Here is a 72,089-nt window from a genome sequence, read left to right as displayed (position 1 = left end):
ATGGTACAAAGCCCAATTATCCAATTTTATTAATTAACCCAACATCATGATTACTTCAGATTAAATAAGCATAATAATAACTTAGCTACAAGACATTAAATTAAAAAGGTTGAACATAACTTACAATGATTAATAATAGCGTAGCGTTACACGGACAGAATTTCGACTTACACCCTTACAACATTCGCTAACATACCCTTATTATTAGGATTAAAATTAAAATTTAAAATTAAAATATAAATTATATATATATTTTACGTATATAGATAGAGAGAATGATATATGATGATGAAAAATGCTCAGAATTCGGTTGCTTTTATAGGGAGGTTCAAAATTTGGGGCTCCGCGACTCGCGGCACTTTTGGCCTTCAAACTCCGCGAGTCGCGGAGTTTGAAATTACAGCTCACCCATTTTGGAGTCTCTCTTGCCGACGGTTTTTATTTATTTATATAATATATAAATAATTATAAGAATTATTTAAATATTATATTATATTTATGTGCATAGTTGCCTTGTAATTTTTAGTCCGTTGCGTCGAGCGTTGAGAGTTGACTCTGGTCCCGGTTCCGGATTTTCAAACGTCCTTGCGTACAATTTTATATTTTGTACTTTGCGTTTTGAATCTTGTACTCTTGTAATTTCGAGACGTTTCTTATCAATAATTGGAACCTCTTTGATTGTATTTTGTACTTTTGAGCTTTTTGGTCGTTTGCGTCTTCAATTCGTCGAATCTGTCTTTTGTCTTCACCTTTTATTATTTAAACGAATATCACTTGTAAATAGAACAATTGCAACTAAAAGCTTGTCTTTCTTGAGGAATAATGCTATGAAATATATGTTCGTTTTTAGCATTATCAACTACAAAGGATGTTTAGTGGTAAGTGTAATCCGTAAGGATTCATGTGGTTCGATCCTCAACGTTCGGATTGTTGACTTTAGGTTGAGACATGGTCGCTTTTAGCGTTGTCCTTGGTAAAGGTACGCTAAGGAATTGATATCTCGGTACAAGATTGGTTGAGTTTTTCCCGATATGGGGAAAAGTGCAGGTTTTAGTGCTCGGATAGTGGTTTTGATAAATCGCGGGTGGCGATTTTAGTTGTTAAAGATGATTCATTAGGAAGAATTGTCTAGAAAAGTTCGGATTGGGACTTATGATTGAGGACCATTGAGTAGGTCCGGATTGGTTAAGTGGTGAAGATCACGAGGACGTGATCGAGTTTAAGTGGGGGAGAGTTGTAAGACCCAAATATTTATTGTACATAAGGTATTTATGGTGTACGATGCGTGTATGAAGTGTACGAAGCACGTACGTGTTGCTTGCTCGAACGTCGAAGGAAACTGGACGTTGTCTGAAGTGACAAGGTGTGTACGTATCTTTTCAACCCCAAATAAAATTTGTGTTGATTTTTCAAAGCCTTACCATTGGAAATAAAATCTTATTACGTTTCCAACGATATTTGATTCATCGAAAACGGAGCTACGGACAAAAAGTTATGGCCAAAACAAGTTACTGAAAACTGACCTGAAGGTTGGAGCGGCGCTCCACCTTATGGAGCGGCGCTCCGATCCCGTCTGATGCAATTTTCAGCTTTTTTTTTAAAGGTTTAAATGAGGGGTACTTTGGTCTTTTCACTAGGGGTCGGTTTGGGGTCATCAAAACTGATCCATTGATCATTTTGGATCACATTTCACTCATCAAACCCTCTCATCAAACCCTAGAGTGAGAAACCCATTTTAAGTGAGAGAAAGCTCCATTTGGAGAAGAAGAAGTTTGATTCGGGTCAAACCTCAATTATTAAAGTTGTTCATCTCGTCAACGACATCATTTTGGCGGTATTGGTAAGTTCAAACTCCGAATTACATTTGTTAGATTTGATATTCAAGTTAGGGTTTGAGTTTGATTTGTAGTGAAACCCTCTTAGATGATGAAATGAGTTTATGGTGACTAGTTATTCTTGTCACTTGGCGGGTTTTGGGTTAGTTGACGATTTGGCCTTGATTAGGCTTTAATCTTGAGTTTAATCACTAGGTTTAGTGATTATGGAAGTGTTGGAACCACTTTAGGTGAATTTGGGTTGACTAATTTTGACTAGAGTCAAAATTAGGGTTTGGTGATGATTATGACCCAATTGTTGATTTAATAAGGTTTATCAACTTAAAATGGATTAAGTTGAAGTATAAAACCGAGTTAAATATGTTTTGGTGTCAAAACTCGCTAATGGCGCGATGTTGACTCCTTTGGGTCAAAATTAGGGTTTAAGTGTCATTATGGGCAAGATAGGTATTTAACACCTATGATTGGGTTTAATTGGCGTATTAGGACCATTCTCACTTGTGTTAGTGATTACTGGTTAGTTTGGGCGCGGTTGGTGCTTGGAAGTGCATTTGGGTCGAAATTGCACTAGTTGTCAATTTGGGTTGATTTGTATATCCACCATAAATTGTGTTACTTGTTATGTGATAAATGGAATAGGTACATTCCATCGTCGATTGCGGATTATTCGGTGGCATTCTTCAAGGCGACAAGGTGAGTGTTAATATCCTATGTGCATATGTATGTGTAGGATGGGTGCGAGTCGGGTGAAGTGGTTCTCGGTCATAGAGCTCACTTCACATATAGGTGGATTGATGGACATGTGTTGTAGTGACCCGAACTTTTCCATGTTTATATATATTAATTGAGATTGATATTTACATGATTAAATGTTTCCAACATGTTAAGCAATCAAACTTGTTAAGACTTGATTAATTGAAATAGGTTTCATATAGACAATTGACCACCCAAGTTAACCGGTGATTCACGAACGTTAAAAACTTGTAAAAATTATATGATGACATATATATGGTTATATATATAGTTAACATTATATTATGATAATTAAACATATCATTAAGTATATTAACAATGAACTACATATGTAAAAACAAGACTACTAACTTAATGATTTTGAAACGAGACATATGTGTAACGATTATCGTTGTAACGACATTTAATGTATATATATCATATTAAGAGATATTCGTACATCATAATATCATGATAATATAATAATTTAAAATCTCTTTTGATATTATAAACATTGGGTTAACAACATTTAACAAGATCGTTAACATAAAGGTTTCAAAACAACATTTACATGTAACGACTAACGATGACTTAACGACTCAGTTAAAATGTATATACATGTAGTGTTTTAATATGTATTTATACACTTTTGAAAGACTTCAATACACTTATCAAAATACTTCTACTTAACAAAAATGCTTACAATTACATCCTCGTTCAGTTTCATCAATAATTCTACTCGTATGCACCCGTATTCGTACTCGTACAATACACAGCTTTTAGATGTATGTACTATTAGTATATACACTCTAATGATCAGCTCTTAGCAGCCCATGTGAGTCACCTAACACATGTGGGAACCATCATTTGGCAACTAGCATGAAATATCTCATAAAATTACAAAAATATGAGTAATCATTCATGACTTATTTACATGAAAACAAAATTACATATCCTTTATATCTAATCCATACACCAACGACCAAAAACACCTACAAACACTTTCATTCTTCAATTTTCTTCATCTAATTGATCTCTCTCAAGTTCTATCTTCAAGTTCTAAGTGTTCTTCATAAATTCCAAAAGTTCTAGTTTCATAAAATCAAGAATACTTTCAAGTTTGCTAGCTCACTTCCAATCTTGTAAGGTGATCATCCAACCTCAAGAAATCTTTGTTTCTTACAGTAGGTTATCATTCTAATACAAGGTAATAATCATATTCAAACTTTGGTTCAATTTCTATAACTATAACAATCTTATTTCAAGTGATGATCTTACTTGAACTTGTTTTCGTGTCATGATTCTGCTTCAAGAACTTCGAGCCATCCAAGGATCCATTGAAGCTAGATCCATTTTTCTCTTTTCCAGTAGGTTTATCCAAGGAAATTAAGGTAGTAATGATGTTCATAACATCATTCGATTCATACATATAAAGCTATCTTATTCGAAGGTTTAAACTTGTAATCACTAGAACATAGTTTAGTTAATTCTAAACTTGTTCGCAAACAAAAGTTAATCCTTCTAACTTGAATTTTAAAATCAACTAAACACATGTTCTATATCTATATGATATGCTAACTTAATGATTTAAAACCTGGAAACACGAAAAACACCGTAAAACCGGATTTACGCCGTCGTAGTAACACCGCGGGCTGTTTTGGGTTAGTTAATTAAAAACTATGATAAACTTTGATTTAAAAGTTGTTATTCTGAGAAAATGATTTTTATTATGAACATAAAACTATATCCAAAAATTATGGTTAAACTCAAAGTGGAAGTATGTTTTCTAAAATGGTCATCTAGACGTCGTTCTTTCGACTGAAATGACTACCTTTACAAAAACGACTTGTAACTTATTTTTCCGACTATAAACCTATACTTTTTCTGTTTAGATTCATAAAATAGAGTTCAATATGAAACCATAGCAATTTGATTCACTCAAAACGGATTTAAAATGAAGAAGTTATGGGTAAAACAAGATTGGATAATTTTTCTCATTTTAGCTACGTGAAAATTGGTAACAAATCTATTCCAACCATAACTTAATCAACTTGTATTGTATATTATGTAATCTTGAGATACCATAGACACGTATACAATGTTTCGACCTATCATGTCGACACATCTATATATATTTCGAAACAACCATAGACACTCTATATGTGAATGTTGGAGTTAGCTATACAGGGTTGAGGTTGATTCCAAAATATATATAGTTTGAGTTGTGATCAATACTGAGATACGTATACACTGGGTCGTGGATTGATTCAAGATAATATTTATCGATTTATTTCTATACATCTAACTGTGGACAACTAGTTGTAGGTTACTAACGAGGACAGCTGACTTAATAAACTTAAAACATCAAAATATATTAAAAGTGTTGTAAATATATTTTGAACATACTTTGATATATATGTATATATTGTTATAGGTTCGTGAATCAACCAGTGGCCAAGTCTTACTTCCCGACGAAGTAAAAATCTGTGAAAGTGAGTTATAGTCCCACTTTTAAAATCTAATATTTTTGGGATGAGAATACATGCAGGTTTTATAAATGATTTACAAAATAGACACAAGTACGTGAAACTACATTCTATGGTTGAATTATCGAAATCGAATATGCCCCTTTTTAATTAAGTCTGGTAATCTAAGAATTAGGGAACAGACACCCTAATTGACGCGAATCCTAAAGATAGATCTATTGGGCCTAACAAACCCCATCCAAAGTACCGGATGCTTTAGTACTTCGAAATTTATATCATATCCGAAGGGTGTCCCGGAATGATGGGGATATTCTTATATATGCATCTTGTTATTGTCGGTTACCAGGTGTTCACCATATGAATGATTTTTATCTCTATGTATGGGATGTGTATTGAAATATGAAATCTTATGGTCTATTGTTACGATTTGATATATATAGGTTAAACCTATAACTCACCAACATTTTTGTTGACGTTTAAAGCATGTTTATTCTCAGGTGAATATTAAGAGCTTCCGCTGTTGCATACTAAAATAAGGACAAGATTTGGAGTCCATGTTTGTATGATATTGTGTAAAAACTGCATTCAAGAAACTGATTTCGATGTAACATATTTGTATTGTAAACCATTATGTAATGGTCGTGTGTAAACAGGATATTTTAGATTATCATTATTTGATAATCTACGTAAAGCTTTTTAAACCTTTATTTATGAAATAAAGGTTATGGTTTGTTCTAAAAATGAATGCAGTCTTTGAAAAACGTCTCATATAGAGGTCAAAACCTCGCAACGAAATCAATTAATATGGAACGTTTTTAATCAATAAGAACGGGACATTTCAGTTGGTATCAGAGCTGGTATAACGCCGTCCATGTGTGGCGGGTTAGTCGTAAAGGAGGTTCTCACAGTGTTACCTGTGACGAAGCATTGGCTCTTACTCCTTGCGATCCCTTACGAGGGTTGGCAGTAGCCGAGAGGCAGGCCCTAAAATCAGTGTCTGAGGTACACTCAGTGGTCACCAGGCGGTTAGCTGGGAAGGCACTGGGTGGGACGGTGGTTGTCCCCAACTGTATTTCAGTTGGTATCCGAGCGTTGGTCTTAGAGAGCCAGAAAATTTGAATTAGTGTGTCTTATCGAGTTTGTTAGGATGCATTAGTGATTCTGGACTTCGACCGTGTTTTCTTTAAAAATGATTGCTTAACATTTTTGTTGGAAACTATATATTTTTAACATATGAATATTATGTGATATATTAATCTCTTAACGTGTTTGATATTATGTGATAGATGTCTACCTCTAGAACAAGTCCCATTGACTCACCTAATAATAATGAAGAGCCAAATGTAAATTGGAATGATTCGTGGACTGATTCACAAGTTCCCGAAGAGGAACCGGAAGAAGAGTCGGAACCGGAAGAAGAATCGGAACCGGAAGAAGAATCGGAACCGGATGAAGAAATAGAACCTGTGGGGGAAATAATAAAACGGTTAAGTAAAAGAAAATCCTCAACCAACCGACCAAGGTTAATTATGGTCAATGGTGTTTCCGCTAAGGAAGCAAAATATTGGGAGGATTACCAATTCTCCGATGAATCGGATTCCGACGAGAATTCCGATGATGTTATAGAAATTACCCCAACTGAATTTAAAAAGGCAAAAGAAAATAATAAGGGAAAGGGCATAAAAATAGAGAAATCTAATTCCAACCCCGATGAACTTTATATGTATCGTCAACCCCCGAAGTCCTTAAGTTGTAACAATGACCCGGGTACCTCTAAACCACCAGGTTTTTCTAAACCAATGTGGACAACGACGGCTCGTATTAGGGGAACATCATATATCCCTAGAAACTTGGCAAAACGAACCAAAACCGAAGAAGAAGAAACAAGCGAGTCGGAATAAGATAGTTGTATTCGTGTGGTGTAATATATGTAATATAGTGTTCGTATGCTTTATGATATATGTAAAAATTGCTTGTATTAATAAGTATTTTTTTATGAATCTAACTCTTGTCTATTTTACAGTTTAAAAACACAAAATGGATAGACAACCCAATATTTTAAGAGACCTACCCGGAGACATGATTGATGAAATCTTGTCTAGAGTCGGCCAGAATTCCTCGGCACAACTATTTAAGGCGATATCAGTTTGTAAGACATTCGAAGAACGTTCCAAGAATGTCTTGGTTTATAAGAGACTTTCGTTTGAAAGATGGGGGATATCACATTGGGAAACCCATAAGTTACGATGTGTTTACTTTGACGCATATATTGCGGGGAACCCAAACGCTATTTTACGCAACGGGTTAAGAAATTATTTTGACTCAATATATCCGAATATTGGACTTCGTGATTTAGAAAAAGCGGCTAACATGCAACATAAAGAAGCATGTTATGCTTACGGATTAGTAATGTTCGCTTCTCACCAAAGTGAGAACAAGAACATCGGGCTACAACTATTAAACAAAACGTTTCCACAAGTGACGGAGTCGGTAATTGGGGTAAGAAATGAGGTTTTTAGATTATTACGGGACTGTTGGACATTACGTAACCCTCGTCCCTTTGACGACATTACAACACGCTGTCTTATCAACGGCCATAACAGTTATGTTGCACAAGAACAAGGATGGGAAGTAGTCCTAGTAAAACCAGAATGCATGACTTGTTTCTGGACGTATGAATTACGTGTCTTTATTGCCTTTGCTGAACGACTTGTGTACTAGCTAGAATTATCTTCACAACTATCTTGTATCAAAGTTATTGTGTGCTATATTTCATGCTTTATGTAAAATAAGCGGTATTGTAAGTTTGTAAAATATTGTATAAAAGTTTGAACGCGAAATATTATTATAATCAGTTTTTCATATAGAATTGTAGTAGTTGAATTGTATATTAGCTACTAAGTATGAACTTAACGGGTAGGTACTACCCGAATTTAAACTTATAAAACGCTAATATGAAGAAAAAGCTTTTATAAATGAGTTCATATTATGCTACGAAATACTATTAACTACTCTTAATATTCTGTATGATTAACTTGTTCCATTTAACTATTTTGAAGGAAATGGCACCGACTACTCGACACACCGTGAATATGAATGAAGAGGAATTCCGTACTTTTCTAGCTTCAAACATAGCCGCAGTACAGGCTGCGCTACATACCAACAATAACCTTGGATCTAGCAGTACAGGAAATCGTGTAGGATGCACCTACAAAGAATTCACTGCCTGCAAACCTTTGGAATTTGATGGAACCGAAGGACCGATCGGATTGAAACGGTGGACCGAGAAGGTCGAATTGGTGTTTGCCATAAGTAAGTGTACTGAAGAGGACAAAGTGAAGTACGCTACGCATACCTTCACAGGTTCTGCGTTAACATGGTGGAATACCTATCTAGAGCAAGTGGGACAAGACGATGCGTACGCACTACCGTGGTCAGCATTCAAGCACTTGATGAACGAGAAGTACCGTCCCAGAACCGAGGTCAATAAGCTCAAGACAGAACTTAGAGGGTTACGAACCCAAGGATTTGATATTACCACGTACGAAAGACGATTAACAGAATTGTGCCTATTGTGTCCGGGAGCATTCGAAGATGAGGAAGAGAAGATCGACGCGTTTGTGAAAGGATTACCGGAAAGAATCCAAGAAGATATAAGTTCACACGAGCCCGCCTCTATACAACAGGCATGTAGAATGGCTCACAAACTAGTGAACCAGATTGAAGAAAGAATTAAAGAACAGACTGCTGAAGAGGCCAATGTGAAGCAAGTCAAAAGAAAGTGGGAGGAAAACGGTGATAAGAATCACCAATACAACAACAACAATTACAACAATAATCGCAAAAATTATCCCAACAATCGCAACATCAATCGCAACTACAACAAACGGCCCAACAACAACAACAACAACAACAACAGCAACTACAACAATCATCCCAACAACAATAATAACCGCAACAACAACAACAATCAGAAGCAGCTATGCCAAAGGTGTGAAAAGAATCACTCGGGGTTCTGCACCAAATTTTTGCAACAAGTGTAAAAGAAATGGTCATAGCGCGGCGAAGTGTGAGGTCTACGGACCAGGGGTTAATAGAACGAAAGGAACAAATGGTGTCGGAACGAGTAATGGCGGAGCAAGTAGTGTCGGAGCAAGTTATGCCAATGTAGTTTGTTATAAATGTGGAAAACCGGGCCACATTATTAGAAATTGCCCGAACCAGGAGAACACGAATGGACAAGGCCGTGGAAGAGTTTTCAATATTAATGCGGCAGAGGCACAGGAAGACCCGGAGCTTGTTACGGGTACGTTTCTTATTGACAATAAATCTGCTTACGTTTTATTTGATTCGGGTGCGGATAGAAGCTATATGAGTAGAGATTTTTGTGCTAAATTAAGTTGTCCATTGACGCCTTTGGATAGTAAATTTTTACTCGAATTAGCAAATGGTAAATTAATTTCAGCAGATAATATATGTCGGAATCGAGAAATTAAACTGGTTAGCGAAACATTTAAGATTGATTTGATACCAGTAGAGTTAGGGAGTTTTGATGTGATAATCGGTATGGACTGGTTGAAAGAAGTGAAAGCAGAGATCGTTTGTTACAAAAATGCAATTCGCATTATACGAGAAAAAGGAAAGCCCTTAATGGTGTACGGAGAAAAGGGCAACACGAAGCTACATCTTATTAGTAATTTGAAGGCACAAAAACTAATAAGAAAAGGTTGCTATGCTGTTCTAGCACACGTCGAGAAAGTACAAACTGAAGAAAAGAGCATCAATGATGTTCCCGTCGCAAAAGAATTTCCTGATGTATTTCCGAAAGAATTACCGGGATTACCCCCACATCGATCCGTTGAATTTCAAATAGATCTTGTACCAGGAGCTGCACCAATAGCTCGTGCTCCTTACAGACTCGCACCCAGCGAGATGAAAGAACTACAAAGCCAATTACAAGAACTTTTAGAGCGTGGTTTCATTCGACCAAGCACATCACCGTGGGGAGCTCCTGTTTTGTTTGTCAAGAAGAAAGATGGTACATTCAGGTTGTGTATCGACTACCGAGAGTTGAACAAACTTACCATCAAGAACCGCTACCCACTACCGAGAATTGATGACTTATTTGATCAACTACAAGGCTCGTCTGTTTATTCAAAGATTGACTTACGTTCCGGGTATCATCAAATGCGGGTGAAAGAAGATGATATTCCAAAGACTGCTTTCAGAACACGTTACGGTCATTACGAATTTATGGTCATGCCGTTTGGTTTAACTAATGCACCAGCTGTGTTCATGGACCTTATGAACCGAGTGTGTGGACCATACCTTGACAAGTTTGTCATTGTTTTCATTGATGACATACTTATTTACTCAAAGAATGACCAAGAACACGGTGAACATTTGAGAAAGGTGTTAGAAGTATTGAGGAAGGAAGAATTGTACGCTAAGTTTTCAAAGTGTGCATTTTGGTTGGAAGAAGTTCAATTCCTCGGTCACATAGTGAACAAAGAAGGTATTAAGGTGGATTCGGCAAAGATAGAAACTGTTGAAAATTGGGAAACCCCGAAAACTCCGAAACACATACGCCAGTTTTTAGGACTAGCTGGTTACTACAGAAGGTTCATCCAAGACTTTTCCAGAATAGCAAAATCCTTGACTGCATTAACGCATAAAGGGAAGAAATTTGAATGGAATGATGAACAAGAGAAAGCGTTTCAGTTATTGAAGAAAAAGCTAACTACGGCACCTATATTGTCATTGCCTGAAGGGAATGATGATTTTGTGATTTATTGTGATGCATCAAAGCAAGGTCTCGGTTGTGTATTAATGCAACGAACGAAGGTGATTGCTTATGCGTCTAGACAATTGAAGATTCACGAACAAAATTATACGACGCATGATTTGGAATTAGGCGCGGTTGTTTTTGCATTAAAGACTTGGAGGCACTACTTATATGGGGTCAAAAGTATTATATATACCGACCACAAAAGTCTTCAACACATATTTAATCAGAAACAACTGAATATGAGGCAGCGTAGGTGGATTGAATTATTGAATGATTACGACTTTGAGATTCGTTACCACCCGGGGAAGGCAAATGTGGTAGCCGATGCCTTGAGCAGGAAGGACAGAGAACCCATTCGAGTAAAATCTATGAATATAATGATTCATAATAACCTTACTACTCAAATAAAGGAGGTGCAACAAGGAGTTTTAAAAGAGGGAAATTTAAAGGATGAAATACCCAAAGGATCAGAGAAGCATCTTAATATTCGGGAAGACGGAACCCGGTATAGGGCTGAAAGGATTTGGGTACCAAAATTTGGAGATATGAGAGAAATGGTACTTAGAGAAGCTCATAAAACCAGATACTCAATACATCCTGGAACGGGGAAGATGTACAAGGATCTCAAGAAACATTTTTGGTGGCCGGGTATGAAAGCCGATGTTGCTAAATACGTGGGAGAATGTTTGACGTGCTCTAAGGTCAAAGCTGAGCATCAGAAACCATCAGGTCTACTTCAACAACCCGAAATCCCAGAATGGAAATGGGAAAACATTACCATGGATTTCATCACTAAATTGCCAAGGACTGCAAGTGGTTTTGATACTATTTGGGTAATAGTTGATCGTCTCACCAAATCAGCACACTTCCTGCCAATAAGAGAAGATGACAAGATGGAGAAGTTAGCACGACTGTATTTGAAGGAAGTCGTCTCCAGACATGGAATACCAATCTCTATTATCTCTGATAGGGATGGCAGATTTATTTCAAGATTCTGGCAGACATTACAGCAAGCATTAGGAACTCGTCTAGACATGAGTACTGCCTATCATCCACAAACTGATGGACAGAGCGAAAGGACGATACAAACGCTTGAAGACATGCTACGAGCATGTGTTATTGATTTCGGAAACAGTTGGGATCGACATCTACCATTAGCAGAATTTTCCTACAACAACAGCTACCATTCAAGCATTGAGATGGCGCCATTTAAAGCACTTTATGGTAGAAAGTGCAGGTCTCCGATTTGTTGGAGTGAAGTGGGGGATAGACAGATTACGGGTCCGGAGATTATACAAGAAACTACCGAGAAGATCATCCAAATTCAACAACGGTTGAAAACCGCCCAAAGTCGACAAAAGAGCTACGCTGACATTAAAAGAAAAGATATAGAATTTGAAATTGGAGAGATGGTCATGCTTAAAGTTGCACCTTGGAAAGGCGTTGTTCGATTTGATAAACGAGGGAAATTAAATCCAAGGTATATTGGACCATTCAAGATTATTGATCGTGTCGGACCAGTAGCTTACCGACTTGAGTTACCTCAACAACTCGCGGCTGTACATAACACTTTCCACGTCTCGAATTTGAAGAAATGTTTTGCTAAAGAAGATCTCACTATTCCGTTAGATGAAATCCAAATCAACGAAAAACTTCAATTCATCGAAGAACCCGTCGAAATAATGGATCGTGAGGTTAAAAGACTTAAGCAAAACAAGATACCAATTGTTAAGGTTCGATGGAATGCTCGTAGAGGACCCGAGTTCACCTGGGAGCGTGAAGATCAGATGAAGAAGAAATACCCGCATCTATTTCCAGAAGATTCGTCAACACCTTCAACAGCTTAAAATTTCGGGACGAAATTTATTTAACGGGTAGGTACTGTAGTGACCCGAACTTTTCCATGTTTATATATATTAATTGAGATTGATATTTACATGATTAAATGTTTCCAACATGTTAAGCAATCAAACTTGTTAAGACTTGATTAATTGAAATAGGTTTCATATAGACAATTGACCACCCAAGTTGACCGGTGATTCACGAACGTTAAAAACTTGTAAAAATTATATGATGACATATATATGGTTATATATATAGTTAACATTATATTATGATAATTAAACATATCATTAAGTATATTAACAATGAACTACATATGTAAAAACAAGACTACTAACTTAATGATTTTGAAACGAGACATATGTGTAACGATTATCGTTGTAACGACATTTAATGTATATATATCATATTAAGAGATATTCGTACATCATAATATCATGATAATATAATAATTTAAAATCTCTTTTGATATTATAAATATTGGGTTAACAACATTTAACAAGATCGTTAACATAAAGGTTTCAAAACAACATTTACATGTAACGACTAACGATGACTTAACGACTCAGTTAAAATGTATATACATGTAGTGTTTTAATATGTATTTATACACTTTTGAAAGACTTCAATACACTTATCAAAATACTTCTACTTAACAAAAATGCTTACAATTACATCCTCGTTCAGTTTCATCAATAATTCTACTCGTATGCACCCGTATTCGTACTCGTACAATACATAGCTTTTAGATGTATGTACTATTAGTATATACACTCTAATGATCAGCTCTTAGCAGCCCATGTGAGTCACCTAACACATGTGGGAACCATCATTTGGCAACTAGCATGAAATATCTCATAAAATTACAAAAATATGAGTAATCATTCATGACTTATTTACATGAAAACAAAATTACATATCCTTTATATCTAATCCATACACCAACGACCAAAAACACCTACAAACACTTTCATTCTTCAATTTTCTTCATCTAATTGATCTCTCTCAAGTTCTATCTTCAAGTTCTAAGTGTTCTTCATAAATTCCAAAAGTTCTAGTTTCATAAAATCAAGAATACTTTCAAGTTTGCTAGCTCACTTCCAATCTTGTAAGGTGATCATCCAACCTCAAGAAATCTTTGTTTCTTACAGTAGGTTATCATTCTAATACAAGGTAATAATCATATTCAAACTTTGGTTCAATTTCTATAACTATAACAATCTTATTTCAAGTGATGATCTTACTTGAACTTGTTTTCGTGTCATGATTCTGCTTCAAGAACTTCGAGCCATCCAAGGATCCATTGAAGCTAGATCCATTTTTCTCTTTTCCAGTAGGTTTATCCAAGGAAATTAAGGTAGTAATGATGTTCATAACATCATTCGATTCATACATATAAAGCTATCTTATTCGAAGGTTTAAACTTGTAATCACTAGAACATAGTTTAGTTAATTCTAAACTTGTTCGCAAACAAAAGTTAATCCTTCTAACTTGACTTTTAAAATCAACTAAACACATGTTCTATATCTATATGATATGCTAACTTAATGATTTAAAACCTGGAAACACGAAAAACACCGTAAAACCGGATTTACGCCGTCGTAGTAACACCGCGGGCTGTTTTGGGTTAGTTAATTAAAAACTATGATAAACTTTGATTTAAAAGTTGTTATTCTGAGAAAATGATTTTTATTATGAACATAAAACTATATCCAAAAATTATGGTTAAACTCAAAGTGGAAGTATGTTTTCTAAAATGGTCATCTAGACGTCGTTCTTTCGACTGAAATGACTACCTTTACAAAAATGACTTGTAACTTATTTTTCCGACTATAAACCTATACTTTTTCTGTTTAGATTCATAAAATAGAGTTCAATATGAAACCATAGCAATTTGATTCACTCAAAACGGATTTAAAATGAAGAAGTTATGGGTAAAACAAGATTGGATAATTTTTCTCATTTTAGCTACGTGAAAATTGGTAACAAATCTATTCCAACCATAACTTAATCAACTTGTATTGTATATTATGTAATCTTGAGATACCATAGACACGTATACAATGTTTCGACCTATCATGTCGACACATCTATATATATTTCGGAACAACCATAGACACTCTATATGTGAATGTTGGAGTTAGCTATACAGGGTTGAGGTTGATTCCAAAATATATATAGTTTGAGTTGTGATCAATACTGAGATACGTATACACTGGGTCGTGGATTGATTCAAGATAATATTTATCGATTTATTTCTGTACATCTAACTGTGGACAACTAGTTGTAGGTTACTAACGAGGACAGCTGACTTAATAAACTTAAAACATCAAAATATATTAAAAGTGTTGTAAATATATTTTGAACATACTTTGATATATATGTATATATTGTTATAGGTTCGTGAATCAACCAGTGGCCAAGTCTTACTTCCCGACGAAGTAAAAATCTGTGAAAGTGAGTTATAGTCCCACTTTTAAAATCTAATATTTTTGGGATGAGAATACATGCAGGTTTTATAAATGATTTACAAAATAGACACAAGTACGTGAAACTACATTCTATGGTTGAATTATCAAAATCGAATATGCCCCTTTTTAATTAAGTCTGGTAATCTAAGAATTAGGGAACAGACACCCTAATTGACGCGAATCCTAAAGATAGATCTATTGGGCCTAACAAACCCCATCCAAAGTACCGGATGCTTTAGTACTTCGAAATTTATATCATATCCGAAGGGTGTCCCGGAATGATGGGGATATTCTTATATATGCATCTTGTTATTGTCGGTTACCAGGTGTTCACCATATGAATGATTTTTATCTCTATGTATGGGATGTGTATTGAAATATGAAATCTTGTGGTCTATTGTTACGATTTGATATATATAGGTTAAACCTATAACTCACCAACATTTTTGTTGACGTTTAAAGCATGTTTATTCTCAGGTGAATATTAAGAGCTTCCGCTGTTGCATACTAAAATAAGGACAAGATTTGGAGTCCATGTTTGTATGATATTGTGTAAAAACTGCATTCAAGAAACTGATTTCGATGTAACATATTTGTATTGTAAACCATTATGTAATGGTCGTGTGTAAACAGGATATTTTAGATTATCATTATTTGATAATCTACGTAAAGCTTTTTAAACCTTTATTTATGAAATAAAGGTTATGGTTTGTTCTAAAAATGAATGCAGTCTTTGAAAAACGTCTCATATAGAGGTCAAAACCTCGCAACGAAATCAATTAATATGGAACGTTTTTAATCAATAAGAACGGGACATTTCATGTGTATAGGTCCAATTAGCACGGTTGTGCGTTTTGGTTGACCACCTTTGACGAGGTGCACAATTTGTGTGTATGTTATCACATGGGCGGGTGATGTGGATTATATAACCCCAATGGCGAAGGGTTAATATTGTAAGTGGAATAATTATGCGTTCATGTTTATGGCGTATTTGTTTGTGGATGTTATGGTAGCATCGAGTGTGAACCACGAGTCGGTAGCACTATAAAATAAGATGTGAACCACGAGCCGGTAGCATCGAGTGTGAACCACGAGCCGGTAGCACTATAAAATAAGATGTGAACCACGAGCCGGTAGCATCGAGTGTGAACCATGAGCCGGTAGCACTATAAAACGAGGCGTGAACCACGAGCTGGTAGCATCGAAGTGTGAACCACGAGCCGGTAGCACTTTAAAGAGTATGACTCAAATGCGTATGGTGTGAACCACGAGCCGGTAGCACCATAGCGTTTATGGTTAACCATATTGTGTTTGTGATTGTTTAGCATGTTAAATATTGTATACGTATAATGTTGTATTGTTGTGATGTAGCTAACCCTCCGGGTGTAGCTTATTGGCATTTGTTCACATTGTCGTTGGTGAACTTACTCATTGTTGATGTTGTTAGCTTGTTGCTTAGTGATCGTACAGTATGCTTAGATTAGCTTGCCTTTATGCTTGGATGCTTCGGTATGCGTTATTTGATTATTTGTGTGGCGTATCCATTTTATGCATATATAAGTATGTAGTATATTATCACTCACTAAGCATTAGCTTACCCTCTAGTTGTTTACTTTTTATAGATTTGCTTGGATGAGGTGGCTCGGGTAAGCGTGGGAACTAGTGACTCGCGTAGTTACTTTAGAAGGCTTGCTTTTGGACTTGATTAGGATTGGGTAGCGTATCCCCAATCGCCATGCTCGGCTTTATTTTGTGATAAAAATCATGTGGTTGAAAACTTGTATTTTGTACGAAAGTCGTAAAACGGCCGATGTGGGCCTGGTCTCGTAAAACTCATTTTATTATTGGAACGTGTTAGTTTTAACTAATATAATAAGTTGTGAAAATCGTTTGGTCTAAAAGTGTCGGGAAGCAAGAGATCTTTTTTGCAAAAAAGGAAAAGTTGGACAGGCCGTTTTGGCGCGCCGCGCAGGTCAGTGGCGCGCCGCGCAGGTCATTGGCGCGCCGCGCCACTATGCTGTACAAATTTTTTTTTTTTTTCGTATTTCGATTGCATATGGGTTGGGTCGTTACAAGTGGTATCAGAGCATGGTCTAAGGGATTTAGGCGACTTGAGATATGTGCCTAGACTTAGACTTTTGTGTGTGCTTAATTGTTGCGAGACTTGTAGGATTACGGGTCGGAATGGGTTATAGTTAGTGCCTTGTTTGTAGGTGGACTAACGTTTATATTAGTAATGCGGATATTATTAATATATTATTGTGTTGTGTAATAATTCTCGCGTGTGTTGTTGTCGCGTAGAATTTGTTTGTGTTTGTTTATGACATCAAGCGAGGCGGTCGTTGTACTAACAAGTTGATACGGCGTGTATGCGTAATAAGGACTTGCAAACCTTATTATGGGTGCAAATCATGTCTAACAAGTGATGTACGACGAGTGTTTAGCAAGATGGGATGGTGTTGTGCGTGTGGTCTATACGTTCGTGATTTAATCGTTTGTATCCCTTAGAATGAAAACGGAAGATGGATGCGGAACGAGTGAGCCTATTCACGAAGGGAAGGATGAGTTAACGTTAAAGATTGAGGCCGAGTTTGAACAATATATCTCGGTTTTCACCGGCAAAGTTAGAGAAGTAACCAAGGAGTTGGTCGAAGGACAAATGACAGAAATGGTCCGAGACCAAGTGACTAAAGTTGTAAAGGAAGAGTTTGAAAAGAGGTTTCCCAAACCTCGAGGTAGCGATGATGAAGATGTACTTGCAATGTTAGGATTACATGGTGCTCATGGTAAGAGGGCACGAAGTACGCCTGAAGGCGCCGGGAATGTGAAGAAGAAGAGTAAGAAGGGTTACAAGCTCACGTGCTTTAAGTGTGGGGAACGGGGTCATTTGGCACAAGATTGTACGGTGGTGCCGTTAGGCTCAATCAGGTGTTTCATTTGCCGGATGGAGGGACACCGAAAATCAGAGTGTTCCGAATCGCATGACGATCGGGTTAAGAGGTTAGAGCGCGAATACATGATGGGTAGTGGAGCACGGAAGCCCAACAGCGCTACATCAGGTACCTTTAGTACAAAATTATATGTTGTTCGTTTGTAATAACATGCGGTATGTGCGTAAGTCTTAGCTAAACTTTATTCTCCGTTGGAGATAATTCTTAGCAAGCGGGCGGTTTACGTTTATGGTTCCGGTTTGCTCTCAGTAGAGTGTATAAGTGGTGTGTTGTGCCTTGATCCTATGGTGCGAATCCTTGGGTGCTTAAGCATTTTGGTTGGTATCGGGTCGTTAAGCTCGTTTGAGTGAGATCCTTAAAGTCTCAATGGTGTTGTGCATGTTATTGATATGGGTGACGTTCCTAATGGAAGTACCCTATGGTGACGTTTGATTGTCGGGCGAAGGGCTTAAGACTTGGTGCAACCAAGCATTTCTTAGTATTTGGGAAATGTTTCTACCAAACAATGGAAATGGGTTTTGGTGTTCGGTCGTTAAGCGCGTGTTCGCTTTCGTGTTGAAGTTGATGAACCATGAGGTTCGTCGGGTGGATTGAAACTCTTGAAATCGAGTGTTGATCTCGATGCATGTTGGTAAAGGAGTCTACGTGACGCGATATTAGGTGCCTTTTTATACCTACTAGCGTGGTGTTCGACTCCGATTGTGTTGCGGTTACATTGTACTTAGGGTACCGAAGTGAAACCCTTAGGTTCATGAGTGATCGGGTGAAATTCGACAAACTAAAGCAATTGGATGATTGCGAGTGTATAGTTCGTGTAATTTGGGGTACACTTTTCGTTCGAAGTGTTTAAGGATAGGTTAGGATCCTTGGTATGCTCAAAGTTGGAGCAAGACATGGTGATGGGCCGTGTGAACCCAATTATTGGTAAAGTCTACCTTTGGTAGCATTATACGGGTGTACGAGATGCGGTTATGGAACGTAATTCTAAGTGGGGGAGCTACACTCCCATACGAGGAGATTTTAGTGTGAGATTTCGGACAATGCTTATGGTAGATCCGAAATTTGTGTCGGGACCTAGATTCAGTCGATTTGTGGTAGAGTACAATTTCGGAAAAATTGTACCTATGATTTTGGATTTGAATTATCACCAATGTGGTAATGTGGTAAATCTCGTTGAGAGATAATGGACGGGTATGGCGAGCAAGGTGAAATCCCTCGGTTAAGGGATGTGCGTGGTGGATTCTCTTATAGAGAATTATTGTTTTGTGCCTATGTTCGATATAGGTGGTTCTTACTCGATTGTGTGGATGGTTAGTGGTATTCGTTAGGGTTCACTATAGTGTAACAGAGCGCGATGTTGCACTACTCGTTGTTTGAGGCCAAAAGTGCGTATGTGATTGATGAAGCATGACCTTCGGGGTCCGCTGACTTCATCTTGAGATCGTTGATTGGTGAAGCATGAATTTCGGGGTCCGCTGACTTTCGGGGTCCGCTGACTTCATCATGAGATCGTTGATTGGTGAAGCATGACCGTTCGGGGTCCGCTGACTTCATCATGGGAGTATGTGATTGGTGAAGCATGACCGTTCGGGGTCCGCTGACTTCATCATGGGAGTAGTGATATATCGGTGAAGCATGACCGTTGACAGGGTCTGCTGACTTCATCCGGTGTTGAGTGATTTATCGGTTGTTTTATACACCGATGGTGGGGTCGTAAGGACCGTGTAGTGTGATCTATCGGTTGTTTTATACACCGATGGTGGGATCGTGAGGACCGTGTTGTGTGATTAGTGATGCGATAGCCGTGTTTCGCTCACATGTTGTTACGGGTGTGACAATAGTCGATTTTGTACACCTTAGGATTAGCGTTGCCATATTCGTTTTGGGCGCTTTTAGTTTTAGCCGTTGCTTATGATGTTAGGATAGTGGCGTATTGGTTGTATTGCGCACTACAAAGGATGTTTAGTGGTAAGTGTAATCTGTAAGGATTCATGTGGTTCGATCCTCAACGTTTAGATTGTTGACTTTAGGTTGAGACATGGTCGCTTTTAGCGTTGTCCTTGGTAAAGGTACGCTAAGGAATTGATATCTCGGTACGAGATTGGTTGAGTTTTTCCCGATATGGGAAAAAGAGCAGGTTTTAGTGCTCGGATAGTGGTTTTGATAAATCGCGGGTGGCGATTTTAGTTGTTAAAGGTGATTCATTGGGAAGAATTGTCTAGGAAAGTTCGGATTGGGACTTATGATTGAGGACCATTGAGTAGGTCCAGATTGGTTAAGTGGTGAAGATTACGAGGACGTGATCTATTTTAAGTGGGGGAGAGTTGTAAGACCCACATATTTATTGTACATAAGGTATTTATGGTGTACGATGCGTGTATGAAGTGTACGAAGCACGTCGTGTTGCTTGCTCGAACGTCGAAGGAAACTGGACGTTGTCTGAAGTGACAAGGTGTGTACATATCTTTTCAACCCCAAATAAAATTTGTGTTGATGTTTCAAAGCCTTACCATTGAAAATAAAATCTTATTACGTTTCCAACGATATTTGATTCATCGAAAACGGAGCAACGGTCAAAAAGTTATGGCCAAAACAAGTTACTGAAAACTGACCTGAAGGTTGGAGCGGCGCTCCACCTTATGGAGCGGCGCTCCGATCCCGTCTGATGAGGGACTAAACTTGACAAGGGATCAAACCCTTGACTAGGTCAAAGGGTCAAACCCCTTTCATCCATTCATTTCATCCTCATCTTTTACTACTTCCAAATCCTCTCAACATTCAATCCTTAATTCATCATCTAAATCCGATTTTGGAGGCTAACATCAAAACAAATTACATATTTGGAATCCTCTCTTCATTCTCTACGTTTTAATACTAATTTCATCTCGATTGGGTAACTTTCTAAAAACTCTAAATTTCATAATCTTAGTGTTCTTGACTTAAAAGTGTGTTAATTAGTGTCTATGGCTCATTGTGATGTCGTATATGTAATTTGTATGCTCGATCTCGTGATTTGACATAACTAGCATGAACTTGAAAAAGTGTTTGTTAAATCTTTGATTTTGAATGATGAAATGTGTTTAGATGTTAATGGTTGTGTGTTCAAAGTGTTAGTTACTTCATTAGCTTCGTTTTGGTGTGTTGATTGACATGAAAACCTTACATTAACATGATTATTGGTTTTGAGATTTTGGTTAGGGTTTGATAAGCTTTATATGAACTTTTGATGTATCAAATGCTATGAAATATTGTTGATAAGTGTTTTGTTGCAACGTGTGTTTGATTACCTTCGAAACGGCATATCATACATGTAAATTGGTTACCCGAATCATGAAATGCATTTGATGAACTTGAAACATTGATTTTGAACGTTTAACGATCATTCGACGAGGTTTTTGTGGTCTTAAATGATGAACTTGATTTAGGAAATGTATCTAGTTGTGTTCCTTGTCAAAACAGCTTTTCGATGATATAAGATACATGTCTTGGTTGTTTGCGGATCATAAAATGTGTTAGTTTGGTTTTTGGTTCATGCACTTAGGAGTTTCTGCATCAGACTTGAATACCAATCTGGACGCCGTCCAGATCCTTGGATGCCGTCCCAGGTTTCAAAGCTGGACGCCGTCCAGATCTTTGGACGCCGTCCCAGCCTTCAAAGCTGGACGCCGTCCAAACAATCTGGACGCCGTCCAGATACACTGACAGGCTTCTGTCTTCGTTGGTCATTTTTCGAAAAATGTTTACTATGCTACGCACCTCCGATTCACATGTAACTTGTTCTAACGTGCTCATATATGATTAAAAACCTCAGAAAAATAGTTCGGGACCCGACCCGAACGTGTTGACTTTTTCGTTGACTTTGACCGACCAAAGTTTGACTTTTTGTCAAACTTAACCAAATGATTATGCAACCTTCCTAACTTGTTTCTATACTTGTATCTTGCATGAAACTTGACAATTTGATTTCACATGCTACATAATCGAGTCGTAACGAGCCGTAGGACTAATTGAACATCTTTGACCTATCGTGTTTACCGTTATTGATACGACCTATTTGTTTAGGTCAAGACTAGCATTGTTCTTTGCACACGTTACTTGTCGAAGTACTTATTTACTCTTCCGCTCAAGGTGAGATCATAGTCCCACTTTTACTCTTTTGCACTTACATTTGGGATGAGAAAACATAAACGCTTCTTTTTACTAAGTGAACATAAGTACAGGAAAACAAACATTCTACATACGAGTTAGAACAAAAATCCTCAATTTGATTATCATTAGTTACACTTGCCGGGTGTAAGCGAGAACTTATGTTATATGGCCATATGGGTTTGACAAACCCTCATTCAAACGGTTCGCTACCGTTTACGAATGAAATGTATTTTCGAGAAACAGTGTATGTTCTAACACTATTGTGATGGGGTTCTATGGAAGGAATGTTAAGCATTGATAATTGGGTGCTCGTGAAACAAACTTTTGGAATGTATTACTATTATCTCATTGTTGCAAATCTTGTGGTTCACTTGTACTTACTTACTTAAACCTATGATTTCACCAACGTTTTCGTTGACAGATTTCTATGTTTTTCTCAGGTCCTTGAACGATACATGATACATGCTTCCGCTCATTATTTTGATACTTGCATTGGATGTTGAGTATATATGCATACATGGAGCATCTTTTGGCTACTTTTAAATTGTGTCGCATAAGTTTCGTTTGTACTTATAACTTTGTAACGTAACTTGTGGTGGAACTATTCTTGTAAACTTTGAACAATCTTTACATTTGAAATGAATGCGACATATCTTTTGGTCAAACGTTGTTTTAAAGACTTATGACCACGTAACGGGACCTAAGTAGACGGCGCCGTCAACCATGATTTGGTCGGGTCGCTACAGATGGTATCAGAGCGTTGGTTGTAGGGATTTAGAGTTCATTGGTGTCAACCTCGAGTCATAGGGTACATTGGTGAGTCTAGACTACAACCGGCATATAGACTTGAAGTAGGAATTACTTGACTACTTGTGCATTCATACTCGAACGCTTCTACTCATATCTACTCTTAGTTCATCTTAATCTCACGTTGTTTAATTTGATTGACACGCCACCTTGACTTTATGGAATAATGTCGAATGCACATATGAATCAGGGTAATATAATTGCCGGGATTATATTACGGTGACTCATATGAACGTTCCGACATTATGACATAAAAAAATTTAAGGCGAGTCGAGGAAAAACTTCTCTTTATCTTTATTCTATATCATGGTTAGTATTATTGAGAATACTAATCAATGATATTCTTGTGTCTTGAAGGAACAATGGCTCCTCGTCGTGTACGCCGCAATGAAACTCCCGAACAAGCTCTCGAACGGATGATAGCTACCGCCGTAGATGCGGCCATGGCCGGTCACTCATCCAACAACAACAACAATAATAACAACAACCACAACAACAACAACAATGGAGCCGGTAACTCAAATGAAGGGTGCTCCTACAAATCCTTCATGGGGTGCAAACCTCACACTTTTGATGGAACCGGGGGACCGGTTGTGCTCACCCGATGGTTTGAGCAAACGGAAGCCGTCTTTAGCATAAGCAGTTATCGGGACCAAGACAAGGTCAAATACTCCACTCACACCTTCGCCGGTGTCGCTCTTACATGGTGGAATACTTATGTACAATCGGTGGGTACCGATGAAGCTCACGCCCTCTCTTGGGCCGATTTGAGGGAAAAGATGATTGTCGAATATTTCCCTCGTGAAGAAACCCGAAGGCTCAAACAAGAGCTAAGAACTTTAAAGGCGATCGGAAATGATCTCAAGGCTTATAATCAACGATTTTCCGAACTAGCCTTGATGTGCCCAAATCTTGTGAACCCCGAAGCTTTAAGGGTTGAACTTTACATGGATGGTCTTCCAAAGAGTATCAAACACGGAGTAATGTCATCCAAACCCACTAATCATCAAGAAGCTTTGAACATGGCCCGCAAATTGATAGAAACGGTTGACGAAATCGTAGTTCCGGCACCTAAGGCCGAGGATAAATCGGGCGGCAACAAAAGAAAGTGGGAACCCTCCCAATCAAGCAACAACAACTTTGCTAAGAAGCCTTACACCTCCGACGGTAAGAAGGGTTATGCCGGGAACCTACCTCTTTGCAACAAATGCAACAAACATCACTTTCGTGAATGTGGCAAGTTAATTTGCCACCGGTGCCAAGGAGTTGGTCATAAGGCCAATGAGTGTAAAAGTGTTGCCCCCATCGCTCGAAAGGGGCCCAATGCACCAAAAACGGGCACTTGTTATGAATGTGGCCAAACGGGCCATTATAGAAATGCATGCCCGAAGAGGAAAGATAACCCCAATACGCGCAGCCGAGCTTTCAACATCAACACCGAGGAAGCCCGAGATGATAATGAATTAGTCACGGGTACGTTTCTTCTCAACAACACTTATGTTACTTGTTTATTCGATTCGGGTGCCGATAAGAGTTTTGTATCCAAGACTTTGACTCATTCTTTTAATACTCCACCACGTCCACTAGATACCACTTATACCATTGAAGTGGCCAACGGAAAACTATTGAGTGCCGACACATATTACCGGGGGTGTACGTTAAACATTTTGGGTAATGAGTTTGAAATCGACTTGATACCCATGGAACTAGGTAGCTTCGATGTAATAATCGGTATGAATTGGCTAGCCAAAACGAAATCTCACATCCTTTGTGATCTTAACGCAATCCGAATCCCTATCGAGAATGGTGAACCTTTGATCGTCTATGGCGATAAGAGTTGCACCGGACTCAACCTCGTTTCGTGTATTAAAGTTAGAAAACTACTCCGTAAGGGTTGTTTTGCGATCCTTGCTCACGTTAAGAAAGTCGAGTCCGATGAGAAGCACATCGATGATGTGCCAATTGTTAGTGACTATTCCGATGTATTTCCCGACGAATTGCCGGGTCTTCCACCTCATCGACCGGTTGAATTCCAAATCGATCTTATTCCGGGAGCCGCACCCGTAGCACGTGCACCATATAGACTCGCTCCATCCGAAATGCAAGAATTGCAAAGTCAAATCCAAGAACTACTTGATCGTGGTTTTATCCAACCTAGCCATTCACCTTGGGGCGCTCCGATTTTGTTTGTTAAAAAGAAAGACGGATCCCTACGAATGTGCATTGATTATCGTGAACTAAATAAATTGACGGTTAAGAACCGATATCCTCTTCCTCGCATCGATGACCTCTTTGATCAACTACAAGGGTCTTGTGTATATTCGAAAATCGATCTCCGCTCGGGTTATCATCAATTAAGGGTTAAGGGGGAAGATGTCTCCAAAACCGCTTTCTGGACTTGTTATGGTAGTTATGAATTCCTTGTCATGCCATTTGGTCTCACTAACGCACCAGCGGTGTTCATGGATCTTATGAACCGCGTGTGCAAACCGTATCTCGATAAATTCGTTATTGTGTTCATCGATGACATATTGATCTATTCTAAAAATGAAGAAGAGCACGAACAACATCTCCGACTTGTGCTTGAACTCTTGAGACAAGAACGACTTTATGCCAAATTCTCCAAGTGTGAATTTTGGTTGAAGGAAGTTCAATTTCTTGGTCATGTTGTAAGTGATCAAGGTATTAAAGTCGATCCCACGAAAATCGAAGCCATTAGTAAATGGGAGACTCCTACTACTCCTACTCACATGCGTCAATTCTTGGGTCTCGCCGGGTACTATCGTAGATTCATCGAAAACTTCTCTTTGGTTGCACGTCCTCTAACCGCATTAACTCACAAGGGAAAGGAATTCATTTGGGCGACCGAGCAAGAATCCGCATTCCAAATCTTGAAAACGAAGCTAACCACCGCTCCTATATTGTCACTCCCCGAAGGCAATGATGACTTTGTTGTATATTGCGGTGCCTCGAAACATGGTTTTGGGTGTGTATTGATGCAACGAACGAAAGTCATTGCTTATGCTTCTCGACAACTCAAAATTCATGAACGAAACTACACGACGCATGATCTCGAACTCAGAGCCGTTGTCTTTGCACTTAAAATGTGGAGACACTATCTTTATGGAACCAAGAGTACTATCTTCACCGATCACAAAAGCCTTCAACACATCTTCGATCAAAAGCAACTAAACATGAGACAACGAAGGTGGATTGAAACCTTAAACGATTACGATTGCGAGCTTCGTTACCATCCCGGGAAGGCAAATGTAGTAGCCGATGCCTTAAGTCGAAAAGAAAGAGCGGTGCCTCTTCGTGTCCGAGCCTTAAACATCACCATCCACACAAACCTTAATAGCCAAATTCGGGTAGCCCAAGATGAGGCTCTCAAGGATGAAAACCTTTCACACGAGCTCTTGAACATTCTCGTCTCTCGATTCGAAATTAGGGAGACCGGACTCCGATATTACGCCGGAAGGATTTGGGTGCCTAGTTATGGGGACCTACGAAGCCTTATTTTAGATGAAGCCCATAAGTCACGATACTCGATTCACCCCGGTGCCAATAAGATGTACCACGACCTTAAACAACTATATTGGTGGCCGAACATCAAAAGGGACGTAGCTACTTATGCTTCCAAGTGTTTGACATGTTCCAAAGTCAAAGCCGAACACCAAAGACCGTCCGGACTACTTCAACAACCCGAGATCCCGCAATGGAAGTGGGAAAGGATAACGATGGATTTTATCACCAAGCTACCAAAAACGACGGGCGGTTATGATACCATTTGGGTTATTGTTGACCGTCTCACCAAATCCGCACACTTCCTTGCCATGAAAGAAACGGACAAAATGGAGAAACTTGCACAACTTTACATTAAGGAGATCGTAGCCCGACACGGTGTACCTTTATCGATTATCTCCGACCGAGATGGCCGTTTCGTTTCTAGATTTTGGCGTACATTGCAAGAAGCGTTGGGAACGCGTTTAGACATGAGCACCGCATATCATCCTCAAACCGATGGACAAAGCGAACGTACAATTCAAACCTTAGAGGACATGTTACGAGCTTGCGTGGTTGATTTCGGAAAAGCTTGGGACAAGCACTTACCTCTCGCTGAGTTCTCTTACAACAATAGTTATCACGCAAGTATTAAAGTCGCACCTTTTGAAGCGCTATATGGCCGAAAATGTCGTTCACCTCTTTGTTGGGCCGAAGTAGGCGACGTACAAATCACCGGACCCGAACTCATTCACGAAACCACCGAGAAGATCGTTCAAATCCGAGATAGGCTTCGGACGGCCCGGAGTCGTCAAAAGTGCTATACCGACAAAAGACGCAACAACCTTGAATTTCAAGTCGGTGACCGCGTCATGTTAAAAGTCGCACCTTGGAAGGGTGTAATCCGTTTTGGGAAACGCGGGAAGCTAAATCCGCGGTATATTGGTCCTTTCGAAATCTTGGAGCGTATTGGAACCGTTGCTTATCGTTTAGATCTTCCGCCTCAATTGAACTCCGTTCATCCTACCTTCCATGTATCTAACTTGAAAAAGTGTCTTGCCGAACCCGATATCGTCATCCCTCTCGAGGAACTTACTATTGATGACAAACTTTATTTTGTGGAGGAACCGGTTGAAATTGTGGACACCTCCGTCAAGACATTGAAACAAAGCCTAATCCCGATTGTTAAAGTCCGTTGGAACGCCAAAAGGGGACCCGAGTTTACTTGGGAAAGACAAGATCAAATGCAAAGGAAGTATCCTCATCTATTCGTGAATTCGGAAATGCAAGATCTCGAGGAAGAAACAACGACTACTACGCCAACTTAAATTTCGGGACGAAATTTCTTTTAAGGAGTAGGTAATGTAACATCCCTCCTTTTTCCATTTACTTTTCTGTTATACTAATTTAAACTCCGTTATATGTTTATAACATCTCCCGTTAATACGCGTTTTAAATTATCTCGTTTAGGTAATTCACGCACCCGAACGAAAGTTGAGGGACTAAACTTGACAAGGGATCAAACCCTTGACTAGGTCAAAGGGTCAAACCCCTTTCATCCATTCATTTCATCCTCATCTTTTACTACTTCCAAATCCTCTCAACATTCAATCCTTAATTCATCATCTAAATCCGATTTTGGAGGCTAACATCAAAACAAATTACATATTTGGAATCCTCTCTTCATTCTCTACGTTTTGATACTAATTTTATCTCAATTGGTTAACTTTCTAAAAACTCTAAATTTCATAATCTTAGTGTTCTTGACTTAAAAGTGTGTTAATTAGTGTCTATGGCTCATTGTGATGTCGTATATGTAATTTGTATGCTCGATCTCGTGATTTGACATAACTAGCATGAACTTGAAAAAGTGTTTGTTAAATCTTTGATTTTGAATGATGAAATGTGTTTAGATGTTAATGGTTGTGTGTTCAAAGTGTTAGTTACTTCATTAGCTTCGTTTTGGTGTGTTGATTGACATGAAAACCTTACATTAACATGATTATTGGTTTTGAGATTTTGGTTAGGGTTTGATAAGCTTTATATGAACTTTTGATGTATCAAATGCTATGAAATATTGTTGATAAGTGTTTTGATGCAACGTGTGTTTGATTACCTTCGAAACGGCATATCATACATGTAAATTGGTTACCCGAATCATGAAATGCATTTGATGAACTTGAAACATTGATTTTGAACGTTTAACGATCATTCGACGAGGTTTTTGTGGTCTTAAATGATGAACTTGATTTAGGAAATGTATCTAGTTGTGTTCCTTGTCAAAAGAGCTTTTCGATGATATAAGATACATGTCTTGGTTGTTTGCGGATCATAAAATGTGTTAGTTTGGTTTTTGGTTCGTGCACTTAGGAGTTTCTGCATCAGACTTGAATACCAATCTGGACGCCGTCCAGATCCTTGGACGCCGTCCCAGGTTTCAAAGCTGGACGCCATCCAGATCTTTGGATGCCGTCCCAGCCTTCAAAGCTGGACGCCGTCCAAACAATCTGGACGCCGTCCAGATACACTGACAGGCTTCTGTCTTCGTTGGTCATTTTTCGAAAAATGTTTACTATGCTACGCACCTCCGATTCACATGTAACTTGTTCTAACGTGCTCATATATGATTAAAAACCTCAGAAAAATAGTTCGGGACCCGACCCGAACGTGTTGACTTTTTCGTTGACTTTGACCGACCAAAGTTTGACTTTTTGTCAAACTTAACCAAATGATTATGCAACCTTCCTAACTTGTTTCTATACTTGTATCTTGCATGAAACTTGACAATTTGATTTCACATGCTACATAATCGAGTTGTAACGAGCCGTAGGACTAATTGAACATCTTTGACCTATCGTGTTTACCGTTATTGATACGACCTATTTGTTTAGGTCAAGACTAGCATTGTTCTTTGCACACGTTACTTGTCGAAGTACTTATTTACTCTTCCGCTCAAGGTGAGATCATAGTCCCACTTTTACTCTTTTGCACTTACATTTGGGATGAGAAAACATAAACGCTTCTTTTTACTAAGTGAACATAAGTACAGGAAAACAAACATTCTACATACGAGTTAGAACAATAATCCTCAATTCGATTATCATTAGTTACACTTGCCGGGTGTAAGCGAGAACTTATGTTATATGGCCATATGGGTTTGACAAACCCTCATTCAAATGGTTCGCTACCGTTTACGAATGAAATGTATTTTCGAGAAACAGTGTATGTTCTAACACTATTGTGATGGGGTTCTATGGAAGGAATGTTAAGCATTGATAATTGGGTGCTCGTGAAACAAACTTTTGGAATGTATTACTATTATCTCATTGTTGCAAATCTTGTGGTTCACTTGTACTTACTTACTTAAACCCATGATTTCACCAACGTTTTCGTTGACAGATTTCTATGTTTTTCTCAGGTTCTTGAACGATACATGATACATGCTTCCGCTCATTATTTTGATACTTGCATTGGATGTCGAGTATATATGCATACATGGAGCATCTTTTGGCTACTTTTAAATTGTGTCGCATAAGTTTCATTTGTACTTATAACTTTGTAACGTAACTTGTGGTGGAACTATTCTTGTAAACTTTGAACAATCTTTACATTTGAAATGAATGCGACATATCTTTTGGTCAAACGTTGTTTTAAAGACGTATGACCACGTAACGGGACCTAAGTAGACGGCGCCGTCAAACATGATTTGGTCGGGTCGCTACATTTTTAAAAGGTTTAAATGAGGGGTACTTTGGTCTTTTCACTAGGGGTCGATTTGGGGTCATCAAAACTGATCCATTGATCATTTTGGATCACATTTCACTCATCAAACCCTCTCATCAAACCCTAGAGTGAGAAACCCATTTTATGTGAGAGAAAGCTCCATTTGAAGAAGAAGAAGTTTGATTCGGGTCAAACCTCAAGTATTAAAGTTGTTCATCTCGTCAACGGCATCATTTTGGCAGTATTTGTAAGTTCAAACTCTGAATTACATTTGTTAGATTTGATATTCAAGTTAGGGTTTGAGTTTGATTTGTAGTGAAACCCTCTTAGATGATGAAATGGGTTTATGGTGACTAGTTATTCTTATCACTTGGCGGGTTTTGGATTTGTTGACGATTTAGCCTTGATTAGGCTTTAATCTTGAGTTTAATCACTAGGTTTAGTGATTATGGAAGTGTTGGAACCATTTTATGAGAATTTGGGTTGACTAATTTTGACTAGAGTCAAAATTAGGGTTTGGTGATGATTATGACCCAATTGTCGATTTAATAAGGTTTATAAAATTAAAATGGATTAAGTTGAAGTATAAAACCGAGTTAAATATGTTTTGGTGTCAAAACTCGCTAATGGCGCGATGTTGACTCCTTTGGGTCAAAATTAAGGTTTACGTGTCATTATGGGCAAGATAGGTGTTTAACACCTATGATTGGGTTTAATTGGCGTATTAGGACCATTCTCACTTGTGTTAGTGATTATTAGTTAGTTTGTGCGCGGTTGGTGCTTGGAAGTGCATTTGGGTCGAAATTGCACTAGTTGTCAATTTGGGTTGATTTGTATATCCACCCTAATTGTGTTACTTGTTATGTGATAAATGGAATAGGTACATTTCATTAGCGATTGCGGATTATTCGGTGGCATTCTTCAAGGCGACAAGGTGAGTGTTAATATCCTATGTGCATATGTATGTGTAGGATGTGTGCGGGTCGGGTGAAGTGGTTCTCGGTCATAGAGCTCACTTCAAATATAGGTGGATTGATGGACTTGTGTATAGGTCTAATTGGCACGATTGTGCATTTTGGTTGACCACCTTTGACGAGGTGCACACTTTGTGTGTACGTTATCACATGGGCGGGTGATGTGGATTATATAACCCCAATGGCGAAGGGTTAATATTGTGTGTGGAATAATTATGTGTTCATGTTTATGGCGTATTTATTTTTGGATGTTATGGTAGCATCGAGTGTGAACCACGAGCCGGTAGCACTATAAAATAAGATGTGAACCACGAGCCGGTAGCATCGAGTGTGAACCACGAGCCGGTAGCATCGAGTGTGAACCACGAGCCGGTAGCACTATAAAACGAGGCGTGAACCACGAGCCGGTAGCGTCGAAGTGTGAACCACGAGCCGGTAGCACTATAAAAGAGTATAACTCAAATGCGTATGGTGTGAACCACGAGCCGGTAGCACCATAGCGTTTATGGTTAACCATATTGTGTTTGTGATTGTTTAGCATGTTAAATATTGTATACGTATAATGTTGTATTGTTGTGATGTAGCTAACCCTCCGGGTGTAGCTTATTGGCATTTGTTCACATTGTCGTTGGTGAACTTACTCATTGTTAATGTTATTAGCTTGTTGCTTAGTGATCGTACGGTATGCTTAGATTAGCTTGCCTTTATGCTTGGATGCTTCGGTATGCGTTATTTGATTATTTGTGTGGCGTATCCATTTTATGCATATATATGTATGTAGTATATTCTCACTCACTAAGCGTTAGCTTACCCTCTCGTTGTTTACTTTTTATAGATTTGCTTGGATGAGGTGGCTCGGGTAAGCGTGGGAACTAGTGACTCGCATAGTTGCTTTAGAAGGCTTGCTTTTAGATTTGATTAGGATTGGGTAGCGTATCCCCAATCGCCATGCTCGGCTTTATTTTGTGATAAAAATCATGTGGTTGAAAACTTGTATTTTGTACGAAAGTCGTAAAACGGCCGATGTGGGCCCGGTCTCGTAAAACTCATTTTATTATTGGAATGTGTTAGTTTTAACTAATATAAAATGTTGTGAAAAGCGTTTGGTCTAAAAGTGTCGGGAAGCAAGAGATCTTTTTCGCAAAAAAGGAAAAGTTGGACAGGCCGTTTTGGCGCGCCGCGCCACTATGCTGTACAATTTTTTTTTTTTTTTTTTTTTTTTTGCATATTTCGATTGCATATGGGTTGGGTCGTTACACATATTTAGATCAAATCAAGCATAAGCCAAGTTCTATATTGCAAACCTTTCTAGGAGCATTTCCAAACCTCAACATACTTCATCTCCTCCATCAACATATACTCATCATCATTAAATTAAGAAATTGCCCACAAGCTTCACAATCGGTGTTAAGAACGCCATGTCATGAGTCATCTAAAAGGTTTGGCCTTAGGAAAAACAAGACCTTTAGAAATCTATTTTGCATTTTAGAACGGGAAAACAAGTCGAGTTTTTACACAAGACGAGTACTCCGAAAATTTTGGTTTTTAAAGCTTTGTGTATCCGAAGCCATCCCGGTTTTGGGACAACTGCACGGATAACCGTTGTCCCCGTATATCACATAAGTGAACTACCTCCCGGTTCGGAGGCTATGAAGTAATAACTATCTTGGGTTCAAAAAGTTTATGTGCATATAAGTCGTCCGGTGGTGGGAATACCGCAAGGGTAATTGCTAACCCCGTAGACAAACTATCCAGTATCGATAGCGATGGGAAAGCAACTACCTTAGGTGAGTGTTTAGGGTGCCTTCCACGGTCAACTTGGTAATAGTCAACGGCACGAGGCAAGTGATCAACCCTTACTAGACTCCGTTGTTTTAGGAGCTAAATGAGAAGGCCACAAGGGATTGGATTTACCCTACCAATCCTACTCGGGGCGAAAGTTCATGACTTTCTCCCTCAACGGTACCATCACATCATGAAACAATGTTTAGTATGAAGTCATGGATTAGAGAGGTCCCATGCCAAGTAGAACGCGCTCGGGAAGACTTGACATCCTAAAATGGGTGGACCCGATTCACCTGGAAATGTCAAAGTTTGAAACTTCGAACACTTGGCTACTTTCCACACATCAAGCTTTTATGCTTATTTTAAGAAAAGGTAGGAAGTAGAAACTACCTTTCCGTAATTGAAAGAAAATGGTGTCATGGCTTTTGGCCATGACGTGTGTTTTCTAAGCAACACTAACACGAAGCCATTGCTCTTCATCAAGAAGATAGCACTTTGTGAAGCTCAAGGCTCCTCTTCCCAATGTACTTTACATCTTGAAATGATGCAAGTAAGAAATGATTTAGATTAGAAAGTGTTCTACACCAAGTGAAATGCAATTTAGAAGACTTGACTTCCTTAAATGATGGACTCGATCCATCGAGAGTGTTAACTTGTTTCATTTAACCACTCGGTTTTATTGCACAATATGGAAGACTTTACTTCCTTAATTGAAACCGGAAGACTTTACTTCCTCAAAAAGGGTGGAGTTGATTCACTTTAAAAGGTAAGTTACGGCTAACTTTGACCAAAACTTTTCAATTAAGTCAACAAGTTACTTGGGAATATTTAAAATTATGTCATAATTTTGTATAAAAATAAGTCCACGAGAATTTATCCCCCCCCCCCACACACACACACACATGAGATCATGTAATGCTCTCGTTACATGAAATCGAAATAAAATAATAAATTCGAGATGACAAAATAAAGAGTAGGAGAATCAAAGGTACCAGAGAACAAAGGCCATTTCCACAAGTATTCGTCAAATTGCATGAAATTCTCTTGACATATCCGCATTGCCAATCTTCCTTCTTGATTTTGATTAACGAGTCTTTATCTTGACTCGACCCCGCCTTCTCAATTTCCTCATCGGGGTGGTTCTCCCCCACACTTTATCGGACGACATGTGAAATCGGTGAAAAAGGTTCCACGAATCAATAATGTGAGCTAATCATTAAACAAAATTTTTAAAAAAATATTACTTCCCCTTCCCTCCTAAAATCTACTTCCCTTGTATATATATATATATATATATATATATATATATATATATATATATATATATATATATATATATATACACACACACACACGCACACATATCTCTCTCTCTATGTATATATATATATATATATATATATATATATATATATATATAATGTGTACCTTTATACACAATTATATATATTGTGCACATTAGTTTTGTACGTTTAATACAATTGTGAACCTTTGTACACAAATATAAATATTGTGGACATTAGACCATATATAACAGTCCGTCAGTTTGAGACGTTAGATGAGGTGTAACTAACATGGCAAAACTGACGAACACTGACGGAGTCTAATGAGACGTTAGTATTGGGCGTCAGTTGCTGACGCACAAAAACAATTGTCACTTCCTCCTTCAACCAATCACTGATATTTCTGATTTAATAATATATATTTTTAATAATATTTTATTTTTTCCTACCAAATTTTTCAATAGGATTTTATCACATCATCATATTCAATATTTGACACAAAAAACTGATATAACGGTTAAAAAATGACAGAAACTGACATTGTCATGTCACAATTTTATTGCATTTTTTGCCAAAAGGTACACTCTCATGACATCACAGTCACTATTAGAAATGGTCTTAGGTAGTTTTGTAGGTTCGTATCTTTTTTTGGTTCTTTATTGAAAATGAAACGAACATATGAATGAACCAAATCATTTTATGTCTATTATTTTTTGACAAATAATACCAGTATCCAACTAAACGGGTCACAACTTTAATTAGCAGAAAAATAGAAAAAGATAAAAAAGAAAGAAAAAGAAAAAAAAAACAGTTTTCTCTAAATTCTCCCGGAAAGCCGTACTCTAAGGCCACGCGGCGCCTTCCTGTTGTTTGAATTCGTCTGACAACATCTCCATCGGAAAAGCAAAATCAGAACAAACCTCAACCTTTTGAATAAATCATCTTCACCTCAACATTTCACTCACATTTACACTCACAAAATTCAAATGTCAAAATATGAAATAAATTTTTTAATTATCAGTGATTAATTTGTAGTCTCTACAGAAAACGCCAAACCAAGCCATAATTTCCTTACAATTTTGTCAAATTTGATATGGCTTCTAGGAGGCTTTTACCCTCCCTTTTCCGCCGTGTTAAATCACCATCACAATCGACATCAAAACGACATTTCTCACCAATCTCATGTTCAAATACCCGCCCGTCTCTGCTCGGTTTTCTGATACACCGAGCGGTACGAGCGGGATATGCAACAGCTGCAGCTGTGGCCCCGGCCTCACCGCAATCTTCCAAGATAACCGGAAAGATTACGGATGAGCAATCAGGTAAAGGATCCGTGGGTCAAGTTTGTCAAGTGATAGGTGCAGTGGTGGACGTACGATTTGAAGATGGGTTGCCGCCGATTATGACAGCGTTGGAGGTGATGGATAACCCGGTTCGATTGGTGTTGGAGGTGGCTCAACATTTGGGTGAGAATATGGTTAGAACAATTGCAATGGATGGGACTGAAGGTCTTGTTAGAGGCCAAAAAGTTTTCAACACTGGCGCTCCTATCATGGTAACTAATACTACTATTTAAGTTATAGTAACCATGTATAGAGCTAAAATTGTATCAACTTAAAAATAGACACAAGTCGTTTGTTTTTGAATTTTTCTAACGATAGCCGTTAAGGTTGTGGCTAATGTGTATTAATATGTTGTACATAGCGGTTAACATTTGATTTTTGATAACAGTTATTAAAATATTAAGTCCTTCATGTTAATGATAGCTTTAGGACTATCGTTAAAATAATCTTTTATTTTTTACACATTGTTGTATGTAATTTTGTTACAGTTCTATTTTCGATTTTAAATCCCAGACCAGCTCAAGATCTAGTCTAACAAAACCCAAGCCTGCTCTGTTTCTTTATGCGGTTCGATCATTTAAACATGTTACCAAAGCTGATACAAGATTCATTCTTTGTTTAATTCTATTGCTGTATGAAGATGCAAACAATTTTAATGGGCATGCGTTTTGATGGTTTTGGAGCATAACTTATGCATATATGGTTTTTTTTCGCTAACTTAAATGTTGTTTGCGTATGACAGGTTCCAGTTGGCAGGGCGACACTTGGTCGTATTATAAATGTTATTGGAGAAGCTATTGATCATAAGGGGGAATTAAGTAAGGCGACTGATTTATCTCGTTGTTTGTTTTGTTATCGATCTTATTATTGAAAGTAACAATGTACTTACATTTGAATTGTTTGAATGATGATGAAGAAACGAGTCATTATCTCCCAATTCATCGTGAAGCTCCAGCTTTTGTTGATCAAGAAACTGAACAGCAGATCCTTGTCACTGGAATTAAAGTGATTAAATTTTTGCTTACTTAATAATACTAATCATTAGTTGTTATTCATGTTTCATGTTTTTGATTGATCCTCTTCATGTTTTATTTTATTTATTTATTTATTTATTTTGTAGGTTGTGGATCTACTTGCACCATATCAAAGAGGTGGGAAGATCGGGTTGTTTGGTGGTGCTGGTGTCGGGAAGACGGTTCTTATTATGGAACTTATTAACAATATTGCAAAGGCCCATGGTTTGTTCCCAACTTTCTTGCTTAATTAGAGGGTTAAGGGCTCATCTACTTAATAATTAAGTAGGTTCCAACATTCTTATTTTCAAGAACTTGTTCTTTATATAACAAGAGAATAAGCTGTCCCAAAAGGGTGTTTGAAATCACGTTTCTACTTTAAACAAAGTTATAAGGTTTTTTTCCTGGTTGGGTTACCAGTAGGGCGAGTAATCCAACCCCATACTCTCACAGCCCATCAGCTCTCTCTGGCTATTTCCAACCCTTCCCTGGTCACCATAATATTCGAACCTAAGACCTAATGCAAGAACATCTGGGCCTATGCATATAAGCACGTATATACATGCATTTATTAATTTTGTAAGATCAAGATTATCAAAATCGATACTTTGATCAGGTGGTTTCTCGGTGTTTGCTGGCGTTGGAGAGAGAACTCGAGAAGGAAATGATCTGTACAGAGAAATGATTGAAAGTGGTGTTATTAAGCTAGGAGACAAACAGTCTGAAAGCAAATGTGCTCTTGTTTATGGTCAAATGAACGAGCCACCTGGTGCCCGTGCTCGTGTTGGTCTGACTGGACTAACTGTTGCTGAGCACTTTCGAGACGCTGAAGGACAAGATGTGCTTCTTTTCGTTGACAACATTTTCCGTTTCACTCAGGTAAACAATAGTATCAACATTAGTACATTTTGGATTTTTCAGTAGAGGTGGCAAAATGGGTGGGTCATGAGATTACATCCTAACATTATAATGGGTGATATTTGACGTTTTTTGATAGGCTAACTCTGAGGTGTCTGCTTTGTTGGGACGTATCCCGTCTGCTGTGGGTTACCAACCAACATTAGCAACGGATCTTGGAGGCCTTCAGGAACGTATTACAACAACCAAAAAAGGCTCCATCACATCTGTACAAGCTATTTACGTGCCTGCTGACGACTTGACTGATCCTGCTCCCGCCACTACTTTTGCTCATTTGGATGCCACCACTGTCCTTTCTCGACAGGTATCCTCGCCTCTATTATACTTCTTATTTACAGTGTTGTAAATGGCGTCCGATTCGGCCAACTAGTCGGTTTGGTGACTAGCGTATCCTGTTTTGCCCAAAAACGTCTAATTTGTCTGTCAATGCTAAAAAGTCAGTCAGTCTAAATCAGTCAAAGTCAAGGTTGATCAAAGTTATGTCAAAATTTTGATATTTTATACTCGGATTATGTTTGAAATATTTACGTTCAAAATATTTATGTTGATATATATGTGTGTAACATATATATGTTAGATATATATTAATACCTCCGCCCGAATCTATTGTCCATAGATGTTACAATTTTATTGTCCATGTGCAAAGTTTTATAAGATGATTAAGTAAAGTTTCTTTATTGCCCTTAGTATAAAACATGAGAAATTAAAGGGGGATAAAAAAGTTGAGGGTAAAACTGTCAACTGGTAAAAAGTAAGGTGTAATGATTGCGTTTTATTAAAATTGTCATCTAACAATATTCGGATGGAGTACTAAAAGTCAACGTTAGTCAACAACTGACTTGACCCCACTCGATCGACTAGTCGTTGCAATGTCCCAACCAACATTAGCCCATGTTGGATTTTTCCTTGCACTCATCTTCGTCTCGCGAATTTTCCAACATTGCTTATTTATATAGTAATACTTTTTTGGGTTCAATAATCAAATTATATAACCTGATGTAGATTTCGGAGCTCGGAATCTACCCGGCTGTTGATCCACTGGATTCAACGTCTAGAATGCTATCTCCTCGTATTCTTGGTGAAGAACATTATAAAACTGCTCGTGGAGTGCAAGAAGTTCTACAAGCGTACAAGAATCTTCAAGATATTATCGCCATTCTTGGAATGGATGAACTTAGCGAAGACGACAAAATGACTGTTTCACGTGCTCGTAAGATCCAACGTTTCTTGAGTCAACCTTTCCATGTTGCAGAAGTATTCACCGGTGCTCCTGGAAAGTACGTCGAGTTAAAAGAGAGCATTGCCAGTTTCCAGGTATATATATCATCTTTAATGATTATTTCCCTTTTTACGCGCATCATGGTATAAAACAAGAATCTCTAGTAGAAACTCAAGTTCAATCCTCACAATCTACCACTTTGGGCCTTGCCTTAAAAGATGTGGGACCAATTATGTATTTTGAGTTTTTTTGAATAATGTTTAATTATATGTGTAGGGTGTTCTTGATGGAAACTATGATGATCTTCCAGAGCAATCGTTTTACATGGTTGGAGGAATCGATGAGGTGATTGAGAAGGCTGCGAAAATCGCAAAGGAGAATGTTAGTTAATTAATCAAAAGTATATTTTTATTTATTTATTTTGATATACTACTCAATTATTGAAAAAGGGCATCAGGACTTCGTGGCTCTGACTCTTGAGCGCTTGCACATTTCCTGGCTAGCTGCCCATTTTTGCCAAAGTATGTGCATTTTAAGGCATTGAACTTATGTATTTCGTTTTTGGACCAGTAGAAATAAACTTAGCATTTTTAATTATATGACAGTTTCTGGTGTGTATAATACAAACATATTTCGCGTTACTGAATAATCAAGTCCCATTTGGTTAAAAGATAGCACATAGCCAAATACAATTCTATCGGTTCCAGTAATCTGAAATTATCACAAGTCTGACACATTTGTTACCGGCGTTCTGCTTTATATACTTGTCATAGGCGTATATATACACACCATTTTTTTTTTCTGGTCGTGAATCTCAGTCAGATTTACTGTGTGTTTGATCATAATTTAAAATAACAACTATGTACTGGTTGTAACCAAAATCAGATAATATATAACAACAGTGATAATATGTTATACAACTGATGTTTTGTGGAACTGACTTTAGTTGAAATAGTATAGTTAGTTCTTAACTTCAAATGTACATATAAATATATTATAGTATATTGAAGATGTGCCGGCTTTTCAAAATAATAATAAAAAAAAAAAGTTATATGCTTGTTCTTGTTAATCCATTGATCATCTTTGGAGTTTTGTTGACATGATAAGGACAAAAGGTGTCGTTAATCACAAACCAAATCTTAGGTTTACCCGTTCATTGTTTGTCTCACCAACATAAATGCATATTCATACAATACTGTGTGTATTCTGTGTTAAAAAAGAAGAAAGAAAAAAAAAAAAAACAACTATCAGTTATGATGTTGCATCAGTCTAGTGGAAAAGATTGTACAGACGATTTTGATATGCAAAGGATCGGAAACTTTCTAAGTTGTGCGTCGAGAGGTGATAGGGTCGGGTTAAATTTAATGTTAAGGGACGGAATATCACCAAACGTGCAGGATTATGATAACAGAACGGCTCTTCATTTAGCTGCTAGTGAAGGCCATGCTTCTATTGTTGAGCTACTTTTGCACTACAATGCTGATGTTAATCTCGATGATAGGTGGCATCGAACTGTAAGTTTGCGTTTGTTATTTTATTTTGGATTTTTTTAAGAACCACTCTTAGGGCTGTCAAAGGCTGTCGTTAACATGCATTAATGTATTGTACATGGCTATTTATAATGACCTATTGGTGACGGTTACTCAAATGTACAAGATATTTAAGAACCATAACGACAGCCCTTAGAAAAATCCTTTTATTTTTTATGAAAATACTACTCCGAAGTTGAGTTGTTTTATCGGATGAACGAATGATTATTCTTTTATTTGATGATTTACAGCCTTTGACGGATGCAAGACTTTATGGGCATAGGGACATATGCAGGATTCTTGAAGTGAACGGAGGCAAGGATTCTATAATGAACAGCCCAATGGTAAAATCACATTTATGTTGTTTTATGTTTGAGGTGGAAATATGGGCGGGTCGTGCCCAATGGGTAATTATATGTTTTTGATTCAGGGACTAATAGAATTAAATATGGAAATCAGTTAATAATAACTGTTTGTTTAAGAATTTAATTGTGTTTATTGAGCTACTCGTAAAATGAGTATTTGACTGCTGAAAACCTATCAACTGTAAATTTTACACTTTTCATTTTCCAGACAGTTTGTCCCGATGAAGACGCAAAGGAAGTGAATATCGAAATTTCAGAGATATATTCAGAACATTCAGAAAAGATTGAACAGGTTGGTTTAATTATGTACATTTTGTTCTTATTATCGTAGTCCTTTGGCATAGCCATTTTGCAAGTATATATATAGCTGTGTTTGTATTGTTATTGGATATGGAAAACATATCATTCTAATAATTATTACTATCCTTAACAAATTTAACTATATCTTTTTTAGTGTTACTAATTACTATACTAATCAATCTAATACACTGTTAACCGACTCCTGATTGTGTCTTATCAGGGTGTAATGGGTGATTCTCATATGGTCAAATGGCGCGGAACGTGGGTTGTCAAAACAATAATCAAAAGACAAATAGACTTCCCAGAAAAAATGTTTGTCATAGATCAATATACTTTATGCACTATATAGATAAAAGTATATAGAAGTAATATGAGTAAAAAATTTAACATATTTCTTAATACTCTATGCAGGATTTTATCTGCTAATGATAATTCGCATTTAAGGGAACTTCGTCATCCAAATATTTTACAGTTTCTTGGTTCGATTATACATGATGGACAAATGATACTGATAACGGAACATTTGTCTAGAGTATGCTACTATATCTTCATAAGTAGATAGTTTTCATCCTACGAGTATTTTAAACACGAACAATTCATATATGATTTCTAATTTTTGTTCGAATTGTATCACAGGGAAGCTTGTATGATATTTTGCATAAAAAGATAGTACTTGATCTACCGCTTGCTCTCCGTTTTGCACTTGATATCGCTAGGTACTATGCTCAAGATCTTCAATATTTATGTAATTTTATGGTGAATGAATCCTAATCTTTGATGATATTCGACATGCTTAATTAACATTTGTTATAGTAGTATTTTCTTACTATAATTAAGAAACTATGATATGATAACAGGGGAATGAATTACCTTCATCATCATACACCTTACCCAATAATACACAATCATCTTGATCCCAAGTAAGCCTATGAGCCATTTATCTTTGCATGCATCAAATTTTCATTTTCACGTACTTAAAGTTTCATTTGTGTTCAGAAATTTATTGCAAGATGAAGGCGGCCATTTGAAGATTGGTGAATATTGGGTCCATATGTTGTATGAGTTGCACCCAAATCAAACTCGTACGTTCCGTAAACTCCTTTATAGTATATAATTAGCTTTTTGTTTCAGTTTATCGCTTTGTTTTTACAGGTGAAAACTCAGATACTATTAACCGGAGACTAGTCAATAAAGGAAGAGATATCAAAGCATTTGGATTCATATTTTATCAGGTAACAAAAGGCATTTTTTTTGTAAGAATCTGTAAATATTTGATTTAATACTCACAGTTAACTGGTTTGATAATTGATAACTTTTTTAGATGGTAGAAACAAAGTACATTGAGGACATAAGATCGGTCGATATTGAACTAAAGTTCAGTAGTAAATGTCCAGCGCGAATTCAACAGTAAGTCCATGCCATTGCTTGCCTCATCAACTAATATACATCTTCTTGATGTCATACGATTTAAGAGGTCATGTTCATGTATTTTCGTGGAAATTTTTTTCTTCAACTTTTACAAGTGTGGTGTTTTTATGCTGTGAAATGTGGCCTTGTGCTCTTACAGGTTTTATAATTCAACATCACAACACTCAAAACAAGCTCTTGAAATTAAAAGTGGTCATCTTGATCCTTTTACTTTCAAATGCGTACATCTGAATTATGATGGCTTCTAATAGAAGTTTAAAAAATCAACTAGAAGGGAAATGGGTCAAAAGTCGCCCAAAGTGTTAAACTACCTAAAACCTCTTGTATCATTTTATTCAAAAAGTGTATCATTATTGATCATAGTGGGACCATAGTCATATATGATGTACTAGTTATCTATATCTATATCTATATCTATATCTATATCTATATCATTTTATAAATCAAAGTTGGTTAACCTTTTGACAATTGGTCAATTTTAGTTCTTAAAATGTTTGGTTATAGTCATGGTTTGATGTGAATGGTAGGCCTTCATATGATATAAACATTATGGTATGCAGGTTGATAAGGGATTGTACTAGTCACTATGTTCTTTCTCGCCCTGACTTCAGTGACATCATCGACACGCTAGAAGAAGTTTACTTTTCTTTAGGAGTACCTTCTTGTGTTTGTTGACCAAAATAATGTCCACCACATGATTATTCGTATAATAAGGTACGGTCGGAGTAATAGATATTCCGGTGGTACGATGATATACTAATGGCTTGTATAGTTGTATATAGGTATAGGAGATGCTGTATTTACATTTAGTACTATTACTTGGTTATTTTGAAGTTTTTATGATTTTCACCCATTAAACATAGATACAAGTACTCGGTAGTATTTTAGACCTTGTTTAACTGTCATTTAACAATCCCCGAGGTGACCTCTTGCAAAGTTGTGTTTCTTAACAATGTATACATATTGAAGAACGACATGAGTAGATTATCAAACCTTTATAATCCATGTTGGTGACTTTAGTGTGATCCATAAATCATTTTAGTGTATTGGATTTGCTAGATTGAAAGTGAAGACTTCAGATTTATTGAAGACTTTGTACAAATATATTGAAGACTTCAGATTTATTGCGTAATGGAACCACCCATAAATAGTGCAAATAATGATCCAAGAACATAACATAGTATTTAAAACCACTAAAACTTAAGACTGGAGAAGTCCATAAATCAGAATGAATAATATCAAATGCAGAAGTAACATGCGAACTCGAACTGCTAAACGAAAGTCTTACGTGTTTGCCAAGTTGACATGCATGGCGGAACTCGGGAGGCTTCGTTCTATTAGAAGCTATGGAATTATTAGAAACAAGACGACGAAAAGATTCAACGATGGGATATCCGAGACGTTGATGCCAGGTAGTGGAGGTGCTGAGGAGAGCATGCGGAACATGTGCAGATGAGTGAGGTGTGAACAGATAGAGATCTCAGGTGCTGTCACATCGGAGGAGCAGACGGTTAGTCAAGTAGACTTTCACAGAAAAACCAAACTCGTCAAAACAAATGGATACTTTATTATCACGGGCAAAATGACGAACAGAAATAAGATTTTTTACAATGTTAGGTGTTACAAGTACGTTAGAAAGGTAAAGTGGTCGGTGGATATTAGGTAACACGCAATGACCAGTGTTAGTAACGGGAATGGTGTTTCCTTCGCCAACGACAACCGAAGAGTACATGCAATAATTAAAAAATGTACTCAAATTATTAATGCTAGATGTAAGATGGATGGAAGCACATGTGTCCATGTTTCAATTTGCAAGATCAGACACATGTCTCGTACTGTTGGAAGCTTATGGGAGGCTAGTTGCCCCTGTTAGAATATGTTTGAGTGTAATGGGATTGAGGAAGTCTTACATGATTGAAGAAGCTAGGCCTAGTTGAAGGATATTGTTGCAGCCCATTAAAAATATAGGAGTTGAACCCACTGTACGCAAGTGAATAAGTGATGAATAATTTTGTGTTGTATAAAGATGTGGCTGTATTTGTTGTTGAGCTATGCCACGTTGTTGGACCAACCTATTTTGGGCTATCAATTGTTGTTGTTGGACCTAAATTAATTGTAGAAGTTTGGCCTCGTTGTAATTTGATCCGATCCGATTCATGTTCCTTAGTGTGATATTTTCGTTGATGAGAAATGGTTAATACTCCGTAAAACCTAACTTTTTATTGTTGAAAAGATCCTTCACGTGCAACTAGAGGGTCTCCACTTTCTTCTTTATGGTATTTTTGTTTTCACGCAAATCAAGATATGCAAGTTACTCAATACATGATAAATTCTTTCTTGCAAGAAGTCGCTTGGTGACTTTTTTTTTTTTTTTTTTGATACAATCACAATAAAATTAAAGGAAGAAAGAACAAGAAATTCGTTGGACGGCTGACTTTGTTTTTGTGAGTGTTATTGTTTGACGTAGGGTGAGGAGCAGAAAAAGAAGTTTTTTTTTTTTTTTTTTTTTTTTTTTTTTTTTGGTAGGTATTAAGGTGAATAATTGATAGCTGGATTTGTACATTAAAATGGGTAGTATAAATAGCCTAAGATACTAACAAAATACCTAATGGACTTACATAATAAAAGGCCCTTGTGAAACATGGGCTAAATGCATAAATACACAATATGGATAAATATATCGCCTAACAATAGTTTGTTGATAAAACAAACTAAAACGATTGTCCAGCCATAAGGTGCGACGCGCCTGCTAGATGGTGCACTGCACTATAAGGAAGAATGGAGCGTCGCAATAAACAATCATTGTGCCGCACCATATAACTTAAAATCACAAAATCGACATCAAAAGCTACTTGGATTTTTTGGGTGTTTCTGAGTGTGACGCACCACTCCATGGCGCGCCGGTAAGGCATGAAAGTAATAAGGTGCGCCACACCACTCCTGTAGTGCGCTGCACCATGCTGCGGATGCTGCAGAAAGGTTGCAACTTTTGCTCAAACGTTTTGAACTGTTTCACAAATGGTTATCTTGTATCCCTGGACGTTTTGGGACATCTTTAAATGATTTATTAGGCTTCTATTGCACCCTTCCAAACATGTTTATTGCCAAGGGTTGTTTACTTTGATCATAACCATTTTTGAAAGGTTGCAACACTTAATTGCACATTTTGACCCATTATAAATGCAAAACCTCATTCATTGAAGAATTGTTTCAGAAATTTGACATTTAAGGATACTTTCAACACTCAAACTTCCATATTATACTTTCTATAATTGTAAGGAACAATTATTTTTTGGTCAAGACGATTGTTCATACTAGTCTTATCATAATCGTAATTTCGTGATACCCGTGATCAAGTGGGTCGAAAACACATATATTTTCTAACACGATTCCAGTATCAATCGTAATCATAATCATAATCGTAAGAAGTGACACTACGATTCTAGTATCAATCCGGTTATAGATTCTCGACCCACCAAAACACATATATTTTATCCAATCACTTGCTTATAGTCTTGCAATAAAATCCATAACTGGGAGATTAACACATCATCAAAACCTATTTCAATGCATTCAACTAATTATCAGTCAATCAAAAACCAAAAAGGAAAAAAAATCCAGAAATGCAATTAGTATCTAAACAATTTTATCTTATATGGTCTGAAATCAATGTCAAAAAGAAGTAGAGTAATAAAATTGATTACAGTCTTATCAGATTTAAGGAAAGAAAACATTACATGAATGAATTGATGAAAAAACTGATTAATCCAAAGTAATGGATTAAATCCAAATCGGTCTTCACTTCACTCGATGATTGCGACCTTGGTTGTTGGTGAATTTCAGTTAGTATTTGAGAACGATTTTCAATCGGTGATGAGATATTATATGAGATATTAAGTAACTGAAATCTATAACTTAATATAAATAGTCAAATTAGATAATAGCCAATTGATATATGATCACATAGAAAGAACCCGATCAATTGTGGTTTGAGGTGAAGCTTATACCGCTAATGATGACCTGAACCAGGGCCGGACTCTGTGCGGGGCTGAAGGTGTAACCGCACAGGGCAACACAATACAAAGGGCATCATAGTATTGGTACAGTTTCATATATACTAGGTTCATTAAGACCAACATTTTAGTCCATATAGATAATATATTGTTTTACAAAAACTAAAAAAAAAGCCCACTATCATTGACGTAAAATTAATTACGGAGTAAAATTGATTGGTCGTATCATTGGGGCATCCAAACGTCCTCTACTCCCCTGTCTCCTCATCAATTCGACGATTCTCAAATCTCAAATCAAAATAATCACTTTCTTTTTATCTATTCTATACAATACCATAAATAATCTCCATGACTCCACCATGATTTTATATATCTGTTTTCCCCCAATTTTCCGAGGATGTCACTTGAGATTATGGAGTTTACAAAGAAGATTGATATTTTTTCAAATGTTTTACTTGCATACAAGATTTTGCTAATCGTCCCGGTCAGTGTAGCATCTGCAGAACGGAGTTTTTCAAAGTTAAAATTGTTGAAGAATTATTTACGAAGTACAATGAGTCAAGAACGGTTCAGCGGGTTAGCAATAATAAGTATTGAAAATAGATTTCTATCAAATGTAGATTATTATAAATTGATTGAAGTTTTTGCATCAAAAAATGCACGTAGACATCATTTTAGGTGATTTGTAGTTCCGAACATTTGTATTTGAATTGTATTTGGTAACTAAAAAACCAGCATTTTGATGAGCCGCCTAGTTTGACTAGGTTCCAAACCCCTAAATATTTGTGTTGTGCTATTAATATATTTTGAGGGGAAGGAGCATATTTTTAAAATGTTCACACTAGGCATCCAAATTTTCAGGACCGGCGTTGCCTGAAACGAATCTATCATAGAAATCTATCTATTCTATATACTATAATCTATAAGAAGTGTTTAATATCTTAATGGATCAAGTATTTAATATCTTAATGATCTTAAGATTCTAACCATTTTGCAAACTTTTGTTGCAGGAAAACCGACATGCATTGAGGCACAGCAATATGCAGCCCCTTCGGTCTAGTGACTATAAGTCTCAAGGGCAAGCACATATTCGATAGGAGAAGGTATAGTGTCTGCATAGGTATTTTCAAGAAAGTTGAGGAACTCTTCAAAGGTGATGCCTTGATTGACATATGCTACTTGTGTGGTAAAGGAAACACTAAACAATTTCGATAGACGTCACATGCAGAATAAGAAAAGCTTTCTAAGAAATTGACTGAAAAAGCTTCTTGAATTTGAGGCTAACAAGTATTATAAATATTTGTGATCAGGTGATATGCACAAGATCAACTCATATGCACAAGTTCTCATGTTGATCACGTTACAATTTGTGAGTTTGTACATCAAGTGTCGTGTCTATTTATGTGTGCCTTGTTAATGTTTAGATCTAATTGTATTCTTGACCATACTTTTTTCTTGAATTATGTAGACTTGAAAAGCTTATCATCGATCCAACAGAGGGTAATACTTGGCCTGTGGATCACGTTGTGCCAATTTCTCTGTGTGGAGGTATCTTAAAATGTTACTTGATTTTATTATAACGTTCAAGAAACCACTTGGTTCTATTGTATCGTTTGTGTGTGGTATTATAACATTAACCCGTTTAGCATTAACGAGGCTTTTGAATTGCATTTTGAAACTTGAAATTTGATTATTGTGATATTTAGCCACAACAATCAGATTTCCAATGCTAGAATAGAGACATGATGTTCAATTCAAAAGTAGAAGAAGCATATTTGGGTGGGTTAGCTGGTAGGATTTAACTGAAGATGGGTGGGTTAGAATTTGATGACAATAATACCTTATTACAGTTAGTGTGTGAAATAGAATTACAGGTATTTTTACGCCTTCAATTGGAATTTTAATAAAATGATGAAAAGGCTTTATAATTTATGCTTTAATAAAATGATCTTATACAGTTCACAAAACCCTAATGTTCTCAAAATCCAAGACGACTACTGTTCTCCCAAACAAATGATTTGCTAATCGATTCACGAAATCGAATTCATTCACAAATCCTCTCCTAATATAGGTTATTAATCCATTCAACCTGGTAAAATAAAAATCTAAGATCACTCGATAAATATCGGCGGCGGTAGAAGATGCTTAAGACATCGGCTATGAATGGTATATATAATTCATATAGATACCTCATAATATGATTCTAATTTCCGATATATATGATTTAATTATGGTTTAATTATGGTTTTGGAATTATTTTGAATTTGAAGTTTGATTAGGATTTGTTCATACTTATATCCAGATTGGGACAACTTCTAAGCGGATAATAAGAGAAGATTGAATATCCGACGATGCTATTTCACCGCCGATGATCATTACAATTTGAAAGTTGGTATGGTTATTTATTAATGAAGTTCTTCAGTAACTTAAATCGTTGATTATTAGTATATGTTGGTTGAATGTGGATTAATGCACTAAATGATAAACTTGAGTATGATTAACCAAAGAATATGTTTTGATGATGACACCTACATATGCATAAGTGATGACTGACATCTTAACATAAAACACGCAAGGTCACTAATCCATACTTTATCTTGCAAACGACCAAGTCAAACATAGGTTAAAGAATGAAATTAAAACTTCAGCTAAAAACACGGTCGAGGTACGGTCAACCGCATAGTCAACTGTGAAAAGCCAAACTGAATTGCAACGCAGTTTTGTGAAAACAAGTTGCACGGTCGCCACCACGGTCAACCGCAGTTCGACCGCAGTTTTCTCTGTTACAATTTTCGACCAAATAAAGTTTGACTAGTTCCCAACATCTATAATTCATGAAACCTTTCTCAACATGCTTAGAATAGATGCCTTCTTCATACTCAACCGAGGTTTGGTCATAAAAACACTAATTGTGATTAATTGCAATGACATCTTAATGACAAATTAACCAAGATTAGGCATAACACATAAGTGTTAATCAACAACTTGTGATCTTAATTCTTATCTAGATATCCTTAGTATGATCATCAAGTACCAACACACTTAAGCCAATGTCACTAGAACAATGATTGCTATTAGAAATGACTTAGTGATTAATTAAGGCTAAATGAGGAACAATGCTCTCAAGATTAACTAGTAATGACTTATAGTCCTAAAACACACTTAGATACATTTAGGATGGTCACCAAGTCCCAACTATAGATTGCTCTTCCCTTGTGCATGTGTTGGACATTAATGTGTGCTTACACATTAATCATGTAATGTGTCATATTGCACATTAAACTTATTAAGTGCTTAAATTATAAGTTGTGCAAGTATCTATATGATTGATCCTAGAATAACTATCTCTTGCTATGTGAGTATTACTTGCTACTTGCCAATATGCTTAATACTCATAAACTTGTCAACTTGATTAATATGTTTGCTATGTGCTCATTGGTTAGGATTCAAGTAACTAACCTACTCCAATAGATTAAGTGTAAAATGGTTCACAATGAAAGTATAGTCAATTGTCTATTTGATCTAGTCTAAGTAACTAAGGGTGATTGCTTATGACTTAACTTTGATGTCTCTACATGCTTCATGATTATCTTATAGAGACATTGTTCAATTAATCTCTAACTAAACTTAAAAAGAACATGACTTGTGATTAATTGAAACTAGGAAGTTAATGACATAGTGACTAGTCTTTAGAATTGAACCAAAGACATTAATGTGACTAACTAAGTCTTGACCAAACTGAAATTTCCCTAAATATCAATCAAGACACTTCTCCAAGAATGTTGAGTTTGCCACTTTTGGAATGATTAGTCACTTTCATGCATTAAGACCAAATCTCACACACTTAATGCATATAGTACTTGTATAGGATGTTTGGTTTCTTTTGCAAGTGCTAGAAGGAGTAAAGGTGCTAAAATATGGTGTTCAAATTTGAGTCAAACGGCTATACAATGGATACCTAATTTGGACTGGAGCACGCACGGTCGCACCACGGTCGACCGTGCAGGCAACCGTGGGTCAACGGCTATTTTTTGAATCCCACTATTAAAGGCAAACATTTAAGAGCATTTGAAGATGACCCTCTTGCATATTTCAAAGGCTTATCTCCAGTGATCACAAGTGCATCAATTACTACTCAAATGTGATCAAGCAAGAGAAGATTCTATGATCTTATAGATATAGAATTGGGTTGTTGTAAACTTTCTAATCAAAATCATTTATCTTGTGAGTTTACTTAATGTAATGTATGTCATAGTATTGTGTTAGGTGAAATGTGTAGTGACCCGAACTTTTCCATGTTTATATATATATTAATTGAGATTGATATTTACATGATTAAATGTTTCCAACATGTTAAGCAATCAAACTTGTTAAGACTTGATTAATTGAAATATGTTTCATATAGACAATTGACCACCCAAGTTGACCGGTGATTCACGAACGTTAAAACTTGTAAAAACTATATGATGACATATATATGGATATATATATAGTTAACATGATACTATGATAAGTAAACATATCATTAAGTATATTAACAATGAACTACATATGTAAAAACAAGACTACTAACTTAATGATTTTTAAACGAGACATATATGTAACGATTATCGTTGTAAAGACATTTAATGTATATATATCATATTAAGAGATATTCATACATGATAATATCATGATAATATAATAATTTAAAATCACATTTGATATTATAAACATTGGGTTAACAACATTTAACAAGATCGTTAACCTAAAGGTTTAAAAACAACACTTACATGTAACGACTAACGATGACTTAACGACTCAGTTAAAATGTATATACATGTAGTGATTTAATATGTATTTATACACTTTTGAAAGACTTCAATACACTTATCAAAATACTTCTACTTAACAAAAATGCTTAAAATTACATCCTCGTTCAGTTTCATTAACAATTCTACTCGTATGCACCCCTATTCGTACTCGTACAATACACAGCTTTTAGATGTATGTACTATTGGTATATACACTCCAATGATCAGCTCTTAGCAGCCCATGTGAGTCACCTAACACATGTGGGAACCATCATTTGGCAACTAGCATGAAATATCTCATAAAATTATAAAAATATGAGTAATCATTCATGACTTATTTACATGAAAACAAAATTACATATCCTTTATATCTAATCCATACACCAACGACCAAAAACACCTACAAACACTTTCATTCTTCAATTTTCTTCTTCTAATTAATCTCTCTCAAGTTCTATCTTCAAGTTCTAAGTGTTCTTCATATATTCTACAAGTTCTAGTTACATAAAATCAAGAATACTTTCAAGTTTGCTAGCTCACTTCCAATCTTGTAAGGTGATCATCCAACCTCAAGAAATCTTTGTTTCTTACAGTAGGTTATCATTCTAATACAAGGTAATAATCATATTCAAACTTTGGTTCAAATTCTATAACTATAACAATCTTATTTCAAGTGATGATCTTACTTGAACTTGTTTTCGTGTCATGATTCTGCTTCAAGAACTTCGAGCCATCCAAGGATCCATTGAAGCTAGATCCATTTTTCTCTTTTCCAGTAGGTTTATCCAAGGAACTTAAGGTAGAAATGATGTTCATAACATCATTCGATTCATACATATAAAGCTATCTTATTCGAAGGTTTAAACTTGTAATCACTAGAACATAGTTTAGTTAATTCTAAACTTGTTAGCAAACAAAAGTTAATCCTTCTAACTTGACTTTTAAAATCAACTAAACACATGTTCTATATCTATATGATATGCTAACTTAATGATTTAAAACCTGGAAACACGAAAAACACCGTAAAACCGGATTTACGCCGTCGTAGTAACACCGCGGGCTGTTTTGGGTTAGTTAATTAAAAACTATGATAAACTTTGATTTAAAAGTTGTTATTCTGAGAAAATGATTTTTATTATGAACATGAAACTATATCCAAAAATTATGGTTAAACTCAAAGTGGAAGTATGTTTTCTAAAATGGTCATCTAGACGTCGTTCTTTCGACTGAAATGACTACCTTTACAAAAACGACTTGTAACTTATTTTTTCGACTATAAACCTATACTTTTTCTATTTAGATTCATAAAATAGAGTTCAATATGAAACCATAGCTATTTGATTCACTCAAAACGAATTTAAAATGAAGAAGTTATGGGTAAAACAAGATTGGATAATTTTTCTCATTTTAGCTACGTGAAAATTGGTAACAAATCTATTCCTACCATAACTTAATCAACTTGTATTGTATATTATGTAATCTTGAGATACCATAGACACGTATACAATGTTTCGACCTATCATGTCGACACATCTATATATATTTCGGAACAACCATAGACACTCTATATGTGAATGTTGGAGTTAGCTATACAGGGTTGAGGTTGATTCCAAAATATATATAGTTTGAGTTGTGATCAATACTGAGATACGTATACACTGGGTCGTGGATTGATTCAAGATAATATTTATCGATTTATTTCTGTACATCTAACTGTGGACAACTAGTTGTAGGTTACTAACGAGGACAGCTGACTTAATAAACTTAAAACATCAAAAGATATTAAAAGTGTTGTAAATATATTTTGAACATACTTTGATATATATGTATATATTGTTATAGGTTCGTGAATCAACCAGTGGCCAAGTCTTACTTCCCGACGAAGTAAAAATCTGTGAAAGTGAGTTATAGTCCCACTTTTAAAATCTAATATTTTTGGGATGAGAATACATGCAGGTTTTATAAATGATTTACAAAATAGACACAAGTACGTGAAACTACATTCTATGGTTGAATTATCGAAATCGAATATGCCCCTTTTTATTAAGTCTGGTAATCTAAGAATTAGGGAACAGACACCCTAATTGACGCGAATCCTAAAGATAGATCTATTGGGCCTAACAAACCCCATCCAAAGTATCGGATGCTTTAGTACTTCGAAATTTATATCATATCCGAAGGGTGTCCCGGAATGATGGGGATATTCTTATATATGCATCTTGTTAATGTCGGTTACCAGGTGTTCACCATATGAATGATTTTTATCTCTATGTATGGGATGTGTATTGAAATATGAAATCTTGTGGTCTATTATTATGATTTGATATATATAGGTTAAACCTATAACTCACCAACATTTTTGTTGACGTTTTAAGCATGTTTATTCTCAGGTGATTATTAAGAGCTTCCGCTGTCGCATACTTAAATAAGGATGAGATTTTGAGTCCATGCTTGTATGATATTGTGTAAAAACTGCATTCAAGAAACTTATTTTGTTGTAACATATTTGTATTGTAAACCATTATGTAATGGTCGTGTGTAAACAGAATATTTTAGATTATCATTATTTGATAATCTACGTAAAGCTTTTTAAAACCTTTATCTATGAAATAAAGGTTATGGTTTGTTTTAAAAATGAATGCAGTCTTTGAAAAACGTCTCATATAGAGGTCAAAACCTCGCAACGAAATCAATTAATATGGAACGTTTTATGTCCCGTTCTTATTGATTAAAAACGTTCCATATTAATTGATTTCGTTGCGAGGTTTTGACCTCTATATGAGACGTTTTTCAAAGACTGCATTCATTTTTAAAACAAACCATAACCTTTATTTCATAGATAAAGGTTTTAAAAAGCTTTACGTAGATTATCAAATAATGATAATCTAAAATATTCTGTTTACACACGACCATTACATAATGGTTTACAATACAAATATGTTACAACAAAATAAGTTTCTTGAATGCAGTTTTTACACAATATCATACAAGCATGGACTCAAAATCTCATCCTTATTTAAGTATGCGACAGCGGAAGCTCTTAATAATCACCTGAGAATAAACATGCTTAAAACGTCAACAAAAATGTTGGTGAGTTATAGGTTTAACCTATATATATCAAATCATAATAATAGACCACAAGATTTCATATTTCAATACACATCCCATACATAGAGATAAAAATCATTCATATGGTGAACACCTGGTAACCGACATTAACAAGATGCATATATAAGAATATCCCCATCATTCCGGGACACCCTTCGGATATGATATAAATTTCGAAGTACTAAAGCATCCGATACTTTGGATGGGGTTTGTTAGGCCCAATAGATCTATCTTTAGGATTCGCGTCAATTAGGGTGTCTGTTCCCTAATTCTTAGATTACCAGACTTAATAAAAAGGGGCATATTCGATTTCTATAATTCAACCATAGAATGTAGTTTCACGTACTTGTGTCTATTTTGTAAATCATTTATAAAACCTGCATGTATTCTCATCCCAAAAATATTAGATTTTAAAAGTGGGACTATAACTCACTTTCACAGATTTTTACTTCGTCGGGAAGTAAGACTTGGCCACTGGTTGATTCACGAACCTATAACAATATATACATATATATCAAAGTATGTTCAAAATATATTTACAACACTTTTAATATCTTTTGATGTTTTAAGTTTATTAAGTCAGCTGTCCTCGTTAGTAACCTACAACTAGTTGTCCACAGTTAGATGTACAGAAATAAATCGATAAATATTATCTTGAATCAATCCACGACCCAGTGTATACGTATCTCAGTATTGATCACAACTCAAACTATATATATTTTGGAATCAACCTCAACCCTGTATAGCTAACTCCAACATTCACATATAGAGTGTCTATGGTTGTTCCGAAATATATATAGATGTGTCGACATGATAGGTCGAAACATTGTATACGTGTCTATGGTATCTCAAGATTACATAATATACAATACAAGTTGATTAAGTTATGGTAGGAATAGATTTGTTACCAATTTTCACGTAGCTAAAATGAGAAAAATTATCCAATCTTGTTTTACCCATAACTTCTTCATTTTAAATTCGTTTTGAGTGAATCAAATAGCTATGGTTTCATATTGAACTCTATTTTATGAATCTAAATAGAAAAAGTATAGGTTTATAGTCGAAAAAATAAGTTACAAGTCGTTTTTGTAAAGGTAGTCATTTCAGTCGAAAGAACGACGTCTAGATGACCATTTTAGAAAACATACTTCCACTTTGAGTTTAACCATAATTTTTGGATATAGTTTCATGTTCATAATAAAAATCATTTTCTCAGAATAACAACTTTTAAATCAAAGTTTATCATAGTTTTTAATTAACTAACCCAAAACAGCCCGCGGTGTTACTACGACGGCGTAAATCCGGTTTTACGGTGTTTTTCGTGTTTCCAGGTTTTAAATCATTAAGTTAGCATATCATATAGATATAGAACATGTGTTTAGTTGATTTTAAAAGTCAAGTTAGAAGGATTAACTTTTGTTTGCGAACAAGTTTAGAATTAACTAAACTATGTTCTAGTGATTACGAGTTTAAACCTTCGAATAAGATAGTTTTATATATATGAATCGAATGATGTTATGAACATCATTACTACCTCAAGTTTAGTAGGTAACCCTACTGGAAGTGACAAGAAATGATCTAGCATCAAAGGATCTTGGATGGCTTGAAAGTTCTTGAAGTAGCATCATGACACAAAAACAAGTTCAAGTAAGATTTTTACTCGAATTAAGATAGTTTATAGTTATAGAAATTGAATCAAAGTTTGAATATGAATATTACCTTGAATAAGAAAGATAACCTACTGTATATAACAAAGGTTTCTTGATCTTAGATGATTACTTGGAATGGATTAGAAAGCTTGGAAGTAAATTAGTAAACTTGAAGGGATTTTTGAAGTGTTCTTGAAGTGTTCTTCCTATGATGATTATAGCTTGATTCTTGAAGTGATTTTTGATGAAGATGATGATTAACTACTGGAAAAATACGTTCATAATAGTGTGTGTGTGTGTGTGTGTGTTGAGAGAGAATTAGAAAGAGAATTGGAAGTGAAATGGAGTGAATGATGAGTGGTAATTGGTGAGTGGTGAGTGGGGTTAAAAGGAGTTCTAGTTAGTTGACTAGCTCATGGTAGAAGTTAAAATTAATTAGTCATACATGACATAATCAATAGTAGAATCCCATGCTAGTTCCTATTGGTATATACCTATAGTAAGTACGTTTTGAAGCTGTGTATAATACGGGTAAGAATACGACTAGAATTCTTGATGAAAGAAAAGAATGGGAAAGTAACTGTAACCATTTTCGTTAAGTATAAGTGTTTTGATATATGTCTTGAAGTCTTCCAAAAGTATTTTAATACATCTAAATACACTACATGTATATACATTTTAACTGAGTTGTTAAGTCATCGTTAGTCGTTACATGTAAGTGTTGTTTTCAAACCTTTAAGTTAACGATCTCAATTAATGTTGTTAACCCATTGTTTATTATATCTAATGAGATGTTAAATTATTATATTATCATGATATTATGATATATTAATATATCTTAATATGATATATATATATATACATTTAAATGTCGTTACAACAATAATCGTTACATATATGTCTCGTTTCGAAATCCTTAAGTTAGTAGTCTTGTTTATATGTATATACCTCATTGTTAATATACTTATGGAGATACTTACTTATCATAATCTCATGTTAACCATATGTATATCCATATATATATCGTCATGTCGTTTTTACAAGTTTTAACGTTCGTGAATCGCCGGTCAACTTGGGTGGTCAATTGTCTATATGAAACATATTTCAATTAATCAAGTCTTAACAAGTTTGATTGCTTAACATGTTGGAAACATTTAATCATGTAAATATCAATCTCAATTAATATATATAAACATGGAAAAGTTCGGGTCACTACAGTACCTACCCGTTAAATAAATTTCGTCCCGAAATTTTAAGCTGTTGAAGGTGTTGACGAATCTTCTGGAAATAGATGCGGGTATTTCTTCTTCATCTGATCTTCACGTTCCCAGGTGAACTCGGGTCCTCTACGAGCATTCCATCGAACCTTAACAATTGGTATCTTGTTTTGCTTAAGTCTTTTAACCTCACGATCCATTATTTCGACGGGTTCTTCGATGAATTGGAGTTTTTCGTTGATTTGGATTTCATCTAACGAAATAGTGAGATCTTCTTTAGCAAAACATTTCTTCAAATTCGAGACGTGGAAAGTGTTATGTACAGCCGCGAGTTGTTGAGGTAACTCAAGTCGGTAAGCTACTGGTTCGACACGATCAATAATCTTGAATGGTCCAATATACCTTGGATTTAATTTCCCTCATTTATCAAATCGAACAACGCCTTTCCAAGGTGCAACTTTAAGCATGACCATCTCTCCAATTTCAAATTCTATATCTTTTCTTTTGATGTCAGCGTAGCTCTTTTGTCGACTTTGGGCGGTTTTCAACCGTTGTTGAATTTGGATGATCTTCTCGGTAGTTTCTTGTATAATCTCCGGACCCGTAATCTGTCTATCCCCCACTTCACTCCAACAAATCGGAGACCTGCACTTTCTACCATAAAGTGCTTCAAACGACGCTATCTCAATTCTTGAATGGTAGCTGTTGTTGTAGGAAAATTCTGCTAACGGTAGATGTCGATCCCAACTGTTTCAGAAATCAATAACACATGCTCGTAGCATGTCTTCAAGTGTTTGTATCGTCCTTTCGCTCTGCCCATCAGTTTGTGGATGATAGGCAGTACTCATGTCTAGACGAGTTCCTAATGCTTGCTGTAATGTCTGCCAGAATCTTGAAATAAATCTGCCATCCCTATCAGAGATAATAGAGATTGGTATTCCATGTCTGGAGACGACTTCCTTCAAATACAGTCGTGCTAACTTCTCCATCTTGTCATCTTCTCTTATTGGTAGGAAGTGTGCTGATTTGGTGAGACGATCAACTATTACCCAAATAGTATCAAAACCACTTGCAGTCCTTGGAAATTTAGTGATGAAATCCATGGTAATGTTTTCCCATTTCCATTCCGGGATTTCGGGTCGTTGAAGTAGACCTGATGGTTTCTGATGCTCAGCTTTGACCTTAGAACACGTCAAACATTCTCCTACGTATTTAGCAACATCGGCTTTCATACCCGGCCACCAAAAATGTTTCTTGAGATCCTTGTACATCTTCCCCGTTCCAGGATGTATTGAGTATCTGGTTTTATGAGCTTCTCTAAGTACCATTTCTCTCATATCTCCAAATTTTGGTACCTAAATCCTTTCAGCCCTATACCGGGTTCCGTCTTCCCGAATATTAAGATGCTTCTCCGATCCTTTGGGTATTTCATCCTTTAAATTTTCCTCTTTTAAAACTCCTTATTGTGCCTCCTTTATTTGAGTAGTAAGGGTATTATGAATCATTATATTCATAGATTTTACTCGAATGGGTTCTCTGTCCTTCCTGCTCAAGGCATCGGCTACCACATTTGCCTTCCCCGGGTGGTAACGAATCTCAAAGTCGTAATCATTCAATAATTCAATCCACCTACGCTGCCTCATATTCAGTTGTTTCTGATTAAATATGTGTTGAAGACTTTTGTGGTCGGTATATATAATACTTTTGACCCCATATAAGTAGTGCCTCCAAGTCATTAATGCAAAAACAACCGCGCCTAATTCCAAATCATGCGTCGTATAATTTTGTTCGTGAATCTTCAATTGTCTAGACGCATAAGCAATCACATTCATTCGTTGCATTAATACACAACCGAGACCTTGCTTTGATGCGTCACAATAAATCACAAAATCATCATTCCCTTCAGGCAATGACAATATAGGTGCCGTAGTTAGCGTTTTCTTCAATAACTGAAACGCTTTCTCTTGTTCATCATTCCATTCAAATTTCTTCCCTTTATGCGTTAATGCAGTCAAGGGTTTTGCTATTCTGGAAAAGTCTTGGATGAACCTTCTGTAGTAACCAGCTAGTCCTAAAAACTGGCGTATGTGTTTCGGAGTTTTCGGGGTTTCCCACTTTTCAACAGTTTCTATCTTTGCCGGATCCACCTTAATACCTTCTTTGTTCACTATGTGACCGAGGAATTGAACTTCTTCCAACCAAAATGCACACTTTGAAAACTTAGCTTACAATTCTTCCTTCCTCAATACTTCTAACACCTTTCTCAAATGTTCACCGTGTTCTTGGTCATTCTTTGAGTAAATAAGTATGTCATCAATGAAAACAATGACAAACTTGTCAAGGTATGGTCCACACACTCGGTTCATAAGGTCCATGAACACAGCTGGTGCATTAGTTAAACCAAACGGCATGACCATAAACTCGTAATGACCGTAACGTGTTCTGAAAGCAGTCTTTGGAATATCATCTTCTTTCACCCGCATTTGATGATACCCGGAACGTAAGTCAATCTTTGAATAAACAGACGAGCCTTGTAGTTGATCAAATAAGTCGTCGATTCTCGGTAGTGGGTAGCGGTTCTTGATGGTAAGTTTGTTCAACTCTCGGTAGTCGATACACAACCTGAATGTACCATCTTTCTTCTTGACAAACAAAACAGGAGCTCCCCACGGTGATGTGCTTGGTCGAATGAAACCACGCTTTAAAAGTTCTTGTAATTGGCTTTGCAGTTCTTTCATCTCGCTGGGTGCGAGTCTGTAAGGAGCACGAGCTATTGGTGCAGCTCCTGGTACAAGATCTATTTGAAATTCAACGGATCGATGTGGGGGTAATCCCGGTAATTCTTTTGGAAATACATCGGGAAATTCTTTTGCAATGGGAACATCATTGATGCTCTTTTCTTCAGTTTGTACTTTCTCGACGTGTGCTAGAACAGCATAGCAACCTTTTCTTATTAGTTTTTGTGCCTTCAAATTACTAATAAGATGTAGCTTCGTGTTGCCCTTTTCTCCGTACACCATTAAGGGTTTTCCTTTTTCTCGTATAATGCGAATTGCATTTTTGTAACAAACGATCTCTGCTTTCACTTCTTTCAACCAGTCCATACCGATTATCACATCAAAACTCCCTAACTCTACTGGTATCAAATCAATCTTAAATGTTTCACTAACCAGTTTAATTTCTCGATTCCGACATATATTATCTGCTGAAATTAATTTACCATTTGCTAATTCGAGTAAAAATTTACTATCCAAAGGCGTCAATGGACAACTTAATTTAGCACAAAAATCTCTACTCATATAGCTTCTATCCGCACCCGAATCAAATAAAACGTAAGCAGATTTATTGTCAATAAGAAACGTACCCATAACAAGCTCCGGGTCTTCCTGTGCCTCTGCCGCATTAATATTGAAAACTCTTCCGCGGCCTTGTCCATTCGTGTTCTCCTGGTTCGGGCAATTTCTAATAATGTGGCCCGGTTTTCCACATTTATAACAAACTACATTGGCATAACTTGCTCCGACACTACTTCCTCCGCCATTACTCGTTCCGACACCATTTGTTCCTTTCGTTCTATTAACCCCTGGTCCGTAGACCTCACACTTCGCCGCGCTATGACCATTTCTTTTACACTTGCTGCAAAATTTGGTGCAGAACCCCGAGTGATACTTTTCACACCTTTGGCATAGCTGCTTCTGATTGTTGTTTTTGTTGCGGTTATTATTGTTGTTAGGATGATTGTTGTAGTTGCTGTTGTTGTTGTTGTTGTTGTTGTTGTTGGGCCGTTTGTTGTAGTTGCGATTGATGTTGCGATTGTTGGGATAATTGTTGCGATTATTGTTGTAATTGCTGTTGTTGTTGTATTGGTGATTCTTATCACCGTTTTCCTCCCACTTTCTTTTGACTTGCTTCACATTGGCCTCTTCAGCAGTCTGTTCTTTAATTCTTTCTTCAATCTGGTTCACTAGTTTGTGAGCCATTCTACATGCCTGTTGTATGGAGGCGGCCTCGTGTGAACTTATATCTTCTTGGATTCTTTCCGGTAATCCTTTCACAAACGCGTCGATCTTCTCTTCCTCATCTTCGAATGCTCCCGGACACAATAGGCACAATTCTGTGAATCGTCTTTCGTACGTGGTAATATCAAATCCTTGGGTTCGTAACCCTCTAAGTTCTGTCTTGAGCTTATTGACCTCGGTTCTGGGACGGTACTTCTCGTTCATTAAGTGCTTGAATACTGACCACGGTAGTGCGTACGCATCGTCTTGTCCCACTTGCTCTAGATAGGTATTCCACCATGTTAACGCAGAACCTGTGAAGGTATGCGTAGCGTACTTCACTTTGTCCTCTTCAGTACACTTACTTATGGCAAACACCGATTCGACCTTCTCGGTCCACCGTTTCAATCCGATCGGTCCTTCGGTTCCATCAAATTCTAAAGGTTTGCAGGCAGTGAATTCTTTGTAGGTGCATCCTACACGATTTCCTGTACTGCTAGATCCAAGGTTATTGTTGGTATGTAGCGCAGCCTGTACTGCGGCTATGTTTGAAGCTAGAAAAGTACGGAATTCCTCTTCATTCATATTCACGGTGTGTCGAGTAGTCGGTGCCATTTCCTTCAAAATAGTCAAATTTAACAAGTTAATCATACAGAATATTAAGAGTAGTTAATAGTATTTCGTAGCATAATATGAACTCATTTATAAAAGCTTTTTCTTCATATTAGCGTTTTATAAGTTTAAATTCGGGTAGTACCTACCCGTTAAGTTCATACTTAGTAGCTAATATACAATTTAACTACTACAATTCTATATGAAAAACTGATTATAATAATATTTCGCGTTCAAACTTTTACACAATATTTTACAAACTTACAATACGGCTTATTTTACATATAGCAAGAAATATAGCACACAATAAATTTGATACAAGATGGTTGTGAAGATAATTCTAGCTAGTACACAAGTCATTCAGCAAAGGCAATAAAGACACGTAATTCATACGTCCAGAAACAAGTCATGCATTATGGTTTTACTAGGATTACTTCCCATCCTTGGTCTTGTGGAACATAACCGTTATGGCCGTTGATAAGATAGCGTGTTGTAACGTCTTCAAAGGGACGAGGGTTACGTAATGTCCAACAGTCCCGTAACAATCTAAAAACCTCATTTCTTACAACAATTACCGACTCCGTCACTTGTGGGAACGTTTTGTTTAATAGTTGTAGGCCGATGTTCTTGTTCTCACTTTGGTGAGAAGCGAACATTACTAATTCGTAAGCATAACATGCTTCTTTATGTTGCATGTTAGCCGCTTTTTCTAAATCACGAAGTCCAATATTCGGATATATTGAGTCAAAATAATTTCTTAACCCATTGCGTAAAATAGCATTTGGGTTCCCCGCAATATATGCGTCAAAGTAAACACATCGTAACTTATGGATTTCCCAATGTGATATCCCCCATCTTTCGAACGAAAGCCTTTTATAAACCAAGGCATTCTTGGAACGTTCTTCGAATGTCTTACAAACTGATCTCGCCTTAAATAGTTGTGCCGAAGAATTCTGACCGACTCTAGACAAGATTTCATCAATCATGTCTCCGGGTAGGTCTCTTAAAATATTGGGTTGTCTATCCATTTTGTGTTTTTATACTGTAAAATAGACAAGAGTTAGATTCATAAAAAGATACTTATTAATACAAGCAATTTTTACATATATCATAAAGCATAAGCACACTATATTACATATATTACACCACACGAATACAACTATCTTATTCTGACTCGCTTGTTTCTTCTTCTTCAGTTTTGGTTCGTTTTGCCAAGTTTCTAGGGATATATGATGTTCCCCTAATACGAGCCGTCGTTTTCCACATTGGTTTAGAAAAACCTGGTGGTTTAGAGGTTCCCGGGTCATTGTTACAACTTAAGGACTTCGGGGGTTGACGATACATATAAAGTTCATCGGGGTTGGAATTAGATTTCTCTATTTTTATACCCTTTCCCTTATTATTTTCTTTTGCCTTTTTAAATTCAGTTGGGGTAATTTCTATAACATCATCGGAATTCTCGTCAGAATTCGATTCATCTGAGAATTGGTAATCCTCCCAATATTTTGCTTCCTTAGCGGAAACACCATTGACCATAATTAACCTTGGTCGGTTGGTTGAGGACTTTCTTTTACTTAACCGTTTTATTATTTCCCCCACCGGTTCTATTTCTTCATCCGGTTCCGATTCTTCTTCCGGTTCCGATTCTTCTTCTGGTTCCGACTCTTCTTCCGGTTCCTCTTCGGGAACTTGTGAATCAGTCCACGAATCATTTCAATTTACATTTGACTCTTCATTATTATTAGGTGAGTCAATGGGACTTGTTCTAGAGGTAGACATCTATCACATAATATCAAACGCGTTAAGAGATTAATATATCACGTAATATTCACATGTTAAAAATATATAGTTTATAACAAAATTTGTTAAGCAATCATTTTTCAAGTAAACACGGTCGAAGTCCAGACTCACTAATGCATCCTAACAAACTCGATAAGACACACTAATTCAAAATTCTGGTTCTCTAAGACCAACGCTCTGATACCAACTGAAATGTCCCGTTCTTATTGATTAAAAACGTTCCATATTAATTGATTTCGTTGCGAGGTTTTGACCTCTATATGAGACGTTTTTCAAAGACTGCATTCATTTTTAAAACAAACCATAACCATTATTTCATAGATAAAGGTTTTAAAAAGCTTTACGTAGATTATCAAATAATGATAATCTAAAATATCCTGTTTACACACGACCATTACATAATGGTTTACAATACAATTATGTTACAACAAAATAATTTCTTGAATGCAGTTTTTACACAATATCATACAAGCATGGACTCCAAATCTCGTCCTTATTTAAGTATGCGACAGCGGAAGCTCTTAATAATAACCTGAGAATAAACATGCTTAAAACGTCAACAAAAATGTTGGTGAGTTATAGGTTTAACCTATATATATCAAATCATAATAATAGACCACAAGATTTCATATTTCAATACACATCCCATACACAGAGATAAAAATCATTCATATGGTGAACACCTGGTAACCGACATTAACAAGATGCATATATAAGAATATCCCCATCATTCCGGGACACCCTTCGGATATGATATAAATTTCGAAGTACTAAAGCATCCGGTACTTTGGATGGGGTTTGTTAGGCCCAATAGATCTATCTTTAGGATTCGCGTCAATTAGGGTGTCTGTTCCCTAATTCTTAGATTACCAGACTTAATAAAAAGGGGCATATTCGATTTCGATAATTCAACCATAGAATGTAGTTTCACGTACTTGTGTCTATTTTGTAAATCATTTATAAAACCTGCATGTATTCTCATCCCAAAAATATTAGATTTTAAAAGTTGGACTATAACTCACATTCACAGATTTTTACTTCGTCGGGAAGTAAGACTTGGCCACTGGTTGATTCACGAACCTATAACAATATATACATATATATCAAAGTATGTTCAAAATATATTTACAACACTTTTAATATATTTTGATGTTTTAAGTTTATTAAGTCAGCTGTCCTCGTTAGTAACCTACAACTAGTTGTCCACAGTTAGATATACATAAATAAATTGATAAATATTATCTTGAATCAATCCACGACCCAGTGTATACGTATCTCAGTATTGATCACAACTCAAACTATATATATTTTGGAATCAACCTCAACCCTGTATAGCTAACTCCAACATTCACATATAGAGTGTCTATGGTTGTTCCGAAATATATATAGATGTGTCGACATGATAGGTCGAAACATTGTATACGTGTCTATGGTATCTCAAGATTACATAATATACATTACAAGTTGATTAAGTTATGGTTGGAATAGATTTGTTACCAATTTTCACGTAGCTAAAATGAGAAAAATTATCCAATCTTGTTTTACCCATAACTTCTTCATTTTAAATCCGTTTTGAGTGAATCAAATTGCTATGGTTTCATATTGAACTCTATTTTATGAATCTAAACAGAAAAAGTATAGGTTTATAGTCGGAAAAATAAGTTACAAGTCGTTTTTGTAAAGGTAGTCATTTCAGTCGAAAGAACGACGTCTAGATGACCATTTTAGAAAACATACTTCCACTTTGAGTTTAACCATAATTTTTGGATATAGTTTCATGTTCATAATAAAAATCATTTTCTCAGAATAACAACTTTTAAATCAAAGTTTATCATAGTTTTTAATTAACTAACCCAAAACAGCCCGCGGTGTTACTACGACGGCGTAAATCCGGTTTTACGGTGTTTTTCGTGTTTCCAGGTTTTAAATCATTAAGTTAGCATATCATATAGATATAGAACATGTTTTTAGTTGATTTTAAAAGTCAAGTTAGAAGGATTAACTTTTGTTTGCGAACAAGTTTAGAATTAACTAAACTATGTTCTAGTGATTACGAGTTTAAACCTTCGAATAAGATAGTTTTATATATATGAATCGAATGATGTTATGAACATCATTACTACCTCAATTTTAGTAGGTAAACCTACTAGAAGTGACAAGAAATGATCTAGCTTCAAAGGATCTTGGATGGCTTGAAAGTTCTTGAAGTAGGATCATGACACAAAAACAAGTTCAAGTAAGATTTTTACTCGAATTAAGATAGTTTATAGTTATAGAAATTGAATCAAAGTTTGAATATGAATATTACCTTGAATAATAAAGATAACCTACTGTATATAACAAAGGTTTCTTGATCTTAGATGATTACTTGGAATGGATTAGAAAGCTTGGAAGTAAATTAGTAAACTTGAAGGGATTTTTGAAGTGTTCTTGAAGTGTTCTTCCTATGATGATTATAGCTTGATTCTTGAAGTGATTTTTGATGAAGATGATGATTAACTACTGGAAAAATACGTTCATAATAGTGTGTGTGTGTGTTGAGAGAGAATTAGAAAGAGAATTGGAAGTGAAATGGAGTGAATGATGAGTGGTAATTGGTGAGTGGTGAGTGGGGTTAAAAGGAGTTCTAGTTAGTTGACTAGCTCATGGTAGAAGTTAAAATTGATTAGTCATACATGATATAATCAAGAGTGGAATCCCATGCTAGTTCCTATTGGTATATAGCCATAGTAAGTACGTTTTGAAGCTGTGTATAATACGGGTAAGAATACGACTAGAATTCTTGATGAATGAAAAGAATGGGAAAGTAACTGTAACCATTTTCGTTAAGTATGAGTGTTTTGATATATGTCTTGAAGTCTTCCAAAAGTATTTTAATACATCTAAATACATTACATGTATATACATTTTAACTGAGTCGTTAAGTCATCGTTAGTCGTTACATGTAAGTGTTGTTTTGAAACCTTTAAGTTAACGATCTCAATTAATGTTGTTAACCCATTGTTTATTATATCTAATGAGATGTTAAATTATTATATTATCATGATATTATGATATATTAATATATCTTAATATGATATATATACATTTAAATGTCGTTACAACGATAATCGTTACATATATGTCTCGTTTCGAAATCCTTAAGTTAGTAGTCTTGTTTATATGTATATAACTCATTGTTAATATACTTATAGAGATACTTACTTATCATAATCTCATGTTAACCATATGTATATCCATATATATATCGTCATGTCGTTTTTACAAGTTTTAATGTTCGTGAATCGCCGGTCAACTTGGGTGGTCAATTGTCTATATGAAACATATTTCAATTAATCAAGTCTTAACAAGTTTGATTGCTTAACATGTTGGAAACATTTAATCATGTAAATATCAATCTCAATTAATATATATAAACATGGAAAAGTTCGGGTCACTACATTAGGATCATCATTGCAAAGTGTATAAGTCTTGTAACTTCAATTAGTAGAAGCATAGGCTAGCTTAGTGATCCACTTCCTTAAAGGGACTTAGGAAGTTGATTAATCTTATTTGGAGATTAATACTTGTCCAAGGTGAAGACAAGTTGATCTAGGTTGGAGTTGATCTTTCAAAGGGAAAGAAAGATTAGGTTTGTTATCTACCAAAGAAGTTGAAGACTTGTAAATCGGATCTCCACCGGGTTTGGAGAAAAAGTGATTAGTGAAGCAACAAATCCCGATTAGTGTAATTGGGGAGTGGATTAAGGTGGATTAGTTAACATCCACCCGAACCACTATAAATCCTTGTGTCTATGTTCTTTAGATTACTTCATTTATCATTTTGAACATATACACTATACACATCAAGTTTGAGTTGAGTTGGTTGATCAAAGTTGAATCGAATTTGGTGATCAATCGAAAAAGTGTTAAAACCGTATTAAGTAACTATTCACCCCCTCTAGTTACTTACAGTATCGTTTTTTCTAATTGTTGTAACGATCGCTCCAAATCCATATGGACAAACACGTCATTCATCGATTTCATTGCGAGGTATTTGACCTCTATATGATACGTTTTGTAAATATTGCATTCTTTTGAAAAGGCACACCATAAATGAATATTTAACTCAAAGGTTTTCGACATCTGATGATTTCTACATATAGACAATCACCATAATACAATAGTTTACATTAGTATATCCGTTGACAATGCAGTCAAAATAAGATACATGGTGATGATTTGGTGAATGCAACGTTTCCTTGAAAAATATGCCGTGTAAGACTCCATGCACATAGCTTGTCTAACATATAAAAAAACAGCGGAAGACTTCTAGGGAACATGAGAATAAACATGCTAACAAGTGTCAACACATAGGTTGGTGAGTTCATAGTTTTAATGTTTTGCATAATCTGTACATAAAGGTGGATCACAAGATTTCAGTTGTTTCATCCAGAAACATTTATCAAAATATTCTACAAGATTGAGCACCCTGGTAACTAAGCTTTAACGTTATAATAAGTACCCCTGTTTTAACATACATGCAACCAACATGTACAATACACGCAAACCAACGTGTACTAAACTCAAATAGCATACGTCTCTTTTATAGTTCAGGCTAGAGTTTCTATACCTGGAACAGACGGGGATTTCAAGCCCTATGGATCCATATACTACTAATCGCCCCCACCAGTTCTTATAACCGGCAGTTACTAGTTACCAAAGCTAAGGGATTTTCGGTTCAAACTCGGTGTAGAATTTAGTATGTACTTGTATCCATTGCATTTAAAATAAAGTGCATGAATTCTCAGCCCAAAAATATATATTGCAAAAGTAATTAAAAAGGGAGCAAATGAAACTCACATTAGCAGCACATAAAGTCGTTCAACGAAATGTGACCGAAACTTGGAATACCAAATAACCGTAGATCTCAACCTAGAGAATATATGTTGGTCAATAATTTTCTATCAAGCTAGGTCAGGTCATAGTGTATCACAATCCTAATGCTCGAGATCGATATACAAAAGTTATCCAAAGTCGTTTCAAAAGGACAATTTTAACAATAGTTTAACAAAACGAGACGTACCTTATATAAGGATTCATTTAATCGGTTGGTAATATTCAAAAATCCAATTTATCAATCTTACAAAAAAGTTATTTAAATATTAATTGTAGATTCAAAAGCAATTCCAATTAACATCAATCATAATTCAGTTGATCATATCTTTTGATTCGTTCATCGAAATTACGCGATTTCTAAATGAAAAGTTATTGATTTTTCGCCAGCTTTCCAAAAACATGCATATCTTATACCTTTTATCAGTAATATATGTATTTAATTCGTGATCATCATAAACTGTTTAACGACGAAATTTAGCATACAAGCATGCATAAATATATATACTCGAGCACTAAACATGGATACACAAATAATATATAAAAGATAAGATATGAATGCTCACGTATCAATATTGTGATTCAATATTGCAGGAAAGTACGTAGACGCAACAGAGATGATAAACACTAGGTTTGACTTGCGAACAGTACCCATGAATATTACCCATAACCTTCATAGCTATAACTCATAGTTTCCTTAGCTCTATCCCACTTGAAAACCCATTTTGAAATCATTTGGACATCACTCCGTCGTAATATTTTATGTATATTATTATTTTTGTATCGTAAAAATAATAATACTAATACTATTAATAATAAGATTAATAATAATAATCTTAATAATAATAATAATAATAATAATAATAATAATAATAATAATAATAATAATAATAATAATAATAATAATAATAATAATAATAATAATAAAATAAATAATAAATATATATAGAGAGAAATCGGGATAGATGGATGAATAAAATGGATCAGAAATAGAAAACGAGTTCAATTTATACACCTTAGCTGGACCCGACATCCATGCGATCGCATGGTTTCGAAGGCCACTGGCCATGCGATCGCATGGCCCCTTATTCCAGCTCACATTCGTTTGTTGTTTTTCTTGTCGACATATTATTATAATATATATAATATATTTAATTTATATAATTAATTATATATTATATTAAATTCACGTGCATAGTTGACTTGTAATTTTCGTTCTGATGACTCGTACGTTGTCACTCGACTTATGTCCTGGTTCTGGTTTCTCGAACGCATTTTCGTACTCTTAGAAAACTAGCACTTTTCGTTACGCGACGTATACCTTTATCAAAAATTAAACTTAATCATTGATAAACTATGTCACTCGAAGTGTAGCTTTAATCAATTAAGTGTTTTGGTTAATTGCTTCTATAAATCATCGTCTTGTAGTATATACATATACATATATACATTTTCATTTTGAAATAGTGTTTTACTGTAGCAAAGTTACTGTAGCTTTTCGAAAACAATGTAGCTTTTTTTTCCTGTAGCAAATAGTGATTTTCGAAAACACTGTAGCTTTTCGAGTACTGTAGCAATTCGAAAATACTGTAGTAAATTAGTGTTTTACTGGTTCATCTTAAATGTTTTAGTTAACTTATCTAAATATCAATCGAATCAATAATCGAATGTTACTATTGTTTACTAAATAACTTGAAATCATAAATATATACATATATATATATATATCTATATATATATATATATATATATATATATATATATATATATATATATATATATATATATATATATATATATATATGCACATTAAGTTATATATATATTGTTCGCAAATCTTCGAGAACAGTCAAAGAATAATTGATTATATGAATATAGTTCCAAAACTTGAGACTCAACATTACAGACTTTGCTTATCGTGTCGAAAACATTAAATCATTTAAAGATAAAGTTTAAATTTAGTCAAAAATTTTCGGGTTGTCACAATTGTGCAGGGATATCTTTAATTTAGTGGGTTGACTTTAATAAGAGAAGATTCATCTCACTTTGCTATTCAGTAAGTTGACTTTTGTTATGGTTAAATTAACATTTTTAACAATGTTTTGTGATTATGTAATCTATATATTGTAAGGAAAGAACAATAGGGTTGGATGGAAATGAAGACTTTTGCCTCATGAGTTCTTTGAATGATTTGGATCAAGATGGTCAAAGTGAAGAAGAGGTTGAATCTCCATTCAAAGAAGATGATGTTTCAAGCATGGACTGCAATGAGGTACATGTATTCTATCCTTATAATTATGAAGAATTGTTAGATGATTACAGAACCATTAAATTTGTGTATGATAGTAGTCGTGACAAAGTAAAACTTTTGGAGAAAGAATTACACAAAGTTAGACAACTTAACAAAGTTTTAATTGATGAAAATAACACCTTGAAAAGAAAACTTGAAAGGATAACTATTTGTGATTCATCAAGAGATAAACATGAAATGAATATATGTCACGACTCTAGCAAACACAAATCTTGTAATCAACGTCCATTGTCCATTATTAGGAAAATTGAGAATATGGAAAAAATGGACCAAGCTAGCAATTCCATGGTAGGGATAAGTCAAGGGTTGGGTAATTTTAAAATCAATCAAAATCAATGATCAAAATGCTAATGAGAATAACCTTCTCAAAAAGACTTTGTATTAATGAAAGGTTTTTTTTACAAATGCAAAATTATTTTTGAAAAATGATTTCAAAGATTAGTGTAGGAAGCTTACTTGCCTTAAGATTGTGTGTTTATGTGAAAATATGTATTGCATGATAAATACTAGATTAATGCGTTTTGTGTATACTATATGAATGATTAAATATGAATATATATATATATATATATATATATATATATATATATATATATATATATATATATATATATATATATATATATATATACATACATACATACATATAGATATAGTATATTACGTGTCATTGATGATTAAACATCGGGAGGATGTAATCATTCAATGTTAGGAAAAGAAAACTTGTCCTCACGTATTCTATAGAACCTAAGAATCGTCAAAACGCGTTCGAAAAAAGAATAAGTGAAGAAACAAGTGATCAGAAGGATCTACGGCAGCACCACGGCTGACCGTATACACGACCGCAGACTCCTATCCTGTACGTGTGAAAATATCTGCACGGCTAACACCACAGTCGACCGTGCTTCGACCGTGCGTGGTCTGATTCTGTTTTAAATTAAACTAAACCCTCACTTTTATTTCTTTTCAACCCACTTCAAAACACACACACCTACACACGGCTGAGGAGATCGACCGCACGGAGAAGAACGCTCATTCCTTCAATTTCAATTTCTACTTTCAGTATGATTCATCCTTGCTTTCCTAACATTCAATTGTGTTTGTATGATGAATTAGGGTTATGAAGAAACCCTAACTAGAATGAATCAAAACCTAAATTGATGCAAACAATTAAAATTTTTCTTGAAGAACAATTTAGAAACGATTGTAGTAATGATTATTGTATATCTATGCATTGATTTAACTTTGGATAATTCTAGGGTTCATTATAC

The 72,089-nt window shown here is 35.9% G+C and overlaps 2 protein-coding genes across 2 annotated transcripts; both read left to right on the top strand.

Annotated features, from left to right (window-relative positions):
• Window positions 1-35,211: 35,211 nt before the first annotated feature.
• On the top strand, window positions 35,212-39,410 carry LOC139866146 (ATP synthase subunit beta, mitochondrial-like). Its single transcript, XM_071854281.1, has 8 exons — window positions 35,212-35,883; window positions 36,414-36,489; window positions 36,588-36,676; window positions 36,792-36,909; window positions 37,301-37,563; window positions 37,682-37,906; window positions 38,605-38,916; window positions 39,098-39,410. Exons 1-8 carry the CDS (start codon window positions 35,422-35,424, stop codon window positions 39,209-39,211), a joined length of 1,659 nt encoding a protein of 552 aa, XP_071710382.1. The 5' UTR covers window positions 35,212-35,421; the 3' UTR covers window positions 39,212-39,410.
• A 664-nt stretch (window positions 39,411-40,074) lies between these two features.
• On the top strand, window positions 40,075-43,136 carry LOC139868403 (serine/threonine-protein kinase 12-like). Its single transcript, XM_071856737.1, has 11 exons — window positions 40,075-40,335; window positions 40,602-40,694; window positions 40,924-41,007; window positions 41,236-41,327; window positions 41,427-41,547; window positions 41,652-41,731; window positions 41,873-41,935; window positions 42,012-42,097; window positions 42,168-42,247; window positions 42,337-42,422; window positions 43,004-43,136. The coding sequence occupies exons 1-11, from the start codon at window positions 40,075-40,077 to the stop codon at window positions 43,116-43,118; spliced, it is 1,161 nt and encodes a 386-aa protein (XP_071712838.1). The 3' UTR covers window positions 43,119-43,136.
• The last annotated feature ends 28,953 nt before the right edge of the window (window positions 43,137-72,089 follow it).

The sequence above is a fragment of the Rutidosis leptorrhynchoides genome, chromosome 9, assembly GCF_046630445.1.
Source record: "Rutidosis leptorrhynchoides isolate AG116_Rl617_1_P2 chromosome 9, CSIRO_AGI_Rlap_v1, whole genome shotgun sequence".
In the NCBI taxonomy this organism is placed as follows: Eukaryota; Viridiplantae; Streptophyta; class Magnoliopsida; order Asterales; family Asteraceae; genus Rutidosis; species Rutidosis leptorrhynchoides.
This window is presented reverse-complemented; position numbering and strand designations above follow the sequence as displayed.

Coding starts and splice junctions, on each gene's coding strand:
- LOC139866146 (XM_071854281.1), top strand. CDS start 35,422: ATGGCTTCTAGGAGGCTTTTACCCTCCCTTTTCCGCCGTGTTAAATCA. Junction 35,884..36,413: donor ACACTGGCGCTCCTATCATG/GTAACTAATACT, acceptor TGCGTATGACAG/GTTCCAGTTGGCAGGGCGAC. Junction 37,564..37,681: donor ACATTTTCCGTTTCACTCAG/GTAAACAATAGT, acceptor GTTTTTTGATAG/GCTAACTCTGAGGTGTCTGC.
- LOC139868403 (XM_071856737.1), top strand. CDS start 40,075: ATGATGTTGCATCAGTCTAGTGGAAAAGATTGTACAGACGATTTTGAT. Junction 41,936..42,011: donor CACAATCATCTTGATCCCAA/GTAAGCCTATGA, acceptor ATTTGTGTTCAG/AAATTTATTGCAAGATGAAG. Junction 42,098..42,167: donor GTTGCACCCAAATCAAACTC/GTACGTTCCGTA, acceptor TTGTTTTTACAG/GTGAAAACTCAGATACTATT.